Source organism: Clarias gariepinus, chromosome 10, assembly GCF_024256425.1.
Source record: "Clarias gariepinus isolate MV-2021 ecotype Netherlands chromosome 10, CGAR_prim_01v2, whole genome shotgun sequence".
Classification (NCBI taxonomy): Eukaryota; Metazoa; Chordata; class Actinopteri; order Siluriformes; family Clariidae; genus Clarias; species Clarias gariepinus.
Window position 1 is genome coordinate 21851967 of NC_071109.1, and position 72089 is coordinate 21924055.

A 72089-nucleotide genomic window follows, 5' to 3' on the forward strand; every position below is an offset into this window, starting at 1 on the left:
TCAAAACAAATGACCATAAGCCACAATTTAGAGTAGCCAACCCGACCATTCAGGATGTTTTGGGGAGGAAACCAGAGAACCCAGATGAAACTCACACTGACAACTTGCTAAATATGCAGCAAGACCATGACCTGAGCCCTGAATCAAACCAGGTACCCCTGACCTAATGCACAGGGTGCTAGATGTAACTTTGTACTTTGTACTCTGAATGTACAAAACAAAGCATTCTCTTGTAAAAAAATTTTTAAAAGCAGGTTAAGGTTGAGAATATAGGTTGATCAGTAAAGCATAATGATTAGATCCATCAGCTATAACATTACAAAACAAAGCATTGTGCCCAGCACTGTGTAGGTTCACCTTCTGCCACCTGGGCATGAGTCCATAGGGCCTCTGGGCCAGTTTGCTGGTATATAATTGACAATCAGTGTTAATTTTTTTTAATGTTATATGGTGTTATTGTTATGGCTGATTCTTGTATATATCAAACTATCATGTTTTTTTTTTCTTGTATCAATAAATACATCATGTGTTATTAAGGCTTCACAATATAAGTAAATGAAACCAACATTGCAAATTGCTGGAATCTTAAAAAAAAAAAATTAAAAATAGGTCCTTTATTTACTTGCAGCCAGAAACATTTTTCAAATGAAAGCATTTTTTTGTATTTATTTTCCATTCAATAAGCACTTTAAACACAATATTGAATCATATTTTTCAAATCAACTTCAAATCTTTTTCCTGACCTTGAACTTGGAAAAAACAACCCCACTAGGTGAATTTACATGGACTTTAATATTACACTAATAATGAGAATTAAAGTCTAATCTGGACAAAACTCAGTAACCCCTCATTAACAATAGTCTAGGCAGACCCAGTCTGATTAAAATGAATTTACACCTGGAAGAGGGGTGGTGTAAACTGTTTAATAAGTAAATATTACCTATATAAACACCTGATAGTTTCTCTTTTGTCAGAATGAATAAATATATTCTTTTTGTGCATGTTTGACGCATGTCGGAATAACATCAGGTAATGTGACAGTTTTCCAAGCAAACTCTTTCCCACCTGTCTTTATTTCAAACCTTCATTAACCAGGTCTCTGAATGAGGAAGGGCCACAGATTGGCTCATTATGTCATATGTAGTAAAGCATCTACTAAATCATAGATTAGAGTGAAGTCTATAATTAATCATAATTCAGAAGGTGGAATCAGAAAAGAAGAAAAGATATAGTGAGTGACTTTCTGACTGCGAGTTTGCTGGATCAGTACTACACAAAAGTCTTAAGCCATCATAAATTTTTTCATATTTTTTATTCCAAAGAGCCAGACTTTATTGTATGATTTAATGTACTGTAGTCTTAAGGAAAACTTCTCCAGGCTTCCTGAAAGACTTTTTGGCTTTTTTTTGGCATCTCATCTTTAGTCCTGTCCCTGTACCTGACCAGTTTCAGTTTGTTTGTTTGTTTGTTTGTTTGTTTAATGTACACAGTGATCTATGAATCATTCAAGCATAAGCAACATCTAACTTTAAATATAAACTAGTGAGAAACAGATTTACGTTATTAGTATACTGGTGATGCTGAATACTGAGTGGCTGTAATAGACAAAAGGAGAAATGAGGTTGCTGCTAAGAACCAATTTTTAAATTGTATCTTGATGCACTTTGCAGCCTGTCACAAAATTTATTAATCTACATAATTTAGTCTATATAATCACATACATTTATTTTAATATAAAGAAATGAGGGCTTGTTCAAGACTAGTGCACAGTACTATGTTAAGTTAAGATGCAGAAAATAAAAGGATCCTTTCAATAATATCACTTCACAGCTGTTCAACATTTAGCAAAGATGACCCACTGTTAAGCATGGTAAATATTTCCATTCATAAATACCAGTGAATGTCAATAGTTATTGTGCTGCCAGAGATATAACTGAATCATAAACATGAACTGTGTGTGCCTGTGTGTGTATGGGTTTGCGTGCACAGAAGGAATTATTATGAAATACCTCTTCTCTGCCAGTTATTTGTCAAGTCTGAACTGTGTTTCACAGACAATCAGCAGCTGATAGGAGTCACAGAGAGAAGAATGGAAAGCTCATTCTTGAAGAAAAACTACTAGGCAGGCTGTCCTGGGCCGTGCTGCCTGTCCTGAATGCAATGATAAAGCAGGGGCTCTCACGGAGGAGGATAGATCATAAAGAGACGGAATTCATCTCCCCATGCTAACGTTACAGCTTAGTCTTTACACAAAGGCTCTCTGATGATGTCACCCAATTATCCTGACTTAGATTGGTATATTCTGGCCAAAGAAACATTTTTGTAGGGGCTTTGCTTTACATTAGGATTTTCCCAGGAAGAATGTATAACTTTTATTGAAAAATCAAATGAACAAACCTCCACCACAAACTCCAGTTAACACAGTTCTGTTGTTGGTGTTGGTGTTTTGGGGTTTGTTTTGTTTTTTTGTTTTTTACCAAAAAAGGGAAAGAATGTCTCTTTGACCAGAATTTAAAAAAGGAAGAACACATCCCACAATGCTGTTCACTTACCTAAATCTATATGTTCATTAAGGGAATGCTAGAAAATGAAACACCGTTTTTAGAGAGCTTATTAAAAAGAATTCATTTGGAACTTGAGGGGAAAAATGTAAGTGCATACTGTTGTCTGAACAGATTAAGAGGTTAATTCTTGTCACTGTGAAAAAAAAGTCAAAGGGAAAAAAATGTGGCAATGCATTTACTGACAAAATATTGTTTCTGAAATCAGGCGAAATGGAGATCTTTGTGAATGATCTGCCTTCATGTGCCTTTTGGGTTTCATGGTTCAAAAGCTAATTTCACTGACAGCTGTTAGCTCTTCATGAATGCAAACTCAAAAAATCACAAGAAACACGACTCCACATTTACAATCTGAGTGCTTATGCGCATTTGCACATTTGGCTTGCATGGCTGTGCAGCAGACCAAGAGAGATGTAATGCAATAACACTGTTTTAAACATGTTTCATAACCTAAAGCCTCTAACATATTCATAACAGCCTTGAAATAACGACCATGTGATCAATAGTTTGAATTGATTACACGTCCCGCTTTTCAGTGCAAACACTTGTTGCAAAAACTAAAATAAAATGGTGGGGGGAAGTGAGTGAATTTACCACAGCTCACAAATTCAGCGTCAATATTCTGACAGGCTGCTAAAAAATTAATGTGACTTCCAATACAACAATCAGACCTATTGAGTAAAGGTGAGATTCCTGTAAATAATACACAATGTTCAAGGGAATGCTCCATTAATGTCCTGCAATGTGGCAGTAAAACTAAAAAGACATAACTGTCCACAGACATCTTTTGGGATTAAGTGTGATTGTACCATGACAGAGGTCAGTAGGTTGAAAGGAGGCTGAGATAGACTGATATCTGGCTTCTTATTGCGCTTTTCCACCAGACAAGCACAGAAGGGCATGGTGTGGAGCAAATCAGAGTTTGACATTGTTTCCTCAGCTAAGGACTTTTTTATTTAACCCTTCTTGTCCAGGTACCATTCAAGCCAAGTCAGTGCAAGTGAGTAGTCAAATGCTTTTTGCACAAAATTTCCCTTATATGGACTCTGGCTAGAATCCTTCTTGTTCAAGAAGAGTATAGTGTAGCAATCTTCAGTAACATTGTAGCAACTGTCTCTTAAAAAAAATACAAAAATAATATTAAATATTATTATTAAAAATATTAAATAAACATTTTGCTATATGTTTATGTTTTTTTTAATAAATACATACTCTAAATCTACAGTTAGAGTATTGTATACAGTTATATAGTTTTAACCTTTTGCCCATATAAAAAATATTTTCACTGATAGATTTTGACTCAATGTTGGTTTATTTTATAAAGTTAGTATTGTTATACAAATCTTGAACAAAGACACTGCACTCACAGAGAAAGACAATGTTTAAAAAAAAAACAGTGGCTTTAAAATCCAGCGTAACAAGAATCTGTAAAAGAGGTGAGTTCTCCTTCTGTATTTATAATACACACACATGCATACCCATCTGTAATTTAAGGTTTTCTGTCCCTTGGCATCCAGGTGTCTGTGTCCTTGCATGAAATTGTTCACTGCACTTTGTGTGTATCACAAAACTAAGGGATCATTAGATTATGTCAGACATGGTGTCTTGATCTGTGTGTATATTTTAAAACTCTAAAAGTAAACTATGAAATATTTCTTAACGGTATCACTGAGAGTGGCATCATTTTCTTGTACAACCCGATGGTTAAAATAAATGTGCACCTAGTAAAAAAAAAATATGTTTGTTTAGTCCCAGACATGAAATCCCTCATCGGTTTGTTGTCAAAGTTGCAAGTCCAGCTAGAAGCCAATTATGGAGCCCTTAACTGTTGCCATTAACATTGTGTGGGATGTAAAGCCAACCACCTTGACATGACGTGTTTTCTTACGAGTACCTCTTGTACTTTCACAAGTAATATTCTGGCATCATTATCCATCTATCTATTCATCTATTGAATATGGTGATTGAAGAAGACCAATCATTTTCGGTCATGATTGAGTTTTGGCTAATGAGTAGTGTATACAAAGTATTGCTTAACCATTGAGATATTGCACTTTCACAGAGCATTCACAGTTAATGTGAGAGCCGGTGATCATGCAGTCTAAGTGAGACAGAGAGCCAGAGACCATGCAGCTTGGGGAATTGAGGCTCATTGATCTGTCCTCTCCACCGTGTCCCCGAGCCTGTAAAAATCATTAACCTCTCTGACATGTACACGCTAAAGCTGGAGCCTAGTATCTCTGTGAGGTTAATTAAAACTAAACGCAAGGAAGGGGTTTGAGAAGGGGTTACTCTCATGGGACAGCTTCCAAATGACAAAGGAAAGAGTGAACACAGTAATGTTCTGTGTGAAGAACTATGCTTATATAGACTCAATTGCACACACACACATACACACACACACACACTCAGTGGGGCATGAACCTGGTCATGTGCTGACAGATATGGTGAGATATGATGAAAATCATTGGCTTAATATTGTGATCTCCTCTTTTATTGTTATTAATGCAGATAAAGGATGATATCTCCCTAGAGAAACATTATATAACTTGTTCAATCATTTCATTCTTTATTTTCATTACATGCAGAAAAAAAATGCATAGTCTACATTTTTTAAGATTATGAGAATGATAATCAATACTTGCAAAGTTTTTATTTCATTTTCGCTCCAAAAATTAATTTGCCTAAAACACTCCCTGGTTATTTTGACAGAAAGATGACTTGTATTATTGAGAGATGATATTTACATTTGTTGAAGTCAGGGAATGCATGTTGCGGGCTATTTTCTTCAGTAATTGACTGTAATAAGAGACAGTGACTTTCTATTATTTGATTTAGAAGGTATCATTATGATGAACCATCAACTGTGCATCAGCTATTCTTCATAAAATAAAGATAATTCGATTTCTTTTTCTGACCAATCCATTCTGCTTGCACTACTCAAGAGCAGAATCATTATACATTTTTAATGACTCTATTATTGAAAAACTCTGATCATGCCTCAAACAAAGACATTTTAATATCCTGAGGTTTAATAACTGGCCATACAATTTTACATTCTGCAGCACCAGCTTAGATGTGATTACTGAAACACTATGCAGTCATTTGCTATGAGCTGCTTTCTACTTTCAGCTGGATAAACTGGTTATGCCACTGCAGCATGGTCAGGAAGGAGACGTGGCTCGACTTTATTGCCTTCAATTGAGTGTGTTTATTGCTTTTCACTCTCTCGTGTGTCAGTCCCAGGTTGGGGAGATGAGGCTGAATGTCTGGCCTGTGCGGTGTGCTTCGAGCTGTTCTCTCTCCCAGAGCAGATCGGTAATTAAAGCAGTACAGCTGAGTCAGCATGACAATCTCACTGAGGGAACAGCGTGCTACAGCACTATAATCAGAGATAGGGCTGAGAACGACATTGCTTTCCCAGTGGTCAGAGGTATTTTAAGGGTCTGCCATTTAAAGGACACTAAGAACATTGCAGAAACCATTATTTCACACTGGTAAAGTTAAAGCAGTGATATAAGACTATGCGGTTTGTCTGTTTTTCCAAATGTAGTGTTTGTTCCAGAAATTGCAATACAGGCCAAAAGTCTTTCTAGTAGTAAACAGTTATGAATAATAACAAAAAGGTTTACTTTTTACTCAAAGAATCAGCAGCAATGGTGTTTAATTCATACAAGAGCTTACAAGGAGGCTTTTGGCTTTTGGCACGAGGTAGGGTACACCCTGGACAGGGTGCCAATCCATCACAGGGCACACACACATACACTGACTTACAGACTCATTCACACACTACAGGCAATTTGGGAATGCCAATTAGCCTAACCTGCATATCTTCGGACTGTGGGACGAAACCGGAGTACCTTGAGGAAACCCACCAAGCATGGCCACTACACCACCATGCTGCCACGACTCAAAACCAGTTGTTACCCAATAAAAGATGATTAGAGTTAACCTTGTTATATGAATCCTTGTTTTTGAAAACCGTGTTTCATGAAAACCTTGTTTTTTAATGTAAGTATTTAAATAAATACAGTACAAGGCAAAATATGTCAGAGAAAAAGCCTTATACATTGTATACGATAATTCTTATACATTATATTTCATATGACTATTTCTTACATAACCAAAAAAACAACCCTTTTTCTGCCTCAGTAGGATTTAATGACTTTTTTACACATTAAATTCATTGCTTATTTTGAGCACGCCCTAAGTATTTAAGCTGCCAGTTTTTGTTTTTACTTTTATTTTTTTATATGGCTGTAAACTCACTGTAGCCCTGGCCTATAACACAGTGAGGATTTATAGCACCACTGCAAGTTGGTGTAAGGCCAAATTCTGTAAACCATTTTAAATGTACAGACTTAAAATATAGTCGTCTTCCATCTGATGTATGACATTACAGACAGGTTACTAAGTTACCAATGTCTATATACAGATTGTGTTCATAACTAAATTAATGTGAAAAATATATTGGGCTATAAAAAAAAATTAAGAACACCAGGCTAAGATTAATCAAGATTTTAATCCTAATTGTTAGTAGTTATCATCTTATAAGAAGTGTCTAAGCACACTTTATATTTGCTGCTCTATTTTTGTGCTATATACAGTAGCTACAATAAAGCAAAAGACAGGAGAAGCCAAACGAGAATCAGAGAGTGAGACTTTACCATCTGATTCCTCCTGTGCTGGCCGGCTGCTCATTTCACTATTGTCACGGAGCTCTGAATGGGGATGTGGATGGTCAGTAGTAGTATTGTGTGTGTGACAGGCCAGAAGTTGTCTGTGATGAATGGGCCTGCCAGCAGCTCTGACGGCTTGGTTGTTCAATACATATGGATACAATACCGCCTGCCTTTGTGACATGCTGATAGACTTTTGTCCCCCTCGTTTCCATACTGTTTAATCTCAGCCAACCTATTGTGTGCATCACCACTGATGGGCAGATCCAGCATGTCTGCATTAAGTACCCTGGCTGCCTGCTTTACCATACAGCCAGTGTAGGAAATCTGTATTATTAACAAACACTGAGTCTCTGCACTGGAACTTTAAGTGAAGTCTGTGGGACATTCAGCGCATGAGGACATAAATGGCTTCAAAATAAAGATTGATGATGAGAATAAGCATATAACAGAAAAGCATGACCTGAGACTGTCAGTGTTCCTGATTTCTTACTCAGTGACCACATGGTGCAGTATATTATAAAGGATTTGTCTGTCTAGAGTTGGAACAGTCTGTAAAATTAATGGTATAATAACTGTACTACCAAATATCACGGTTACCACATTCTTAAATAAAGTTTCTTTACAGGGATGCCATAGAAGAACGTTTTGGTTTACTAAAGAACATTTTTTCCACAGCTGCCACAAATAATTTTTGGTAAATCCTATAATAAATGTTACAATTACGTGGAAGGATTTTGTTGTAGCAATTGGCTGATTGGTTGATTACACATTTTGTTGAACCTAAGCTTTGTACGGTATTTCAAGCATTTTGCAAGTTTAGCTTGTATTCTTATATAACATTGTAGTTAATGTTTTCCTTTAAGACTATGATCTTATTATATTTCCTATAATAATAATAATAATAATAATAATAATAATAATAATAATAATAAAATTGTTTATCAATATCTTCCTTTTCTCTGCTTTATTAGTTTATACTTGTATAATTTTGATTAATACTTGAACACATTTTTTAAAAAAGGTATCATGCCAGAAACCAACTTGTTCCAAATCAAACTAATACAAAAAACATCAATAATAGTGGAGAGTACTGATTGGCCAACAAATAATACCAAGGTCTTTACTGCAATAATATTTCTTGAAGGTAGTCTTTGAGCCTTTTCAACAGTTATCGAAATGTAGCAATGTTTGTATAACTTTACTGTTGTTCCATAGGTCAAATTCAGGGGTTTTAGACATTTTATCTCAATCTTACTGGTGTTCCAGGGGATAAAATTACCAAGTAATAACATGGATCATTTGTCTGTGACTACCCTGAATGAATAGAAGTGCCAGATGATGTAATGTGGAATAATAAACGGACCTGCATTTTTTGAAGCACAGACATTTATCAGTAACTAAAACAAGGGCACGGGAGTCTTCGGCTAGTCTTCTTCATAGTAACAATATTCAAGATAAAAGCATATTAGAAAGGATGAGTATGATTAGAAGAGCCATTTGTTTCATCTGATCTATGGTGCAGCATAAGGAAAAATTTGTAGTTCTCACAGATATAGAAAATAGTCAAATGTATTAGCTTAAGAAAGGAAATGTATATATTGTTAACAAAAACAACAATAATAATTATAACCACCACCCCATCATCATCACAAATTCATCATCATCATCATTAACAATACTGTCTGTTATATAGTAACTAAGTCTAATTTATTAAGAACTTTACTTTTCATTACATGTCTTTGTCTATACCATAGGCAAAAGGCCAAAAAAACAAACTAATTACAAACAAACAAAATAATTAATTGCTTGATTAATTAATAGTCTTACCATTAACATTACATTAGCATTTATATATATATATATATATATATATATATATATATATATATATATATATTATTATTATTATTTTTGCTAGATCGTTTATGTTTTTTGTTCATTCAGGTTGTTATTTTGGAATATATGCAATATAGCATCTTACTATATTTTTCCACCCTTCCTATTCTTTATATATAATATATCATATATAGTATAATATATAGTATAATATACTTTATATATTATACTTAATATTTATATATTTATATTTATTTATATGTTTCATATACTTTACGTTAATATAGTATAATATACTTTATTTTTTGGAATCGGTGTAAATGTATGGCTGATATTCTACTAGTTGTGGATTAACTTGGATTAAAAAAAATAATAATAAATAAAAAAAAACATTGTTCCTCCTTTGCTTTAAACTGCCAGAAGCTCAAAGACTTGAGCTGAAGGCCTTGTTTTCGGACAAATTTACCATGTGGACTTAGTACCTCCTTAAGCACTGTCAACTAACATTATTTATTCTTTTCTCCACCAAAACAAATCCAAAATGCTTAAAGGCTGAAAAGAGCATACCAAAGGACACAAGTCTGCCTTAAAAAAAAGAACAGAAAAAGCATAAATAAGAGACTTCAGTAACAACCGCAGTGAAAGCAAAAAGTCCACACAGTGCCTCTCCTGCCGTTACCTGAAAAGAAGACCAGCTAAATCCGAAGCCAGATTTCTGGCCACCAGGGACCCATACATGCACACACACAGACACACACTCACATGAACTCGCTCAGGGACTGTTGCTTGTGGATCAGTCTGAGTGTGAGTCTATTTCTGATATTTATGGGCAATAGGGACACTGTAAGTTATGACAGAGCTGGGGCTAAGACCTTCCTCTATATTTTCACTCCCTTTTCCTGATACTTTTTCCCCTGTTTCAGTTATGCTTGTACTTTTTTTTCCAAACTAGTTAGGCGCAGATAGCCTCAAAAAAGTCAGCAAAATAAATTGTGTATAGTTAATAATAATAATAATAATAATAATAATAATAATAATAAAAAGACACTGTAGGTGCATAGATTAGTTTCACTTGCATTAATAATTTTTTTATTTTGACTTTATATTAATATTTGTGAGATACTGGACTTGCAAATAGATGCGTTGTTATTTGTGATTCACCAACAGGAGCAGCAGCAGCACACACACGCACACACACTATTCCCCAAGTAAGCAGAGGGCTTTCTCAAATTAGGGGCTGCTCATTTTTGCTCCAACTCTACAGTGTGTTACTTGTTGCTGTGAATAATGTCACACCGGGGACGAGGTCTTTTCCCCTACGTGCAAGATGTCTTACTCCCAGGCAGTGAAGAGTTTCTGTTTCAAGCTCCGCGTCCAAAACGTAGGGGGTAATGAAGCCTCTGGCCGCGTCTTTACGTCTGGGATGTTTGGGAAATTTATATTTTCGTCCTTTCTGACAGTGCAGTTCATCTGCCATTTCCAATTAGATTCTATTTATGAGACTCGTCTGGGACACGATCCTTACGCACAATCCGGGATGAGACTGGTTGACGTTCTTGCTCCTGCCAGACTCATACATTAAGTTCTCTCATGTATTCTGCGTGCCATATTATTTCTGTAAACATGATTGTCAACCGAACAAGCTGTAATAAAAGTAGCCCGTGTATTCATTTAGTCTAGTACACTAGTGGAGAGTTGCGCGCCTTGGGAAAGTTCACCTCCATCCTGGATATCTACTTATCCTAAATACTGTTTGACCTCCTCGGCGAGAGGCCATCACTCTGGATGGAGTTGAGAGCAGATGGATTTTCGTTGCATTAATCCTCCACATCAGGTGGGTTCTGTCAAAGTGCTAAACTTAAATAATCCGGGCCATTCATCTTTGCGCAGAGGCCGGGGTTCTGTCAGCGGCCAGACGAGCTATTTCCTCTCTCTCTCTCTCTCTCTTGTAGAGGACTGGAGCTCTAGAGGAGAGAGAGAGAGAGAGAGAGCGCAGATCTTAATCAGTTCCGCATGCAGCACGTCCGGGGCAGAAGTGTGTATTTGTGTGTCCATGGCTATCGGATTATTTATGAATTTGTTCACTGAAAAAAAAAAAAAATACATTTGTCGCCGAATGGTTCGTTTTCGGGTTGTTTATTCCCTACGTGCAGTGTAGGTCCAGTTAACAGGTTACAGATGTTAAAAATTGATGCAACACTCTACCTGTTAATTGCATATCGTTTTTTTTCTCTGTGTGTCATCTCCTGTTACCTCGATGCTCTTTCACCTCCCTCTAGCTGCTCTAGGGAGTAACTTGACGGGATGAGTTCATTCCCCCTACCCTCTCCCTTCTTCCCATTAGGCGCCCAAGCGGCCGCGTCTCAAATCGCCCTGACTGATTCTGCCGCATTTCCCACACAACGGCGTATCCGCGAAACCGTATTTATCTTCATAATGCGCCGATACGAGCCTGGGGTACGCTCCAGATGAAACCCCCTCTTTTTAAAAGCGTAGGCCGTGTTCACAGGGAATCACATTAATCGTGGCTCATATACTGTAGCTGTACCAGCATCCCCTCCCATAATTAGTGAAGAAGCACTTATTTCCACACGCAGGATATGTTACAGGGTCACAGGGATGGCGTAACTGAATCTCCATTTGCTTTCTGCTCTGTTCTACAGCATGTCACAAAAACACTCGTGAGTGAGTGCGCACACTTTTAGTAACTGTGGAAGGATATAATAAAAAAAAATCTTTCCGTGTATAGGCATAGCAAAATAATACGTTAAACCTGAGGCCTATGGGATATTTTTAACGCATTGGTCATGGCGCTGCTGTCAGTTGAGATTTTGTGGTGAGATTTCGACATGCAGCAAACAAAAGAATACTAGTTTGGGCAAGTACCCCGAAAACATCCATTAAAAAAATATTGATAAATTAGCTAATAAAGATCAAACCACCATTCATAAATAGACCCATTTTTAACGAGGACTCGTGTAAAAATAAAAAATGTGTAAAACATACAAATAAAATATTCCAGATGTTGCGCTACTAGGTCATCATATATTTTAATGGTGTGGCTATAATAATAATAATAATAATAATAATAATAATAACATTTCATTTAATACATTACATCCATTCACCCCCAAAGGCGTTTATCTTGGTCCACATGCACTAATTACTTTAACACACTGAGTGTTACTCTTTCCTGTAGCTGCACAAACTTAAATACAAGTTGAGTGTCTTCATTGCTCCTGGGAGGGTGCGGTGGAGTTATCAGTTGAATAATCATAGTGATCATTATCGTCGTCATCATCATCATCGTCATCATCATCAACAGTACAGCTTTGATCAATTCAAATCAAAGATTCGCTTTTGCTCCCCACCCAACCTCACCTCGGGTCATCATCCATCACGCACGTGTGTGTTTTGGGGGCGACAATGATTTAACTGTTGATATAAATTATTTTAATGTTTTTGCAGACCTGTATGGTTCTTTAATGTTATATTTTATTCTATTATTAGGATGAAAGTAAAAAATTACAACAACAATAATAATAATGGGATTATGATTATTTCTCCAGAAACTGTTGTTCTTTTCTTCTTTTTCCTATTATTATTATTATTATTATTATTAGTTGTTGTTGTTGTTAAGGAGAAGGAGTATATTATTATGATGATTTTATGATGGGATAGATAGATAGATAGATAGATAGATAGATAGATAGATAGATAGATAGATAGATAGATAGATAGATAGATATTTTTTCTTTTCAGAAATAAGTATCTAACCTTCATTAACCACTAAGTACTGAAACATAAAGTTTGTATGTTAATAGGTAAATTGACATTTTGTCAGTGGTGACATGTCTTGGTGTGACGCATTAGTTCAGGCTCCACCTCTGTGCGCAGATGTGCGCAAATAGGTGTGACGTCACCGTGCCACATAGGTGAGATTACACGATAACCTCAGGACTCAAAAGTACAGTATTTCAGCTGAATTCTTAGCTACACTTTTTGGCCGAAGCTGAAAAATGCATTGGGGTGTACTCAAGCAACTACCTATTTACTACAGTTGTATTACAGCATGCATAGCCCTTAATTAAAAAATGTGAGTGACAGATTATTGCTTGGCCATTACACAGTATAATAACTATATGAGGTATTTGCGCTCGAGCTGTTTGCTCTCCATCCACAAAATTCCCACGGAAGTGTAGGTTAGGTTGATGGCTGTTTATCAGTGGTGTTTTATCTATTTCTTCCTGTGCTCTCTCTGGGAGTGCAGCCTCAGTTTAAAAAGCTCATGGGGTTTACACAGCCTGGTCTTTATGATCTCAACCCAACCGTGGCGCGCTTGACTCCGGGGTCCGAGTTCTAATCCGGCGGGGGCTGAGGAGCGCGCGACCGTTTGTCCGCACCTTGAGCGGGAGGGAGGAGGGCGCCCGGTCGGGAGTCCAAACATTTGTCATCCACTGAAAGAGAAAACATCAACAGGTTACTAAATACTGCCTTCAAAAGCGGCGAGGGATGTAAAACCAGCGGGCGACGGCAATACTTTTAATAGCTGTTTCAACGAGGTGCAGGAGACTTGTTCATCTCTAACACCACACACACACTCTCACACAAACGCCGCTTAATTAAGCCACTTACTGCGCGTGACGTCAGCCAATGAACGTTTCGCACGCGCCAGCACAACCCAGTGACATCGGTCTGAATCTGTGCATTAACCTGTTTTACTGCAGGTTAAATAACTGGTGTTTGTCAATGTCGATTTAAACGCTAATTAATAACGCATATACCAAAAAACCAGCAACTATTATAGGCCAAACCATTAATAGCTTGTTTTGCGGTAGTATAAAAATCTGATTTTATATGTGTGTGTGTGTGTGTGTGTGTGTGTGTGTGTGTGTGTGTGTATATATAACATTTGGATATGTTTTTCCATCAGCAACTGTTATTAGTATTGTTGTTGTTACTATTATTGTTATTATTATTAGTAGTAGTAGTCGTATTTGTTGTAGTTGATGATGATGATGATGATGATGATAGTGATGATTGATGATGTAAGAGGAGAAGGGGTATTTAATGATGATGATGATTGATGATGATTTATTTTAACAACAACAACAACAACAACAATAATAATAATAATAATAATAATAATAATAATAATAATAATAATAATAATAATAAAAGAAGATTATTATTATTATTATTATTATTATTATTATTATTATTATTGTGGTGGTGGTGGCCTGTATTATTATTATTATTATTATTATTATCTGACTTCACGTTTGCAATTATAAAAATTATCGTTGTTAATAAGCGCACATATCTATTTACTATAACGCATATATTGTCATATATACAGACATCAAGCCTGTAATATATAGGGGCCTGCTATTCCTGAATTATTGCTAAACGAATTAAGTTGTCCAGACTATTTTCCTTGAATTACCGGAACATTATTTCGTTGGACATCACTACTATTATCGTAACAGCCTTTTCAGAACTACTAATGTTTTATATGGAATTCAGTGCCGTGATTGAAATATCCGGAGGTGCTTAGCCCCTCCATAACACACTCACAACGTTACCGTTATTAATGTCACCCCATAGCCCTGGTTAATACGCGTGTCCTACATTGTTTGTATACTGGAGGTAGTGCAGTTGCCTGAGCAGGCGACGAAAACAAACAGCTGGCAGCGGCAAACGCGCTGTTAGGTTAACACCGTGTGACTGTAAACTGGAGAGATTACTCCTCATTTTGAATACATTTCATTCGGTTTTGACTGTTTAGTTTGCCTGTTTTAGACTGAAAAGAGATGTGTGTGTGTGTGTGTGTGTGTGTGTGTGTGTGCGCGCGCGCGCGCGCGTGTGTGTGTATTTCCGTTTACGGATCAAATGAATCATACACACCTTTAAGATTTTTATTTCACATTTGCCTTTAAGTTTGAGTTAGAATAAAATCTTGCAAATATTTTAAAAGGGTTAAACTTGATACGGTATCTACGGGTTGATCGGATGTTTTGCGGAGAATTAGAGGAAAATTCTAATGAACCACATTAATCATAATCAGTATGCCAGAATATACGTTTGCATAGCATATTTTTTATCTAATACTGTTAGCTCCATTTCCAATATAAAGGAAAGAATGCAAGAACAGAACCACCGAGAAAAAGACGCAAAAATCCCGTTTATGCCTGATGATTGATGATGTCAGGTGTTCTGCATCTAATTAACGTTCAAGTCAAGGAAACACCTAAAAATTAGCAGTGCAGTACAGATCTGAGGCTGTAAAGATCTGTTCCCACATGCTTGGAGAAAAGATATCATTGGGATTATCCACAGGGTTCGTAATGCTCGTGTGTAGAGCATATGAGACAAATGTAAAACTGGGTTGAATCCGTTAAGCGGCGCTTTGGTCTCGCAGTGGGACGCGCTATTGTCGGCGTGTAAATGCCTTCATACGCTGGATCAGAAACACTATCCATTCACAGTGCGATGTAATGTCCATACCTCGCCCAACAGGCCCTGTTTAGCAGCTTTGTCTGTCTAACAAACTTGAATACTGTTTTAGCTGTTTTACATGTTTATACTCTGTGACATGTGAATCAATGTTAACTATCACCGGGATCAGTTTTCGAATCACTTGAGTAGCAGGCATTATCCAGCTTAACTATTGAAACATAGAGGATGAGATGCGCTACCACGTGAGAAATACCTGTTTTTAGAATAATCACTAAAGATTATAAAACACACAAGCACACACGCACACACACACACATCACTCATCTCTAAATTGGCGTTTCTCATTCCACTTATTTATTTATCATTCATTGTTCATTATTATGTATTATTCATTATTATTGATTGTTTATTTGGTAACATTTCAGATATGGTATAATTTTATGATTAGTTATACAAGTTATTATGATATTATATATCCTATATATATAAAAGTGCGTGTGTAATATATATTAAAACATTCATGTTTCTATTTAGTACACTCAAAGATATTTTTATACAATATGCTCACACTGTACACCTCTCTCTCTCTCCGTGTGTGTGTGTGTGTGTGTGTGTGTGTGTTGCATTGTTACTCATTTACTAGAAAACATGATATTCATCTCGGGTTGGTGTCACCCACGTGGAGTGTTGTGAATCTGCCCTAATAGAATGTCGTGCTGTTTGCTGGGCTTTTGGCTTGCTTTGGTCCCTCTCCTCATGTCACCATATGGTACTCCTGGCACGGACAATGCGATGTGTCGGTGAACTCGTCACACTGCATTGCCGGCGGCTCATGTAAGGCAAATATCTACCACGATGAACGATTATTAAAATCCAGATGCAGTGTTGTAGGGTTTGTTCCGAATATCGACGCACCTTTTTTCTCTATTATATCTGCTACTAGTGATTTGATTGAATAAATGTATAGCATATTGTTTAGATAGACATTACAAGCTGATGGATAAACTGCGCTTACCTAAGCTTTATAAAGAATACATGCACTTTCACGCATAATATTGTTTTTATTAATGTTTATATCATATTCTGTCTGTAACGTTTGTCGAATTCGTTACATACACAATACGATATAAACATTAATATAATTAAAATAACGTTAGAAAGTCAATATAAGAGTGATTTTTATATACTATTTTTAATAGTAATAATTAAATATAATAAATAATAATAATAATAATAATAATAATAATAATAATAATAAACAATACCACCACCACCACTACCAACAACAACAACAACAACAACAACAATAATAATAATAATAATAATAATAATAATAATAATAGGAAGAATAACAGCCATATTGTTTTAATAATGTAACGTGTTCATGTTATTTAAAATTTAGGTCTTTGTTAACTATAATTTTACTATGGACAAATAATAACAATAATAATGATAATAATTGTTGTTATTATATAATAATAAATATATAATAATAATAATAATAATAATAATAATAATAATGTTATTATCAGAACACAATCCTTAGAAGATTGCATCACAATGCTTCTTAAAATACATGAGTGACACTTACCTGTCCTCAGTGTTAACTGAGTTACCCTGCAGACAAATTCAGTAGCAGCAGAAGTCTTCGACTATAGTTTCAGGCTTTAAGTGTTAAAGGCAGAAAGACCTAAGACTAAGATAATCGCGAGCTGCGTTCTGCTTCTTACCTGCACGTAAAAGGAGAAGCGCACCGTCCCGCTGTCACGCTTACCGGCGTGATATTTCATGGGTTATGTGCAGGGTAACTTAAACCTCTTTTGAAATGTCCACAAGTAATCATCTCCAGACTGTCCGTCTGTCTGTTTTCATTTAAGCAACGATTAAATTAAAGAGACAATTTTTGTGAAGATAATTACGCGCATTAAAAAATGTGTTTTGGTAAATTGTTTTATAAAACTTGTGTTGAAATTGAGCTTCGTTAATGAGATTTGAATTTTATTAATGCGACATTAAGTCCTAAAATGCATTATTGAATTAAAAACTATTTGTGTTTATTTTGGCTTAGTTGTTACTCTCATTTAGCATGGTAACAACTCCTTGTGACAATCCACTTTTTCTGTTTTAAAGAGTCAACGTGTGCTATATTATTATTATTATTATTATTATTATTATTAAAAAGTAATGTAGGCTTACATCATCATAACCGACCCTGATATTTGAATAATTAGCCACGCTAATAATGAAATCACTCTACTTTTCAGGACTTCTTGGCAAGAACACACATCGTCTTTACTAATTGAGTCGAGGAGACGCTGGTGGTTTTCTTGTAATGGGCGCACACTCTCCTTTTTTTCAGAGATGGAAGCGCGTGGAGCACGTGGTTAGTCCTAAGTAGGAGTGGGGTGTCAGATGTATAAACATCTCTCGCCATCTCCCTTCTCTTTAAACTTCGCCATCACCGCAGGGGGAAACTCCTCCTATTCTTGCGTCCAATTAATTATTAGGGTCTGGCCCTTTAAGACGGAGCAGAGGGTCAGCAAGTGGCGTAGAGTTTCTCTAATTGAACTTCGCCCAATCAACAACAACTCGTTAGCGGTCTTCTGTTTTTTGCGCTTCGGCTTATTTTTGCGTGTGTAGCGACTCGGCCCCGTGGCCAGTGTCATTTTCACTTCACAAACGAATTCATGGGACCCCTCGGAAAAAGTGGGATTGCTCCAAGCGCAGTGGGGCTCGGGTGCCTGTGAGAGCACAGCGCACTCCTGAAGCAATGCTGTTGTCGGACGAGAGACTTAGACCGAACATTGCCAGCGGATCCGTTTAAAAGACAACGATACGAACCTGTGAGAAAGAGATTTTTATGCAGAAAAAAGCAATCGTGGTTGCTGTTCGAAATAGAAAACTTTTAAAAACACTTTATCATAGGACTGTCATGACCTCCAGTAAAGATATGAAGACAGGCTCGGTGTTGCAATCGAGCAGCGAGGAGAGGAGACGGGGTGCGTTAGATCAGCTGCCACCCCCCGCTAACTCCAACAAGCCTCTAACCCCGTTCAGCATTGAGGATATTTTGAACAAACCGTCCGTGAAGAAGTCGGTGACGAGTCTGTGTCCGCCGCGCGTGCTCGAGAAGGTGGCGGGAGCGAACGCAGTGCGGAACGGTCTGAGCACTCCCTCTTCCCCCTTATGCGCTCTGGAAGAGTTAGCGAGCAAAACTTTTAAAGGGCTTGAAGTCAGCGTTATACAAGCAGCAGAAGGTAAAAACAATAACATTTTGATCTGCTTATTAAACTTAAGAGAGGCCTTTTGCAAGCACCAGGAACATGGCCAAGGACATTTTTTTCGCTTTAAATGTCGCGTGCTCTCTATAAGGACATTAAAATGTGATATTTAGATGAATTCTGCAGAATAAAATATCCGAAATTCCATGTCATCTAGGCTTACAATACCAGGGTGTATGCGCCTGTTAATGATCGATAATCCTGCTGTGACTAGAAACTCCCAATTCCGTATTTTTTTTTAATTAAATAAAAAACTATTTTTGCACAAGCAAATTTGGTCGTTATTTTAATAAAAAATTAGTCACGTATTTTTTTAATTACATTTATATATCTATTATATTTTTATCTGTTTTGATAGGTTATTTTTTATCTGGTTTAAGGTGATCAGTGCGTAAACTAATTCTGCAGAGGATTCTTACTGTATAAACCGAACACTGTCCTTGAGATGTCAAGAGATGTATAGCTGGGGTTCAAGGTTGTTTGTTATATACTGTTGACTGACTTGGGAATATTATTGAAAATGCTTCGCAATTAATCAGCCGGTTTGTTTTGCAAAGCGCCCTTTTTTTCTCTCCCAAGAACAGATGTTTTGCAAATGGACTGGACAAACGCGGCCTAATACACACACGCAAATTATAACAGCATATAGGAGCACATTTATATAATCATTTAAAGCTGATATTTAATCATGCCTTATATTATATCTAATTATTCTTCCTTTCTCTGTGTTTAAATGGCAGGTCGCGAGCACATGAACGCGTTCGGCCAGAGACAGGTGTCGAAAAAGCGGCGGAAGTCGCGCACGGCCTTCACCAACCATCAGATCTACGAGCTGGAGAAGCGTTTCTTGTACCAGAAGTACCTCTCGCCGGCTGACCGTGATCAGATCGCGCAGCAGCTTGGCCTCACCAACGCACAGGTCATCACCTGGTTTCAGAACCGACGAGCTAAGCTCAAGCGAGACCTAGAGGAAATGAAGGCAGATGTCGAGTCGCTGAAGAAGATCCCCCCGCAGACGCTGCAAAAACTCGTGTCTATGGAGGACATAGAGGATGCGCACGGCGGCTCGGCTCCGATATCCCCGAGCGCGTCACCGCCAGCACACGGCCTCAGAGTCTTCCCTCAGTCACCGCCTTCGTCCCGAGGCCAAACCACAGACGAGTTCTCCGAAGAGGACGAAGAGATCGAGGTGGACGATTGAGACCTGGCCCAGTCATTTTCTGTACCGGGCGTCCCTTTTTGAAATGTCCTCACTGCTGCCTGCAGCAGAAGAACAGCCGTTTTTATCCACACAACTTTTGCACGAATGTTGAACTCTGCGAAAGAACTTTAAAACTGAAAGGATGTTTTTTTTCCATCCCTCTCTCTCTCTCATGTTTTAATTTATTGCAAGGATTGTAAAAGCCTCCAAGACTGACGACGAGCTGAAAAGGAGTACATTTTCATTCAGTAGGATATGAAAAGTGATTAGTGATTGTGGTACAAGATCACGAATGCAACATGTGTATGTAGGTTTAATGGTTTATTTTATGCAGGGGAAACTTGTGCAATTGTTTTGTTCCGCAGTTCGTCAGTGACATCACACCAACAACATTACTGTTCTAGCTGCTAATGATACGCATCTGCCAAATGTGATTTTTTTTTTCAACTAATTTCTCAAATATATAGTCATATTTATATTTATACAATGTCAAGAAGGATGTCAATTAGGCATGGGGATTGATTTTTCATTTTGCTGAAAATTAATATTCCCAATGACAATATTCCCTGAAACATTCTCCCCCTCATGAGCGATCTAGTTGTAATTCTGGTCCTTAGCTCTGGATAAAAAGTCACTTTTAACTAAAGAACTTAATAGCCAAATTATCTAAATAACGGGGGGGCAAGTTGTGTGTATAAATCAACTTATGATGCATTTACGCGATAAAGTTATTGTAACATTCTATTTAATCACCATTTATGTAAATAAAGGTTATATGATATTTCAGATGTTTTCGAACTTTGAAGTGATATGAGCCTTAGACTGCATCATGATAAACATTTATTTTGCCTGTGTATTTTTAATGTATTCTTCTATTTTTATTTTTTATATTTTTTATTTATTTTGTATTTTTCAATTCTGATGTGGCCGACAAATAGGACAAAAATAGAGGATTAATATAAACGCACCACTGCAGTTTTAACCAAGCAGTCACTATGTTTGAACAGGTCGTTTTCTTGTGGTTACACATTCCCTGTGTTAAGTGGTTAAGTGGCTGGAGTTCAATTAGGGACAATTGAACAAGCCTCTCGTCAACACACACTCATATGGTCTCTAGAAAAGAAAAGGAAAAGAAAGGGAAAGGGGAAGAAAAGAAAACAATTGTCACGAGGACTTTTGAGCTCGAGGCCTGGCAACAAAAAGCTTGCTTTCTCCTTTTTGACATATGGTTTACGAATTTTCTCCAACCCAAACTAGTCAGCATGATTGATTAGGTTAACCCGCCTTTGCCGCGTATAAACAGTCTGAGCCGCGCATCTGGGCCCCTTTAAAATGCGGGTGTTGAAAACGCCCATGAATAGCAATGGATTAGCATGGGGCTCCTAATGAATAAATCTCAATGGGAAGCCTAAAGAAATAGGAGGACTGTTGCCTTTCTCGCTTTCTCCCTTTCGTCGTATCCGCACTGGCCGAATGGCCTTCTGCTCAATATCTTTCGCTTCATTTGGATCAGTTGTGTGCAGATCAAGGCAAAGACGCTTCGCCCGGAAAAAGACAGAGCGCTGCAGCGCACAATTGGCTTAATGACTTGGAATAGTAGGGGTTGAAAAGTCAAGTAGATTTTTGTGAGCGCATGGCTGGCGGGGAGGAAGACCAGAGTGGCCAGAAACGACTCCGCACTGCGGGGAAAGTACAAGCTGGCCTAAAACCCAACAGCTCTGGTTCTTCTCCTATAATATCTTTCAATAGCACTGCACGTATAATTAAAAATCAATAAAATATTTACTAAAATAGATTTGCATTCGCTATTGGATTTAGCAACAAAATCTCAGGGGCGCAAACTTTTCCTCAGAATAGCTCCATTCAGACCTGCTACTGTGTGACAGACCTGATCTCTGGGCAGAGCTTCCGAAGGGAAACGCAGTTGTTAAAAAAACTATTCTGTAAATCAATATCACCTTTATATCATGCGAAAATAACTAAGGTATAATAGAGTTATGAAAGTTAATAGGGCATGTCACGCATAAACTATTGTACGGTTAATATTTTTTACGCTTTGTTTAGCCGTAATGAAAAATATTTTAAATATATAATGAAATAATAGTTATAATAATTATTAATATAAATATTATTTCATTATATATTAAAATATTTTTTATTTTTATTATTAAGTATTACTGGCAAAATAAAATTGTGATAAAACAGATTTAGGACTGACAAGCAAAAATAAACACTGGAGATTGGTTATATATATATATATATATATATATATATATATATATATATATATAGAGAGAGAGAGAGATGTAAATATATACACAAATAAAAAGCAGCACAAAATTTCTTTAGATTTATTAGACCTTCACTACACAATGGATCGGAAATTTGGCAATTAAAAATGCCGGAGTTAGAAATGCCTTCGCGCGCAGTGAGCGATAAAACCGTTTTAACAGTATTTGTTTGTTTGGACAAATTCTTTATTGGCTTTTATTTGTAGTGGCTCCTAATTTCAGGTAACCCAAAAGCAACAGAAAATTTTAATTTAATAGTCATAAACGCTACGGTCTGTCTTATGTGACATTACAAATCCAATTCTGCTTAAACTATAATTAACCTTTTTTGTCATGAAAATGTACGGCTTTGCTGCGTCGCGCTTCTGTACCGCGTGCCAATGTCGCCCTTGTGTGTTCACTTTCAGAATCACAGCATCTCATTTGTCTTAGGACTAGGGAAATGTTACATGTGAATAAAGAAATAAACATCATTGCGTTTATAAAGATACGAAGTCTTTACACTGCAAGATTTTTTTACACTTACATTTATTTTTTTCTTCAAAAATACAAAACAAAAATAAGTATATATGCAGAGAAAAAAACTATTAAAATAGAATATGTGAAATACAAAATATTTACACCAGAAGACATTATTTCATTATCCTATCTTGCTCTCTTGTCCTTAATGGCATAGTGAAGAACCAGTGGTTGAGCCTAAGGGTAGAATTTTTTTTTTAGAATAGTAAGCACAAATAAAGCTAAAATAAGACTTAATCCAAAAAAAAAAAAAAAAAAAAACATATTGTCTCCATCATTAAAAGTACATAAGAGGCTTTCCAGGCATTTTTATGTTTTCAGCTTCATGTTTCAACTCGAATATTGTTCCCCATGTGATTTTGGTGGAAAATTGTACAATTTGTCCAATAACACTGCTTTCATCAAATCACAAGGAAACATAAACAATATAAACAAATTACAAATAAGACAAAACAGATTTTGTTTAATAGCTGAACCTTCTGGTTTTGTGAAACATACCTGAAAATAAACATGAATTATTGCAATTACTGACATATTGTTTTGCACATCAATTAAAGGGATAAAATCTGGAATCACTTATATCTGAATAGAAAAAACTATAATTTCCATTTCTAAAACAAATAGAACACAAGTCTAAAAGTGTAACCTAGGCCACAAAAGAGAGTGCTTTACCAACCTGAACAAGGTGTTGAACTTGGCTTACTGAAAGGAAACACTGTTCCAACAAAAGATGTGTTAATTTAAACAATGGAGAGTATTTTAAAACTACTTTATAAAGGAAATCCAACACATTCATACTGCAGTCAATCTGTTAAACACTATTTAAGAACGCTAAAACCATGATGATATAGAATATTGTTTTTCATTAGTGACATCCATGCCTCAAAGAATTCAGGCCATCATAAAATCGAGAGGAACAACAAAGGATCAATTGTGTTCTATTTTGTTCCTTGATAACTTCATATAGCCTATGTTTTCCTTATCCTCAATGATTTCATAAATTCTTTTCCTATACTTAATCTAGAATGTCATTAATAAACTTCATTTTATTTGTGAGGTATGTTTCACAAAGCCAGAATATTCAGCTATTAAGCAAAACTTGATTTGAGTCAGAAGTGTAATTTGCTTATTTGTTACAAAGTAATAAACCTGCATGAAATTCCTCTAAATATGATGATTCCATAATATTTGCCAGTAGTTGCATTGCACAGTAACTGCAAAAGAACTTTGAGATTAAAAGATGGCAATACCTTTCCAAACCAGTGTGACAGCCACAGACGCTTCATGGTCATGTGATCTGGTAGAGATTCATTATTAAAAACTATCTGGACCTAACACAATAAGATAGAGAACAGAAGACAGAGCAGTGAAAAAAAGGAATACAGGATATATGTGTGTACAAAAAGCTCTAAAGCTTCAACAAACAGCCAAAATTTAATTGTGTCTTTTTACTCATGTTCATTAATTATTATTACAATTACAGTTCTCTTACTGTTAAACAGAACTATTGCTTTATCCTCTGATAGAGTTTATGAATTAATTCTTTCTGCATTATACAACAACATTAGCAGCAGGTAAGCTATGCTTGAGGATACAGTTATTTTATATGAAGCATGTTAATGTTATTACTTTTTGCAGGTTTTTTAAGTTTTCTATACATATATGATTAAGGTTAAAGATGTTTACAGCACAGTTAAAAATAAAAGGGAGAAAAAGTGCCAGTAAATATCTGCATTACAATATTGAGATCAAATGTTGGAAAGTTCTGAAAAAAGACCAATATTTGCGGGAGAGATTTTCCTGTCCTCCACCCACTGAATATCATTTTGTATTCATCTGCTAGGCATTGTGTTCATCACTTCCTGCTGAGTGGGAGTGAAGCTGTGCGCTCTTTGATCTATCCTGAGTCACCTGATTATTATCATTATCATTATTATTATTATTACCACTCACCATCATTTTGCCTTGAGTAGTAAGAAATGTGTAAAATTGTGTAAAATCTTGTCCAGTTCTCATAAAGGCCACATAAAAAAAAATAAAAATAAAAAAAAACTCTACACGACTTAGCAGATTTGTCTTCAAGGCTCCCTAAAACATTTCTGGGTTGTTAAAAGGTAAATGCTCCACATCTGACTTAAGTTGCCTTGTCAAATAGAATACTTCCCTGGTTAAAAGTGTCAGAAGTTACAAGCACTCTTTATTAATAAAAATCTTGATAACTAGGGAGAAAATGAAAATAAAATTCCATCAGTTTCAATTTAAGCAGATATATAAAATTCCCTGTTCTGAAAGGTGTGCTGAATAAATGCCATTATCAGTCTGGACAAAGATTTAAAAAGAAACTACCAGTGTTTTTGAAATACTGTTTCAAAAGAAATAAATAAATAGCAAAAAGCATTGCTGGACCAATGAATCACACACACACACACACACACACACACACACACACACACACACACACACACAAATAGAAACAAGATTTTAAAATAAAAATAGTGTAATGAATTATGGGACAAACCTGGTGCCTCTCCACATTAAGTCGATGGCACAAAACTTTCCTCAAGTGTCTGACCTCGGCTCGGACTGAGCACCGCACAAACTTTTGCTGCAGAATACAGAGCATATTTCAGTTTCATAGAAATGGGCATGTTAACCCTTATTTTAAGACCAAGTCTTGGACTACCCCCCCCAAAACAAACAAACAAAAAAACTCTCTTCCCAGTTTGACTAATGGCATTTAGTTATTAACCTGGTTAACCCTGTGTAAGTATCTATCCAGTGATGTAAACTTTAAAACATGTCTAAGTTCAAAACAACGAGAAAGCATTTTATCAGTACAATTTTATTGCTTAGAAAAATTCACTCTCTGGACATTCTTATGAGTCTCTAGGATATGTATACATGTAAAAACAATGAGATAAACACACCCCTCCTGTTGTTCTGATTTTCTTTCTAAAATCTTTATGCATTTTGTTTATAAACTAACTCTTCATATTGTCTGTTATTCATTACTTTTACAATAGTCCTGAGGAGTCCTGTGGTAAGAACCTCCTCCAGCACAGGGCTCAGCTCTACCCAGGAATCATTATTTTAGTTGCCAGCAACAGACAGAAAAAAAAACACTTAACGAGGTACTATTCTGAGCTGGTTTTGCAAAAATATTAAAGCACAAATGTGGCTCTTCCCTGACTGTCAGTGATTTAGCTTCAGATTCTAAAGCTGTAAGTGTTACTACAGTAATATAATTGCTTGTTGAATTTAGGCACACTGTTGATAACGGTTGCTTGTATTGTATGCTTAAGCAGAATAAATCTTCTGAACAGTAATTCTTTAGGAATAAAATTTCTGATATATACCAGAAACTCACTATGGCAAATTCATAGGCTTTCAGTAGCAACAGATCCATGGGTTGGTCAGCAGCTAACCTCTAATAGTAACCCAACCAAAGAGGCATTGGGGAAGTTGGAAAAAGAGTAAGACAGAAGAAAAATCAAGCATGCAAGATCTATTTCAGATGGAAATTCACAGACACATTTTGGTGACCTCTAAAAGTATATGTAAGATTTATGTCCCTGCCATTAATGGTACACTTAAGATAATGTGTCTAATAACAAGAAGCCTTTAAATAGAAATTTCAAGCAAAGGATTTTCACAGGTCAATAGTTCTTTCAGCAGGGTCATGAACAGATTTTAAGAAAGAAAAACGCCCCAAATGTATATTTTTACATAAACATTTAACACGCATGTAGACTATATCATATTTTTACGGGAAAATATCATCCAAAAAAAGGACAGACAAACATGCATTATTTTAGTCAGTTCTTCATGCTTACCTGTAAAGTTAATTTATTTTTGTCTTTTCCAGATAATGATGAGCTGAAATGACAAAGATCAGATTACTCTCAAATCTTAAAAATGATGGAAACAAGCATACTGCACATAAACTGGTAGGGCATAATGCAGAATGACATTTAAACACTAAGGTTATTGTCAAAATATACTTCCCAGGCAAAAAAAAAAAAAAAAAAAAAAAATAGGCTTTACATTGGAAAATACCTTAGCCTGCATTGGATAATTACAACAGTGCTTAATATGGCTCAGCTAACCCTAACTGATGCAGTGAGTAGCTTCTCATTTCTTAAACAACTATTTCAGAAGACACATCCTGAGACTGTGGCAAAGATATTGTTTTAGAGGGTTCAAGTTAATGGTCTACATTAAAAAAAAAAAAAAAAAAAACACTTATGAGATTGCTTCAACTACTAAAATTGGGTTAAAAACTCTCTAACACATTATTAAAACATGGCAGGATAGTGGTGAACCATCATCTTGGAGGAAGAAATGAGGTCGGAAAAACATGTTCAATGTGCTACATGGGAGAACAGTTAAAACCTTAGTGAAATCAGATAGACTTACAGCTATGCTTAATAGTAAGAGTATTTCTGCACACAAGGGACAGGGACTAAAGAGCCATGTAAACTTAAGAAAACCACTCATCAGTGAGGCTGATCAGAAAAATTATTAAAATTTGCCAGGAAGCATAAAGAACGAACCATGAAACTTTGGGGAAAAAAGGCCATGTGGCCAGATTAACTCTGTTCCAGAGCAATGAGTGTGTCAGGGTTAGAAAAGTGGAGAATGAAGTAAGAACCAATTCAGCAACATTATGTGCTTAAAATAATGGGTTCAGCTGATTACCTAAATATACTGAATGACCAGGGTTTTTCTATCACCTTTTCCTTGGATTTCTCCTTGATGGCATGAGCATATTCCGAGATGACAATGTCAGATTTCATTGGGCTCAAATTGTGAAAAAGTGGTTGAGGGAGCACGGCGCATCATGGTTTTGCCAGTCCAGACCTTAACCCCGTTAATAATATTTTGGATGTGCTTGAGAAGGGTTTAAGCAAATGAATGACTCCCATCATCAATACAACAGATTCATAATTCAAGATCCAAAGAACTTTATTAATCCCATAGGGAAATTGATAGGTAACAGTTGCTCACAGATGTTACAGTATCTAAGGAAATGTAATAAATAAAAAAAAAAAAATCGAATAAATATAAAGAGTCCTAAAACAGTAAGTACCAAAAATATGACCCAAGAGCATTTGTAAATATTGCACAGTAATCTAGTATATGTACGGAATATTGTATTATTATATGTAATATTGCATTACATATTTTACTGGGAAGTAGTATTGCAATTATCATATTATTAATACGGAAAAGTATTAAGGTCCTGTTGTGGTACTGTCAGTGTCAATACTAGAGAAACTAATGTGATTCTGGACTGAAATAAATGTTGTGACATTGCACAAGGCCACAGACTATTTCATACCCAAGACTTCTAATTAACAGTAAATACAATTTATGGAACAGGAAATTGTCTCCTCTTCTTTAGTGTTTTTTTTTAAGGATCTTGAGTCCCATGGCAACTTCTCATAAACAACACAATTGGTGTTAAGGTTGCAATAAAAACTATATTTTTTTATAATAATTTTTTTATAAACTAATATTTTTTATTTAAAATGAATTCTCGTCATATATTAAAAAATGTATATATCTGTACTTAAGGACATCAGTTTGCCACCTCCCTCTGTAACGATACATGTTGTAGAAAACAGCAACTTAGCATTGTTTCTGTCATGCAGGGACATGATTTTCATTTCGCATGTGCACACATTTTCATGCATGATATGGTTATCTTTTCTTTTTTTAGGTTATCTTTTCTGAGCTGAAGTTTACAGACCATTGCCCATTTGCATTTAGCAAATGTAATAAACACTTTACAAATTGTCACTGTTGTGTCACAGCACACAGCTCTGGAAGCAGCAGTCAAGCAACCAAGACACAGACAGACCAACAGCTGCACCATTGAGCTAGCTTATCAAGATAGACTAGTGAGAGATGCACTGCTTACTTGCTGACACAAATAGTCACACTGGCCTGATCATTGTTTCCGTCATAAACTTTGCCCATAAATGGTCATTTTGTTTAAACTTTAAACATGCCCCCAAATATGCTCCCAAAACACTTTTAATTTCATTTTAAACTCAGCCCAGCATCCCTTTTTATTAAAGTGGAAATGATAGGCTGCATCTGCCGGAAATGTGTCACAAGGCAGCAGCCAATCAGCAACAAGAAGAAATTAATAATGCTCTCGCATTGGCTACTTTTAATTAGATTAGATTGGGGGGGGGGGGGGGTCCGTAAACAATTCTTTTTTTTAGGTTTTAAGGAAAAATCCATGAACGACACTGAGTTGTGACTTCACAGGGTAGACTGTATACACTGTATAATCTAGAAAACTAAGGATTTTGTCTATGAAGCAAGTAAAAGGACACTAAAAGAAAGAAGGAAAACAATAGCATTACACAAGCTTTCTAAAAACCCATTAAGAATTAATTAGCCCATCATTTAGAGATATGAAGTGCAGATTAAACATTGTATATGCTTCAAATTAAGAGGCTTAACCATACTATGTTGATGCATGTACAAACATAAAAACGGCACACTAAACAAAATTTTACTGAATATGGGAACTATGTTTTTGATTTATAATCAAAATATCCAAGCCCATAATCATATACAAGATTGACAGATCTTTCACCCATCTCCAAAAAGTTAAACTTAAGGGAATATCATCATGTATGACTCATTGCTAATTGGGTAATCATTAAGTGCTGATTTGCAGATACACAGCTGACTCACACTGTAGTGATGACTGATAAGATAACTGAGTTATGTTTTCATATAATTACTAATATTTTTTTGCCACTGAAGTATGGAGATAAAAGCCAATAGAGTTGTAGTTTCCAGTGTAAATAGCACAAGACTTTGCTTAATTGCTTTACTCTTAGAACTAGAATTCCTTTTTACACTGGATTTGTTGCATGTACTGTCAACCTCCCATGTTTAACAACATGGACACAAAGCACAATTTTCTTTTTAAGGCACTTTAATATTAATTATTTATGCTATACAGTACGTAGCTATAATTCAGTTTGTACTGCAGCAACATGGGGAAGATTCTGACACTAAATATTGAATTTAGTAAATGAGTAAATGTTTCAATGATTTATTGTGTATTTATTGCCTGACGGTCAGTATGGTTAGAATGTTAAGTTTATTAATTATACAACAAATGCATTTGAGTTCCGATCAAATTTGTCGGGCTAAGTGGTGTTCCAAGAGTGCCTTCTAGTGCACAGAAATGGACATTTCACTATGTGCATTACTTTTATTGTCTGTCTTCAGCACATAAAATTTCACTTTCTAGTCAGAAAAGGTTATTACAGAAGTTTGAAAGCCATCATCAGTGGACATGGCAATAAATACATTAAGAATTTTGCCTTGAAACATGAAAATAAAATGATCAAATAAAGATGAAAAGGAAACAGGAAAGCCATTTTTTACCGGAAACAGCTTTAAGAACAAACAAATCAATATGAGCTAGCTAACCAGACAGCAATAGTGATGATGCAATATTGTTACCTTAAGTTCTCATTTACAGAATTGTTGTATAAAAGCAATATATATATATATATATATATATATATATATATATTATATATATATATATATATTTTTTTTTAAGGAAGACTAAGTTTCAGACCAATTAAGACCATTGAAGCACATAGTTGTCCCGTCATCTATAAGACAGATCAGAAAGAACTTGTCTTTCTTAGTTAACGCTTTTGTTACCTTCAAATTGACTAAAAAGTCAATTTGACCATAGCAACTTCAACCTCCAGTCACTGAATATGAAGAAATGTTTTTTTTTCAATTTTCAATTATTTATTTTGAGACTTTAAACATTTTTTACTGATGCTAAGCTAGTGCAACCAATAAGCCAAGTTATTATATTTATAACAAAATTACTGTTTTATATTCCTTGTTTTTTTGCAAATTAATAACTCAGAACGTTCTCCTAGATAAGACAACAAAATTTGAATTTAAATTCACACAATCTTTCTATTTCTTTTTTCATTTCTTTTTCCTTAACAAGACTAAAACTGAGACTTACCTTTGTCTCTCGAGACATAGCGAGACTTGTTCATCATATCTGTAAAAATGGGCTTTAGAGTGATCAAAGCTGGTGTATGGTAATCCTGTATTATCTGGCAATGAGTCTATGAGAAACAAACAAAGCATAAATTAGACATCATTAAAAGGGTATGTTTAGTGACGTTTTACTGTATTTTACTGCTTCCTTTTCCTTCAAATAGAACGTAAAAGGTTACATTTAAAATAGATTCGTGTGTTGCCTTAGAATTGTAAAATGACTTTTGTGCTTGTAGAAAGACACATTTAAAAGTCCAACAGTCGATTTTTTTATTCCATATTTATACAAATAAACTGGAAGATATGTAAAGCATACTAAAAAAAAAAAAAAACACCGGGATAAACCTTGGCCTTAGCAAATGAGAAAACCTGTTTGGGAAAACTGACTTCCAGGCCCATAGTATTGTTTGTGGTTGAATGCTTTACCTGTCACTCATTTTATAAACATTATGTGAGCAATCCAAGATCCTGGTGGCAGAGCTTTGTGAACATGGGCAGGAATCATTCAAATGCCAAGAAAACAGCAAAAAAAAGGCCAACTATCAGAGAGGTCTGCATCGTTTTAAATTAGATAAAGCAGTTTGATTTTAACATGGTCTGTCTTACCATCCCCTAATGGTTGTATAATGCGTTCAAGACCTCTTGACTGATAAAATTCCCTGATTCTCTTGTCTTCACCTGAGAAACAGGGGGAAAAAATTAGACATTCGGTATCATAAAACCTAATATTGTTCTAATGCAGATGAGGGGTACTTACTTTCCTGTAGACCTGGAACAAGTTTGTAAACTATGTCTTGCATTACTCTGTCCAGCTTAAGATTTAGCAAGGGTTGTGTTTCATGAATTTTGATGTTACACATTGGACAATATTTGCTGGTCTGGAGGTATTTCACAATGCAACTCTTGCAGACTAGAAAGGAAATAAAAGAATACTATGGACAATTAGAAAAATTATGTACAATTAGCAGAACAATAATCTCTTGTAAAAAAAAAAATCATACATTTCATTTACACCTCAAAACTCTATACAAACAAATTAAAGTGGGGCAACAAAGTATTTAGTCAGCCACCAATTGTGCAAGTTCTCCTATTTAAAAAGATGAGAGAGGCCTGTGACTTTCATCATAGGTATACCTCCACTATGAGAGACAAAATAAGAAAAAAATCACATATGATTTTTAATGAATTAATTGTTTAATTGCTCTGTAAAATAAGTACTTGGTCACCTAAAAACAAGCAAGATTTCTGTCTCTCACAAACCTGTAACAACCTCTTTAAGAGGCTCTTCTGTCCTCCATCGTTACCTATTATTACGGTATTAATGGCATCTGCTACCAGTTTAAAAGACACCTGTCCACAATCTCAAACAGTCACACTCCAAACTCCCCTATGGTAAATGGTAAGCAGCTTGGTGTGAAGAAATCAACTGTGGGAACAATTATTAGAAAATGGAAGACTTACAAGACCACTGATTATCACCCTCTATCTGGAGCTTCATGCAAGATCTCACCCCGTGGGTTCAAAATGATCACAAGAAGTGAGAGCAAAAATCCCAGAACCACACGAGGGGACCTAGTAAATGATCTGCAGAGAGCTGGGACCAAAGTAACATAGGCTACCATCAGGCCCGTCTGAAGTATGCTAGACAGCATTTGGATGATCCAGAAGAAGATTGGGAGAATGTCATATGGTCAGATGAAACCAAAATATAACTTTTTGGTAAAAACTCAACTTGTGTTTGGAGGAAAAAGAATGGTAAGTTGCATCCAGAGAACATAAAACATGGGGGTGGAAACATCATGCTTTGGGGCTATTTTTCTGCAAAGGGATGATTGATCCATGTAAAGAAAGATTAAATGGGACAATGTATATGAGATTGAGTGAAAACCTCCTTCCATCAGCAAGGGCATTGAAGATGAAATGTGGCTGGGTCTTTCAGCATCCCAAACACACTACCCGGGCAACGAAGGAGTGGAAGCATTTCAAGGTCCTGGAGTGGCCTAGCCAGTCTCCAGATGTCAACCCCATAGAAAATCTTTGGAGGAAGTTGAAAGTCTGTGTTGCCCAGCGACAGCCCCAAAACATCACTGCGCTGAAACCAAAATATAACTTTTTGGTAAAAACTCAACTTGTCGTGTTTGGAGGAAAAAGAATAGTAAGTTGCATCCAAAGAACATCATACGTACTATGAAGCATGGGGAGGAATGTTTCACAATTGGTGGCTGACTAAATACTTTTTTGCCCCACTGTAAATGTTCATTATCAAACAAACATCACATTACTGTTGTGTTTTCTGTAAAAATACATTCATCAAACTTAATAAGGAAGGAGTCTAATGCAACCACAGGGGGGCGCAATCCAGTGTCTTCTTGTGCCAGTCCTAAGTCTGGATAAATCCAGAGGGTTGTGTCAGGAAGGGCATCCGACATAAAACGTTTGCCAAATCAATGATGAAATTTCATTTCCATATCGGATCGGTCACAGCCCGGGTTAACAACGACCGCCACCGGTGTACAGGACAGTGGTGAGACCAGCGATGCTCTATGGCTTGGAGACAGTGGCACTGAAGAAAACACAGGAGGCAGAGCTAGAGGGAGCAAAGCTGAAGATGTTGAGGTTCTCTTTGGGAGTGTTGAGGATGGATAGGATCAAGGAGGAGTTCATCAGAGGAACAACCCATGTTACATGTTTTGGAGATAAAGTCAGAGAGGCCAGATTAAGGTGGTTTGGACATGTTCAGAGGAGAGAGTGTGAATAATATCAGTAGAAGGATGCTGAGGTTGGAACTGCCAGGCAGAATGTCTAGAGGAAGACCAAAGAGGCGATTTATGGATGCAGTGAGAGAGGACATGAAGTTAGTTGGTGTGAGAGAAGAGGATGTAAAGGATAGGGTTAAATGGGGGCAGATGATTCGCCCTGAAAGGGAACAGCCGAAAGACAAAGAAGAAGAATAAGGAAGGAGTCTCCAGTTTCAAACCGGGAAAGCAAATTTAGTATTCTGGCACTTTGGTAATTCCCATTAAATAAAAGCTTAAGTCAACATAAAAAAAAAAAAAACCTTTACAAGAGGAAAAAAGTATTTAAGTTGCACAAATTAATAAGATTACCACTTTGTTACAAAGCTGTTGTTGGTAACCACAGCTTCAATACTTCTCCAGTAAGCAGGAGTACCGCTAGAGATTTTGGAATCCCTAAAAAGCCAACAGTTTTAAATTGCCAGAGTATTTTTAAACGCCCACTCTCACAGGTAAAGACTTGTCTTTTTGTGAGATAAATGCTGGCCAATGCTTGCATGGCAAATTGTCTTTAATTCCCCAAGGTTACGAGTATCTCACTTACGGACTTGCAATACATTTTCGATGGGATTTAATTAACAGTTGGCTAAGCCATGCAAAGCCTTGTCGAGTTATTTTGGCTGTATGTTTGGGGTTCTTGTCTTTTCAACCCTTCTGGGGAACCCTTTCCCCAAATTCAATTTCCTGACCGAGATCAAATTGTCCTCTAATAAGTCCTGGCATATCAGTTCTTTCATGGTTTCTTTGATGACATACAGTGGTCCAGTTCCATTTGCAAAAAAAAGCAGGGCCATATCATGAGGCTTTAATGTGGGTATGGTAATCTTGCAATCATGTACACAATTCTTCCACTACACTTCTTTCTCCAGACATGTCGAGTTGAATTATTGGCAGAGTTCTATTTTTGTTTCTTCTGACCAGAGCATCTCATACTAAAATATTTCAGCTTTAGTTGGTCAACCAATTGTTATAATATGGGTGTTTTTACTTTGGCTTTCCTTTACCTTCACCAAGATTTCTAATTCCTGAGTAAAATCCTTTCAACTAGTGCTGCATAGGTAATCATGCCGAATTGAAATTCTGAAATATGGATTTTTGCAATTATATAATCGTAAAAGGCTGCAATTTATAACAGGTAAATGTACCATCAGGAATTTGTACATACAGAAATGTGAGGTTTATTAATAACTTAAGTATTTGTTTATTTTTATAATAATTCTGAGGTGATAAATATTGGGAAACATCCTCTTAATCAGATAATTTGTGCTGTTATCTGATAGCCGAAAAAATAGCCCAATTAATAGTCTCATAACAGTTTAAATCACAACTGAACTACGTGTCAAAATACTGTGCATGGCAGGCTCTGATGCACTGGACGTTCTGATACCTTTCTATAGTGCCCATCAATGACTCCTTTTGCAGCATTGACTTTTTGGTGGGAATGAACGAGTCAGGCTGGCATTTGGTCCCCACCATTAGCCTTCATGGTCATGACCCTGTCACCAGGTTACTGGTATAAAATTAACAATGTTGTGTAAACATGGCTGATCGGCGTACAAGTGCATTTCCTGTGGATATAAACATACACACGCGCGCATGCGCGCACATGTACAGCAAGCATCTATATTAATAAAAGATATCCATATAAATTGTCTGTACATTGGTCAGACCTCGCTCTTTCAATGATATCTTTACGTTTATGTAAGCCACAGAAACTGCTATAAATGTCCCTACAAAGTGCCCATATCCTCACCAAATACAAATACATGCACAACACAGCATGCCGAACTCTAACTGAACCTTTACAGATGCATGGACAGATGAAATAATCTATGTTAAACATGAAGTGTATGTGGCTGACAACAAAAGAAGTACAACCTAGTGTTAACAAGGTGCAAGACACTCAACCTGACAAAATGTTATTTCTTTGTAATAAGTAAGGCAGAGAGGTTCGCTGTTCATAAAGACAGGCAGACATGTACGTGGGCTTCAACCTGAAATAATATCACTGATTACATTAAACCTGTTCAGCTTATGTGTAGCTTTTATCCATTTCTAAAAGTTTTGTAATTATCAATAATGCTAGTATTAAACAAAAAAAAGTCTAATTATATATTTCCCCTCACTGTATGTTCTCTCGCTTTGTGAAAGTAAATAAATTAGCAGCGAGGAGCAGAAAATAGTCTGCAAATGGAAGAAATCCTGTAGTGAGGTAAATGTTTGTCATCTTCTTTGATTTGCTTTGTAAGCAGCAATGCAGGACAAGCAACAAAAACAGAGCCAATGAGTTTGATTGGCAGATCATACTAGATCCGGCGTGATTCTGCTAACCTAACATACAACATGTGGGGTGCCCTGTACGTTTATCCAGACGCAGGTTCTTGACGCTTGTCCCATAGTATCCTCAGCTGCATATTTTACCCTCCTCCCCGATTCAACTATCCAGGCTAATATTTTAGCGGTAAAATGGATGCATTGGATTAGGAAAATGAGTAGTAATGAGTAGGCAATTTGTCAATGGCCAGCAACATCCGCAAGCCCTGCTGGTGGAACTGAGCTATATCTGAGCTGTGTCCTAAAGCAAGGTTCCTAATGACCAGAAACATGTAGAATATAGAATACATTCAAAATATTTACACCCCTTAAGGGGAAATAGAACTTACAAGTGTGAAGACACTCAGTAATAGTTGTGGCATCAATGAAGTATCCTGCACACAGGTAGCACACAATGTGTTCATTCAGGTCCTTGATTTTTATCTTCACTTCTTCCTGTAAAATCAAATGAGATAATAAGGCAACAGCTCATAAATGATCACACATGTGGGAGAATAAATGTAACCTCATTTATTTATTTTTTACAATCATTATTGTTTTCTTTTTAAATAGCTTAGTAACACATCTAGTGATTTTCAGAGCAGACATTAAATACTGTTCTGCACTCATTCTCCAGCTCACATCACAGCTGCTTGTTCTCAGGAGTTTGGACAACAGGCTCTGTCGCCTCACCACCAGGGTGTAAAGCCTGACTGAGTTCAGCTTGCTTACGTCAACCTCCCAAACAATCCATGAGATCATCACTGAACAACACTGCTTGTCCCACCCACACAACCTTCCCTTTAAAAAACATTCATGGCTATATACACAAGCATTTTAAAGGAATAGTAAACAGTTAGTTCTAGCTCCAAATTGATTGCATGAGTGCTGTTTCATGGGTGCTTATATTTCGTATAACAGAAGTTGTAAAACATCCCAGTGATATTACACCACTTGATGGTGTTTAGTACATTGAAACAGTTACATCACTTACTACGGGCTATCAATCTGTGGATGCCAGGTTCTTGACTATTCAGTACCACTGCTTCTGCTTACATGACAGAAATTATGTAAATATTTTTTTGTGGCATGGCCAAAGACATTCTATGAGAAATTAATTATGATCTAAAGCACGTCCCAAATGTTCTTTATACATACGGCAAATTAACTCTTTTTAGTAAAGTTACATTTTATTTACAAAACATCCTCCACATAAATGTCTGTCTTTATAAACGCACACAGCGTTCTGTCTCCCAATTAAGATGAACTTGTGTTAAAACACCTGGTTGTATGCATTTAATTGCATTGTAAGAGCAGTTTGTGTTGTTGCATTGTTGACCGAGTTTTAGGCTTCCTTGTACAAAGGCAAACATCCAAAACCTGTGTTGCCGTCCAAATACTTATGGCCCTCACTGTGTATTATATAAAATAAATATGAACCATTTCGGAAGATTTTTATACTTAAAAAGCATTAATTTCTCCTCTGTATGCAGACTTTTGCGATCCCTTTTAAAAATTTGCAATCCCTTGTGAATTTTTTCGTTCTTTATTCAACACGTTTCAATGCAAATCCCTAATGAATTAAAATGCAGATTAGTTTATTGCGTCACCTAGGCACTTTCTGAGCACACGTTAGCGACTTTCCCCTCAAGAGTTCGCAACACTGAATCGTGCAAAACCTCCACGGACTAAAACGAAAGAAAACAAATATCCACGTGGAGCGCGGGACATCTGAAGGCTGTAGAAAAAGTGTGACTAAACACCAAGATCTGACAATTCCGGCATCAAAATGTAATTTTACACCGAAATCACACCTAGCACGGGTTACAGCTGAGATACTACACGGTTTCCAGTTTAGCGGAACGTAACAGTCATTGTGTGCTATTGAAGGCTTGAACATCGCGCAGCCACGGCGTCTCGTAAGACAAGCGGAGTAAAGAAAGGGTCCTGGGGCCAGAGTAAAAGCTACAAAAAATATTTTAGAGTTGTTTATTCACTCATGTGGGTGCTATTCTGTGGTAAAATCTACCCCTCAGTCCAAAAAGAACTATAAAATCAATAAACGACGAGAAGGAGGCGGCGGCTTTGACGCCCAAGGATGCACTTGTTCAGTCGTGCTAACCAGCTAACAGACCGAATCTTTACCGTCGCGAGGATGAACGCGTTCTCTCGATCTCACACGCTGAATTTTACATGGGATAAGGACACGTTTTCCGACTTCATCACAATATATAAATCTCAAAGCGTAAAACAATACCCGGACCCTGTGGAAAACAAAGCCAAAAAACCTCGAGACGGTGAACAACAGCACACTCGATTCATCCACACTCACGCCTGCGCAAAGCCGCTGCATGCTCGCGCAGTCCGTGTCGCTTTCCCCCCGCAGTCCGGACGAGCGCGCGGCTGCAAGAGCCCTATTTATGTCAGATCACAAGCACTTGATAATTTCCCTGCACGAGCAGCAGCGTCATGTCTCGATACGCTCTCTTTACTCACCTCGTTTCTTAAAGGATCAAGTTTATAAACGTTCTGTAGTTGATTTCTTAGCCGCATAGCTATCGCCATTGGACCTTGTTCCGCCATCTTTGGGAATTCTGCTTACTTCCGGGTAACGGGAGTGGGCATGTTCGGTGGTGGCGCGCAGTGTGAGAGAACAGCTCCCCGGCATAAAGCTCTAATCTCACTTTAGCTTCTAATTACACGGCAGGCAGCACGTGGAAAAGTACGGCGGTGTTATGATGTGGTATCACACATAGTGAGAAATCCAAATATGGCGCCGAAAGTTACAAAAAATAAAGCCAAAAATGCATTCGTGGAAATCCCCGTGGTGAATCCCAGTGCTTTAGGTTCAGGGGCTCTGTGTTGCCTGTCAGTTATCAAGGGAATTAAATATGTCCCGGATTAAATAGTAAGTTCATAAATTGCGATGTAGCAAAACTCAAACCGTCTCTGGTTCTAGGGGTATTGTATGATTGGGGTGCTGTTTGTGTCGCACTAATGTTAAATTTACATTTACAAAAATGTATGTGAAGTTAGGGTAAATGATATTTAAACGTTGTTCAGGTGTTCCTTACAACCTATACTTTAGGTAAATAACAAAATTATAATAAATCCCATATCCCATTGAAAAATGTATTATGGCTGCCATCATTGTATGTTATGATTTGTTTGAACATTTTATTTGTATTGGTATATATATAATATATATATATATATTAAAATTGTTCAACCCTCACTGAAAATGATTTTTACTCTCCCTTTTTTTTTTTGGTCAAAATGACTAACTTGCAGCTGTTTGTAATAAATCAGTGAAACATGATCAGTTTAAATAACTCAACACAACTGATATAACAAGTAGTTCCTCCAAATAACACAAAGGGTCCTTTAAATGACCACTGCAGTCTCAGAATTATTCAACCATTAATCCCTTGAATAAAATCCTTCTTTATGGCACAAGTTTGTAAATCAGGTGTTGTCTTATACAACTAATTAGATGCTTCAGCTGTACTTGATTTAGAAAACATTAAATACCTGGACCTTCTACAGATTTGTTGATGGAGATGTTTGACTGCATGTCAGAAATGGCTATGTTAAGAGAGCTGTCCATAACATTAAGAGATCATTGCCTTACACAAGCTAGGTCAAGAATATAAAAAATATAGCAAAGACACTAAATGTTCCTAAAAAAATACAGTAGGAAGCCTAGTTCACAGGATAAAATTTAATGGAACAATGGCTACACTACCTTGATGTGGCAGAAAAAGGAAGATATCACCTGCTGCTACCAAATTCCTGACTAAAAAGGACCTACAAAAAGATTTGGTGGCAGCTGAAGTTTTACTCTGCACTATAAGGTACATACTGCACACTGAAGTTCTCCGTGCCCACACCTCAAGACATACCCAGCTACTGACCATAAAACAAGAAAAATCCACTCCAATATGCTAAAACCATATAACAATACACAGAAGTTTAGGAATTATGTTCTATAGACTGAAGAAACAAAACTTGAACTTTTTGAGCCTATAGATGTATGGTATGTTTGACCCTTTTAACAGAGCAATGGTCTTATACATACTTTAAGGTCTACCAAGGCTCGGTTTCTGGAGTCCTGGAGCATTCTAAAGTGGCTATCACAGTTTCCTGCCTTGAATGCAATAGAACTTTTTGCCGGTATTTAAAACGAGCAGTTGCAGCACAGAAACCCTAAAATCTAGAGGCTACTGCCCAAGTGGAATGGGCTAAGATCCCCGGGGATACACTGCCCAAACCTAGTGACTAGCTATATATATATATATATATAAAATCACGTTTGCAGCAGGTTATACAGTAGTTAAAGGGGGTTTTACTAAGTACTAATGATGTTTCTCATTAAGTTTCTCATAATCTTTACACTGTAACAGTCATTAATAAGATTTTATGTTGGCTTTGTAGAAACCACTTGTTATTATTGGTTGTGTTGAGCTATTTAAATTTTTTTTATTTAACATCCAAAAGTTATTTTGCTGTCCAAATACTTATGGACCTAACTGTGTATAATATAAAATAAATGAATATGAACCTTTTGTTTTTTTAAAAAAAGCATCAATTTCCCCTCTGTATTCAGAATTCTGAGACCCCTTGTATGTTTTTTTTTTCCTTGTATTGTATTGTTCTTCTAGAGGTGTAGTGGTAAGCACTGTTGCTTTGCACCTCCAGGGTCCAGGTACAATTCCCAGCCAGGCTTGATTACCGTCTCTGTGTGCATGGAGTTTGCATGTTCTCTCCATGCTTGGTGGGTTTCCTCCAGGTACTCCGGTTTCCTCCCACAGTCCAAAGACATGTAGGTTAGGTTGATTGGCGTTCCCAAATTGCTCGTAGTTTCTGAGTAAGTGTATGTGTGTGCCCTGCAATGGGTTGGCACCCTGTCCAGGGTGTACCCCGCCTTGTGCCCTATAACCCTCCTGTTCTTGTAGACTCATTTCTGTTCTGGAATCCTAAGTGGTGGAATAAACTTCCTACCGTTAGATGTCCGTACAGATGAGTCTCTGGCAACTTGAAGCGACGACCTATATAAAAGACATATCTGCTTCTTCAGTACTCGAGCTATTTCCGAAAAAAAAAAAAAAATCCCAACAGTGTTTGACTAATAGTACTTAGTTAGTGACCTAGTAAGCTGGTGTAAGAATCTATTCAATGATGGAAACTACAAAGCTTTTTGTAAGTCGCTCTGGATAAGAGCCAAATGCTTAAAATATAAATGTCAGATTTAATTCAATCAATAAGTAAATCAATAAACGTAATTTTCAATGGGGGGGGGGGGGGGGTAATTTCGAGTGTAACTGTGTGTGTGTGTGTGTGTGTTGTTTTTTGTTTGTTTTTAGAAGTTTCGATTTTGTAATAAATTCGATGATGCTTGTTACCACCTATGTAAGTATGCTTCAAGATCCTCCGGGATAACCCCAGTCTAAAACCACCACTCTTCACACAGATGGGAAAAAATATCAACGCAAAAGGTGTCAAAAGTGAATCACTCTCTCTCTCTCTCTCTCACACACACACACTCATCTAATTTAAACTACAGCACTGTACTGCTCAACGTTTTCAGCACTAAAGTCTTTCAATACTCTTCACACATCTCTGTAGGAGGTGTTTATTGTCACTCCTGCAATCACTCAGCCATACTCTGGCTATTTATCAATGTACTTTTACTATTGAGCCAGTAGATGGCCTCATGTGCCTTCGGTTCCTTGTATTACTGGCGGCAGTGAAAAGCTGCGATTAAAGTGTGATTTGATTGGAACCAAACGCTAAAACCCATGTAATGTGCAAAGAGAGTCGTGTAAGGGCCTCCTGGTGTGTGTAAACCTCTTCTCTGTGCCGTCCTGGTACTTTAAATAATATACTGCATCTGTTTTATTTTGTAATTAAATATGATATGAAGAGATTCTGTTTCGGACTATTAAAAAAATGCCTGATACTCTTTTGTATGAAGAAAGCTTGTTGAAATGATCTTTACAGTAAAGATAAAAAGCCTAAAATGTAGACCTAAACGTTTTTATTAAGAGTAGAATGAAAATGAAAGAAAGTGGATTCATTTCCATTTTAATTGACTTTATCAAAATTACAGTGGGTTCAATGTTTGCAACAAGCTGATGGTCTCTTTAAATACTCTAAATGATTTTAGAAATAGATTTTATTTTCCTATTGGCTAGTTTTTATAACTAGTTTTATGACTGTTGACCTGTGGCCCCTGCGATAGATTGGCACCCTGTCCAGGGTGTACCTCGCCTCGTGCCCTAAGTCTCCTGGGATAGGCTCAAGGCCCCCCGCAACACTGAATACACTGAATACAAGCGGTATAGACGATGAGTGAGTAAGTTTACCTGTGGATGTATTTAAAGACTAGCCTTTTGAGCCCTTGCTTTGTTTTCCTTGCACATCTTTTAGAAAAAAAAAAGAAAAATCAAGGCAAGAAGATACACACTTGTAACCTCCTTTGACACTATAGGTAACTAAATATTCTCCATCTGTGTAAGGAGCATTAAATTATGACTTTTTTTAAAGTTGAACCATAATTAGACTGCAGGTTTTAATTATATTTGGTCATCCTGTTTCCACCATGTCTTTAGAGGTTAATTTAGGACTGTTATAAACTAGTGGCGTTAAGAAGCTGAAGGCCTTCAATTGGAGTTTTTATAAAGATCTGAATCTTTATCAAAATAAAAATATATTATTGTAACTTAAATTATTGTATTACTTACAAATATACTTATTCCTATCGATGCATCTCTTTGTCTTAGGGCCTGGGGAGCGGAAACAACTTTATCCAATCAGATCTTCTTTGCTGTTGTTATGTGGCTTACTGAACACTAAATACTTATTTCTAAGGCTTTCCCTGAGGCCAGGCTGAACTTTAATTAGGTTCCTCTGACGTAACTGAAGTGGCAGATTTTTTATAAGTGACATAGGCAGCAATCCAGAGTGGCATCTAGCTGGGGGCAAAAGAAAATAAAAATTCAGAATAATGATAAGATTTTTACAATCCGATTTCTACCGCTTGTTTGGATGTTGCATTTTTTTCATGTCACTGTGTGGGTCAACACCCTGATTCTACTTTGTGAGTGAAGGTAATGACTCTGTTGTATGAGAAGGGCAGGAGGCTGCTAGGTAACATAACCCCAGGGATCCCCACTGGAAGCCCAACTGCAGGGCTAGCAGTTAAAAAAGACAAAAGGCTTCAGGCCAGCTACCATGAACATGGGACAAGTGACATTGTCAGTAGATGGATGGATAAACTTGGCCTTGTGTCACAATAATATTTTAAATCTTTTAAAAATTTTAGACATATTGTGTAAATTAATTTGTTAAAATACTTGAACTATGTACTTGATTAGATTTTACTGCATTGTTATTGTGACATCATCAGTACACATGGCAAATGTCATTCTTCACGAATGACATTTGTACTAAAAATATGAATGTTCATCAGCAAAATGTTACATCATAGAAGGAAAACTAAATTTACCAGAGCAATTTTAACAGGACTGTACAAATGAATGTGTGTTAGTTGTCCAGATAGCCAAAGGTCTTTGCACTAATGAAGTAAATGTAAACAAACCATTCGGGCATGCTGTGTCCAAAACATTACTGAATTTTACGCATTCTTGCTTAATTGAATGATGTAACAATAAAAAATGTGAATAATGCTTGAGGCTCGATACTCTTGCAAAACATTCTTATGTTGTTCCTCAAATTACTCTCACATTCTTATGATATTTTGAAGCTAATCTCACCCATAATCAGGTCCAGATTAAAGTCTGATCTTCAATTGTATAACATATATTTTATACTATTTTAGTCATCACTAAGTAATATCTTAATGCAAACAGACCTCTACACTTAAATGAAATTTTTCAATAAATGAGACCCTAAACGTAAATAAGTAATATAACTAACAATGAATTATACCTTAAAGAAAACAGACCAAAAAAGCAAATGAGCTTATGATTGCTTTTTTATTATTTAAATATCTATACCTTAATTAAATACCTTTTTATCTTTATACCATCTTTGGAGTACAGTAAGAGGTTTATTGTTATTTGTTTATATATATACAGTTATCATAGGACTTGAAACACCTACAGTGTTTTTATCATTATTACCCTTTAAGCTGTTATTTAAAAAGGAAGTTTTTTTCAGTGTATCTTCATTTTTTAGTATATGTTGGTATATGTCCTTTGCTGCTGAGAGCCTTCCAGCAGCCTTTAAGGTGAAATGTTTTCTTGCATGTTACTCAGTGCAGGAGTTGATGGTTTAAGCAATCAAAAATCATTAATTAAAACCACTTTATTTGTTTTAAAATTCTCTTGCATGACATACACTTTAGTGCTGATTGCATCTTTAAGTGCTTAGAAAATTTCATTGAGCTCCACCAGCACTAAACCTATGAAATATTACACTTGATTGTAAATAATCTATTATTCAGACCCTACATACCTTGCAAAACAAAGTAATGTCCAGATGTTGTACAGTTGTATTACAACAGGTGTTTAGTTACATGGTTTTGATTTGTGCCATTGAAGTTCCCTGGTTCAGGTCAGCTACCATGAACATGGGATAAGTGACATGGATAAACTTGGCCTTGTGTCTCAGGAAAAAATCAATATTTTAATTTTAGACATATTGTGTAAATCAAATTGTGAAAATACTTGAAATTTGAAACAGATGTTACAGTATTGCTAGTGACATCATCAGTTTACATGGCAAATATCAACAAATTTAATTTTAACTAAAAATATGAAATCTATGAAATCATAGAAAGGCAGCTAATTTTACCAGAGCAATTTTAACACGATTGTACAGAAAAATTTGTGTTAGCTATCCAGAAGCCAAAGGTCTTTGCACTAATGAAGTGAGAGTAAACATGCCGTGTCCAAAACATTACTGAATTTTATGCATTCTTGCTTAATTGAGTGATGTAACAATACAAACTTTTAATAACACTTAAGGCTTGATACTTTTGCGAGGCATTCTTACATTGTGCCTCAAATTACTCTCACATTCTTATAATATTTTAAGGCATATCTCACCCATAATCAGGTCCAGATTAAAGTCTGATCTTCAATTATATACTCTATATTTTATACCATTTTATTCATCACTAAGTAATATCTTAAAAAAAAAACAGGCCTCTACACTTAAATGACACTTATTCAATAAATGAGACCCTAAACTTAAGTTAACACGGAGAACTGAATCCCGCTTGTAATTACAATCAATTATAAATTGAAGTTTAGCTGGACTCCCAGTACTGGAAGTCTATGACATAAGTGTCATACTGAGGTCTGCTGTAGTCAATGCACATTTGACTGACATAAATCTAAATCCATAATATTAACAAAACATGACCAGAAAATGCTAAAGCACTGCCTAAGACAAAACATGTCTAGGAGACTGAATAGAGTGAGATCAAACTTAAGACACTGTACAACTTTAGTCACTTTATGTGATCTTACAATTATTTTTCTTTGTTTTTTCCAGGTTTCTGGCCAGACACCTAATATGCTTTGGCCTCCCTGTCTTCAAATTGAAATAATGGAACTGTCTGATCATGCTGTCTAGCAGCCAAAAGTGAGCAACATGGGGGAGAGACAAGGTAAACGATCATCTGATAAATTGACTGTCCTTCATTGGCAACAGTTCAACAGAGAGGGAGAAAAAGAGAAAGCTCAAAAATGAAAACACGTCAAGCCATATGGCAATACAGTGTGTTTCTTGTTGAGATTTATTAATGTGAAGCGAATCCAGAAGAAGGTTTATCAACACAATACTACATGCAGGCTGTGTTCACTATACTTTGAATTAAAGATAGGTTGTCATAAGGGGAAACAGTCGATCTTACTGATTCATTAAAAATACAGGGAAGCTCAGTTATTAGAAGACTTTTTGCATGAAATAGTTAGTATTTGAAATTAAATACATTAAAACATAATTTTAACTGTTGCAAGTACAGATGTTTCCTTGACAACACCTTTATTCACTTTATTTTAGCACCCCCAGTTTGGACCTGTTCACACTGAGCTCTTAAAACAGCCAAACAGCTCTACCAAGCAGATGAGAGGGCCTCTCTCTCTCTATGAGCTATGGGGAGGCCCTTTGTTCTGGGCTCACAGACCTTTGCCTCTCCTCCTGTCCCAACACATTCAGAGAATATAAGCATAGACACCATGCTTTTCATTGCTTCTGGCTAAAAAAATTAAGCGCCAAGCTAATAATGAGAGTATCTACTGTCTGTTCTGCAACCTATCTAGTAAAAGTTATACCCTGGGCAATAATTTACAACCTTAAGAATGCCAGTGTGTTATAGGATTTATATTTATATTTTTCACACCTAAATCTAATTCTACCTGTCTTTAGGCCATTGCGTGATGTTGTCTATCACCCAGTCATCTAGACTTACTTATACAAGGGAGTCCCTTCTATCTTTCCTTTGTAACATGAGAAGCATTGGTCTGACGATCAGATAAATGCCATCTAATCCCAGTAGTACTATAGTACTACATTCATTGCACACAAGTAACTTGATTTACAAGATTGGATGATATAACCTTGGGCAGAAATCCTGGGTTCAACCACAAGGTTATCCCAGAGTCATCTGGCCACCAACACTTGGAAGGCAGGCTTTGAGTTCTCCTACACTTACTGCTGGATTATGTCACAAGACATCTATTTCAGAAGGGCGTCTTGCATAGGCTAATAAATGACCTTGTAAGATTACAGCACTAGAGGTGACCCCAAGCTCAGTGGATATATGTAAAATTCCCTTTCCGAAAAGATCAGATTTTTTTTTCTCCATGCCATAGGCCTTTGGGATGCTTTGCATCACACATGCATACAGTTTACTATATATAAAGACTGGTTGCTGTCCAGCATTTTCTGGCAAAATAGGGCAGCTTTTAAGGGCATACAGGTACATCATAGTATACTATGAGCTCTTTGCATTCTGAAAGTGTTCCCTGTACTGCTGGATCACAGGCCCCAAGAGCCAAATCTATGGGTATTGGTAATTGGCCTAAGGTTAGACAATTCTCTTCATCCAGCTAGGACCGCAGATTTGCTCAGGGATTCATACTATCTTCCCAAAAGCACCTGCTATTTTAATAAATAACCATCCTTGGAAAACAGCATCTGTGCTCTGGAATCAGTAAAAATGGGGATCTTGCAGGTCCATTCACATAAACCAGTTGTGTGGGTTCATGCCAAAAGTTTTTTAGTTAAGTGGCAATTAGCCACAGACTTGATTTTTAGTCAAACAGTGGGAGATGTGGAATACACTGAGCAGAGGAAACATCAGCTAGTAGCAGTGGACCATTTCTGGTCATTTACATTAAAGCTTTTTTTTAAAGATTAATTAAAAAAAAAATTAAAACCCAATTTAAAAAATTGTGTCCCAATTTATATGTACAGTCTTAAAAATGTCTGGTTTACTATTCATGATAATACACGTTTCTGAGATATGCTACATATGATAAATCACAACTTCATATACATCTGTTAATGAAACCATGTTCATTTTAACATTCAACAATAAAACTGGATCTTACAAAAGATACCAAATAAATGTGTTTACGGCGTAGTTCACAGACTGTGTTTTTATATCGAATCTTTTTTATTTCATTTACTCTCACTCCAACTGCAGGTGGAATTATGCAATTATACACTGGTTATTTCCCCCCATGGGACTGAAAGGTATGAATAGTGCCAGTGATGACAAATAGTGACTCAATTTCTTGCAATCCACCTGTCGGTCATGACCCAGTGTTTGGAAACCAATAATTTACATGACTAGGAGATGCAGCTGTAAATGATGCATTTTATAGTGAGGGAAAACCACATTACCACATTAGCAGCACTTTGTTACAGTCAGGTATGTAGAACCAGCTTACTAAACAATGAACAATTTGTAGTATGGTGAGAGGAACTGACAGCCTATAGGTATTGCAACCTGACAAAATTCAGCTAACATATCTCTCTTAAGAGTGAAAGTAAGTGGTATGGTGAGGGGAAACGTTAAACCTTGTTTGTGGTATGCTTGCAGGAAATGCCATTGCTACTAAGGGGTAAATGGCCTTACTCAGCAACAGAAAACGAGTTAAATCACCAACAATGAAGTGTGTCATGATAATAAGAAATGTAAAGAACAGGGCTGTTAAGATACACAAGCTGCTAAGCAGATATCTCCATATGGTGTACATTATGTCTTTCATGGTTATCTGTGTGACAAGAATATTTACTGCACTGAAAAGCTAAAGGTTAGGAGCAGTAAAATAGGGTTCTATACACAAAGAACTTTTCATCATCTCTATTTTTTGTCTATAGTGTCATATTTTAGGAGATTATCAGATATTTAGGAGTTGTTCAATGTGAAATATTTTACCTGACTGCAATATCAACCAGTGTGATGATTTTGATCTGGCCAGCAGATGGTGCTGGATAATATGTAACTAGCCGGGCAAGGGAAAGGGACCAGCTCAAGGCGGATGCCACCTTTGCCATTGGCACTATGTTTTTTGTGACTTTTTTTTTGTTTGGGTGTGAAGGTAGTAAAAAAGTGGTCTTACCCTTGGAACTAGTTTTGCCAAGGTATTTTTTGCTAACTGGGTTAACTAAGTGGTGCAATATTGTTTTTTTTTAGAAAACCAAATAAACTCATGGTGGCCACTTCTCTCCCAGTTATGATGAACGTGTTTCAATGTTCAGTGTTTTGTATGTTACTGTGACTTAAATACATTCCTTGAAATTATATTTGTACTGTATCTTTTGCCCTGACCCAGCACTGAATGCAGAAATTAATTATAAAGTAATTTTTCTTCTGAACTTCAGATTTTTTCTTAGTTAATATTCCAATACTTTAAGATACTATGTTTTATTTTTGTGACCTGTAAGCTGTAATTATTAAAATTAAAACTAAAGAAGGCTTGAAATGTTTCACTTTTAATGATTATAGAATACATGAGTTTCATTTTATATACAAAATTAGGGGGAAAAACACAAAAAATTTATATTTAAAAGTTTTTACTAATTTTACACTGTATATAGATAGAGACAGAGGGCGAGAGTGCTGTCATCGTGGCACAATGGGAGTCTACACAATACTGGGTAATGTTTTTTTGGGCTTTAAAGATTTTGGAAGATGAATTCTCTTCAGCAGTGGTAATTTGCCCTATGCATGGAGACTTGGGACATAATGTATACTGCAGTTTAGTAGTATTGCTATTTTTGTTTGATTCTTGGACTGTTTTTCCAACAGTCAAAACCCACTACTATCAAAATGTCTCATAGAAGCATTAGCCCATAGTTGTAATTCCTCCTTATCTTAACTCTGATGTGATATGATCTAATTTTGGCACCCAACCACAGTTACTTGTAAATATTGTTGCTCACATGGGCAATTAATAAAAATTCAATTTACAGTACATCTTTTTGATGCCGTTAATTTATCTTGGACATTCCATGGTTGAATAAACTGACACTGGAGGGTAATAAAAATATCCCTGAAATTCATTCCTTTAGTCTAAAATGACCAATGAGTGTGTGAATGTTCGGCATTCAGAGTGATGTCTTTAAGCCATGTAAACAGGGCTTAAACCCAAAGGCCCTGTGTGGTTTTATCCTCAGCTATTTATTCATTCAATTGTTGTCAGAAGTTTCTGAATCTATTACTGCCATAAGAATTGGTCAATATTACTATACCAAGCGTTTACACCAAAATAGGTATTTGAGAAACATGCCATAAATTTCTTATTGTGTTTGTATTAACTCTGATTGCACTTACAGTTCTATTACAATGCTCTATGACTATGCAGATAATGAAAACAGAGTATCAGTTGACTCTTTGCAAGGCTATTTGATTGGCCAGTATTTAATCATAACAAGATGCATAAGTGCACATACATTATGATATAATAAATATATAACAAAAAAATGAATCATATTTGGTGGGAAATCTAGTGAACCTTTACTGTATATTAGCTATTAAAAATCCCCCCCAAATCACTAACATATAAAGACCTATAACACACCTTTTGGATTCTGGTCTATGAAAAACTGAATTTTCTGTCTCAGTTGAACTGGCCTGGCATTTGCACCCTAAACTCCTATTTACTTAGAGGACTAACGGAGGTGCTCTTCTGGCAACCCCCTGCATTCCTGCAGCACTGGCTCATGTTGGACCTAGCCCAATATAAAGTATATTTTAACATGAAGTACCTTAAACAGGTATTAAGGGCGGTACTGTGGCCAGTGCGGCAGCAGAATAGCTGTGAATCCACGAAAACATAAACACTTCACAGATGCAACATTGTGAAACACCAAGAGGTCATGCAGTTCGTTGTGTATTGTGTTTTTTATTATTGATGCACAAAGAATTCAGAGGAGTCATAGACAGCAACTTTAAAACTAAATTAGAGACATGAATGCCCTAAATCAACATTTCAGGAATGCAGGCAGGATTTACTTTACATTTAAACACAATTTGTGGTGTCTACCACAGAGTTATATATGATTTCACGTGCCTGTTATGATCCATTTGAATACAGCAATTAGCTGATAATTAACTCCATTTTAATAAACTGTTCTATCATTGACTTCCAGCATAGAAACTGAAAATGGTACAGAGTGGCAGCTTCCTTTCTAGAGTTGCCTTTCTCATTGACTACATACTACATGTCTTATCTTGTCACGGCTGTTTGGGTTCATATGGGCCAAACTAAAACACAGACCTGGCCGAACTAACTGTAAAAACACCATCTGGCCACACTTGAACTATGGAATAGGAAATGACGAAATCAAGCCCTCAACTTCATAATCAACACATCTCGCAACAGGTTGCAAGCTATGTACTGGCAGATGACAATCATCTTTAATGCTTCAGTTACATTAGTGTTTTGCTTGTCCTTTCACCTTACCTGAAGAGCTTTGATGAGGGTTAAAAAACACAAGAGGAACCCTTATAGCCCGCGCTAAGTTAGGGGATTGGCTTGCTTTGGAGATTATATTCTGCTGTCTCCCTCGACCTACATGCAGGCGCACTTTCATCTTGCATCTTTCATCTCTTTCTTTGTAGCATGCAACCTGAGGTCTAAGCAGACTTGGACAATGAGAATGTGAAGGAAAAAGATTCCCTGTTTGTTTCACAATGTATTTCATTTTCATTGAGGGATCTTGAGGGATTTTTTTTTCTTTAGGAGAGTGGACCACTTAAGATACAACAAGCTCAGAGTGCATTGTCTTGACCCGTTATGTTATTTAGAGCAATTTATGAACTTTCTTGCTTGAAGGAGGCTGCAGGTGATACTGCTTTAATAAGGGAGGAGACATATTTGTTACATAAGTTATTGCTGTGAAAAAAAAAGAGATTTAACAAAGTTACAAGCATATATCTTCAGCTCTCCGAGTGTATAGCAGGCTTATCACACATTGAAATACACATCCTTGTGTACACACACACACACGTACACACTCGTGCAAGATAAGGCTGTCTTACAGTGCAAAATTAAGAAATCATTAGAGCCATTCATCATTCACTTTGTAGAGAAAAAATGTTCCTTTGAATAAGTACTTGAAATCCAAAGCTACGTGTAAGGAGATCAAAGTCAGGCATTCTTGGATAATCCTCCTGTGTTGCAAATCTTCAGTAATTTGCACTGTCTGGTCACCACTGTTTGACATGAATCTACAGTATAAAGGGAAAGGGTACCATCAATTATGGTTAAGCTGTGCCATTGTTTACTTTTGCCAGATCTGGGTATCAGAAATTGATTTGTGACCTATGGCAAACCTTAGCTCCATGTCTATGTGCCCCCTAGCTTGTGGGATCACCCCAATAAGGGAGTACAGGAGAGATTAGGAGTTAACTTTGTGAAAATCACTTGTTTACTCTGTGTCGAAATGTGTGAGGAAAAGAAGAAGTTGTGCAACACTGCTTGTATCATTTTCACGTCAGACCCTTCTAATCCTCACCCCTTTACCCAACCAAACATATACATACAAATAACTTGCATACCATCAAAAACGTTCAGCAGTATACTGTTACAAAGACAAAAAACAAGGAAAGGCAGTCATAAACCCCCTTTAATCTTGAGCTGCAATCTTATTGTTTAACCTGCCTAGGTTATTAATGCTTCAGATATTGTTCCTGTTCATAGGCTCAAGTTCATAAAGATGCTTCTCAGTATTTAATCAGTAGGTTATAGACCATCGTTACAATAGCTTTCCCACAAATCACTGTTCTGTTGTCACTGCACTGTATAAATATTGTCCTGTGCATTTAGTGCTTCAGTGTATTTATTGCTCTGTGTCCTTTGTTCTATTTACTTATTGTCCGTGTTGTGTATTTTACACTTTATGTAGTCCAGTGTATTGTACTACTAGGCTGTTATGTGATGCACAATGATCCTGGAGAAAAAGCTTTTGTTCTCCACTGAGAGGAATGATAATAAAACCCCACTCAACTTAGCTTAAAAAGCTCTTCTGGTTTAACTTAAGTTGATAAAACTGTGTGGCCTGCTCACATGGTGATTGGACAGTGCAAACACTGGTGATGTTCCCACCTGCATAACATTGTGAATGGAAGGTCTTTAATTTTCCTGTAGGTCCTCGTCAGAAGGCTGATCAAAGTTCTATGGAGATTAAAGGGCTAAAGCCTGAGAAAAAAAAGAGCTCTGTACAATACACAAAGTACAATACATGTACAATTTCAGCCAGCAATCAGCAAAGGTAATTACTGTTACAATTATTAAGTCAGGAACTCCTGCCTGATAAGTGGAAAGGAAAAACGCAATCAAGGGATTGTGGATGCCAGTCTCACATTTTGGTATGTTTAGTTCTTGACAGTGATTTGTACCATTCAGAAGTTCAACTGCTGCAGTATGTAATGGAAAGGTGATATGCATAAAAGACAGGACTGATTCTAAGGTCTTCCCTTGAGCTTAAGATGGCATTCACTCTGACTCATTAACCACACCACTAAAAAGATTAATAGGAGAAATCTAAAAAGGCCATGGTGAATTCCAGGTTAAATAACTGACCCCACTTTGAAATGTCAATCTCCAGGTGGTTTTGTGTTTACCACCCACATGAAAAGAGCAGGATACGGTGAACAAGGAAGCAGCACGGATGCCCGAGGGCAAAAGCAGACAGTCCCAACCACTGTGTGGTCAGCTTTTAACGGAACCTCATTTTCCTCCACATCATCCTGGCAGATGACTGCAGCTTTTCCTGCAGCAATTAAGCCTGATTTGCTCATCAGTCGAGCCAAATAATGACCAGGGGGCAAATAAACAAAGTGGAGCTCTTCTTGACATCACCTTTTGCTTTGATTGCGAAATATGCTGCATTGGCCTCGCTCCAGGTGGCTGAGACCAGCTTTGATTGAGTCAGTAGAGGCACTCAGCAACAGCATGTGGCCATCCACTACCACTGGCACTGCAGTTATTTCAGCATATCTTCTATGTGCTGTTTTGAGCTTTGAGAGTTTAGATCTATTATGACCATAAACTCTGTAATGGCTTTAATTATCTTATTGATATAATGAGAATCACTTATATTGCTTTCTAAGCTTCATAAAGAAGGTGTCAACTTGCTGGTTTAATGGAAGACAGCTTTGTGGATGTAAGACATTGTGTGTTTGTGATAATAGTTCAAACTCTCTCTGTAGTTTACATAAAGAATAAACTAATTTTACATATTAAATTCCAAAATGTAAAATATTGAATATATACATTTTTTTATCTTTTCTGTGATTTGCATACCCCTGTTTTTTAAAATTAATGTTTCATTGATTTCTTCCATTGTTTTATTAAAGTCCAAGGTTTCACTAGGTAACATTTTGACAATTTAAATCTGCCTTTCCTGCCTTTGGTTCCTTGATGTACATCAAGTGAGAGGATGTGCATTTTTAAATGAAAACAACAGCATCTTATATAAATCCAAAGCCATCCTGAGTTGATAGTTTTGTAATCCCTGCATGTAAATCTCACTGTGAGAACCATGGACCAATGCCATATTCAAATAGGCTCTATGTTTAGTTAAATCTTACAGAGGGAGGTGATTAAGTGTGTAAGATGGCGTCGATGGGAGAGACAGGGTTTGATAAGGTGCGGGCTGCAGTCGACAAGCCGTCCTGAGTAGAAATTGATTTCCCATTTGGCTGGCCTGTGTGGTTCAATCAGTTACAGGCATGTGTGAAAAGGTGAGACAGAGAGAGATATACGCAATAGTTCAAACGCTTGCTGAGAAACTTTAAACTAGATTTTTGTAAGAAGTTTATCGCAACAAACCCATTCCGTATCGAGGTAAATGTTTGGACTGCCCAGAAATTAAGATCAATATTTCTCTAGGCTTTGTTTGACCTGGGACCTCGTAGACAGAGAGTTCTCTCTTCTCTGTTTTAACATCTTGATTCCTTGTTTTTCCCCCCCTTGTAGCCCTTAGAAAAAATCTGAGTTCAGAGTAAGCTAACGTAGACCTTGTTGGACATATCATTGTCTAAGCAGCAATTAAATTTTGAGTTACACAGTTGGGGGCAGCCAAATCGTCTGGGATAAAAATGTTTTCGCTTGCCAATGTTGCTGGACGTGCTTCAGTTTTGATAACACCTAATCTATGTGTCAGTATTTCACATCTACTGTTACTTGGGGTGTTTTAAAGATGCTAAGTGATGTAATTCAGACAGTTCCAGAAAATGTGGTAAAACCCTAAATTTGGGGCTATACTGCAAACAGTTAAGTATCTCAGCATACCTTTAACGTAAACTTGATGATGCAATTAAAGAATTTTAAATTAGTTAAATGCATTCTTACTAAGCACAAAGTCAGAGTGCTCAACGTTAGAGGTGGTATAGAATAGACAAGGTGGGCATCATTGGTAGAACGAGCAGGAGGTATCTCATAATCTTTCTCTCTTTGAGCTGTAATAGAGGTTATCAGCTAGGGGTCAGTAGTTAATTCTGTCTTATTTAGTTTCTCTCATTTTCTAAGCTCTGAGGTGCTTTGTGCAATTGAGTAAAGTTCTGCACTGGGGTGAAAATACTACAATGTAAGACAGAAACATGGGTGGAGACCTGCAGCTGCTTATGATGTAGGGCATCTGGTGTGTGTGTGTGTGTGTGTGTGTGTGTGTGTGAGTGGGTGGGTGTGTGTGTGTGCGTTTGAGATCAGTGTTCTTTATCTGTCCTTATGTAGAGTACAGTATAGAACTGGGATTGACTAGCAGACATTTTAAGCATAATTTACCCCCTCAGTAAGCCTTACAACATGGAAAATAACATATTAATTGCCCATGCTATTATCACTGGCGGTTTTACAGCTATTTAGAATGTCTTTGCAGAGTACCATGCACATTCCCGAAATCCTTAAGGTATTGTCTGAATAATTATGCCGAATGAATTCCTGTACAATCACTCACTTGAAGAGATTCAAATCCAAGTAAGCATCTGCAATTATCAATCCCAGAGGGGTAGATCGGCCTAAAGCCAAGAGAATATCTTCAGTGTGTTTGTGTGTCCTTTGAATAACCAGAGCAGGTTATCTTGAACAACACTAAAGGGACAGGACTATGGAGAAAGAGCACTCCACATGTTGAATGAGATGCCATTGTGAATATTTATGGGTGATTGAAAGATATGTTAAATTTCTTAGATTACCCACATGAGGATGACGTAGGTACACACACGCTGTGGCACTCACAAAATTGTGTACACCCCCACCACACACACACCACCATGCTCAGACTCTATCTCCATCTGATCCGACTTTGTTTCTCCCTTTCCTTTACGCTCAAATTCTCTCTGTAATAGCATACAGTATTCCATTCTGATTTTTCATTCACAGATCCTCAATGTTAACTCTTGACATCCTCAGATTCACAGATCCTCAATGTTAACTCTTGAAGTCTCCCATATGCATGACTTAGGAAAGCAGAAGCCCATGGAGTGTGTTGGTACTGATGCTGATGCCGCATCCCTGTACACAGCCCACTGAGGAAGTCAGAGTCAGCGTAAGTTAGCCATATCATAGCAGACCCAATGTCTCATGATGAAGATGTAGAAATGTGGTAATTTCTTTGCACAACTTTACAGACTTTTTTTTTTATGTTTTTGGGTTCGTATGCAATTAGATACAAAATAAGGAGAGTGATTGAATACCTTCATGAGTATATTGTTTACAGAAGGAACAGCAAATGAAAAACCTTTGTTCATGCTGATGTAATGAGTATTGTTCACACCACCACTGATGAGATTATACTAAGGTTGTGTCAAAACATGACAGTGACCCCTAGACAGTTTATCTCATAGGTCACTCCAGAATATGCGTCCAAAAATCTTACAGCATAGACTATCAGCCTTTAGTACAGCCATGACTTCACCAAGGTGTATTCTTTTCTAAGTTCTGATTACGATGATGAGACAGCAAAGATAACACCAATAGATAAAAATGAAGGATTGCTATTGCATGTAATTACTTGTGTCTCCTGTTAAAAGACTTCAGCGATGTGAAATGAAACTCCCACTTGTTCTCACTGTGTCTGTACCTAGATGGCATGCTTCAAAGCCAAAGAGGTGGGTGGGAATTCAATAAATATTTGAGATTTTGAAATGATAATAGTAACATATTTGTCTGATGACCTACAGTTAACAGCATTTTCGAAGACTCGCCCATTTTCTCTCTTTCTGTTATGCTCTCCTCTTACTGTTATTCATTCTTGCTAGTACATGATGAAATTATTGGTCTGAACATTGAAAAACATGAACTCAGTGGCATCACTATGAAAGGTAGCTTTTTAGCATGGCAAACATTTGTGCTGATCCATTTACACAACAACCTCTCACGGTGGCTTCTTACTTTGTCAAAAATTTTATTTTTATGAAATGCTAGAGCTATATCAGTCCATCATGAAATGCGTTTTTTTAGAACCTTTTTTGCTAAATTCACTTTTTAGTAATTTTTCCAATTACAGTTGAGATTGTGTACGAACACAAAAAATGTAAAAAAAAAAAAAAAAAACTGGCTGGAACTTAAACGAGCCAATTAGATTTTTCCCCTATTGTGGCCACATATAGGAAGTTTGTCCACCAAGCTAATCACTACTCTTTTAGCTTGTTGCTCAGCTATTCTCTGGAGGGGCATGGTTCATTGTACATAAATACTGAATGGTGCATTTGGAGGAGGAGTGAAATAAAGACAGGTTCAGGTATGAAAAAAATCATCTAAAGAATATTTCAGAGGGGTATTAACAGACACACCTTGGGGAACCTATGATAACTTGGAAAAGAAATAGCAAAATACATGACCTTTAATGTCATGTGCTCATTAAATTCTATTATTCAACAATCGTGTGAATTTCTTTACTGTGGTGGCTAGAATTAATAAATGCAATATATTTAATACACAGGTAAATAGAATCAAAATGCAGATCATAAATCAATATTTTCCCATAGCATGGATCAAACTGAGCAGCATCTACTGTCAACCCCCTGGTTTGTGAAAGACAGATGTTAGTTTTGTTGATAATGTCATTATCTCCATGACTATAATTATGCAGTCTAAACCCCACATTGGCATGCTTTCTGTATGCTCCAAAACATTCCTCTCTATGTTGCTCACAAATACCTGCTGCTGCATTTTCCTTAATTTTGCAAACAGCTGTTTCTGCCCTCTCCCCCTCCCCAGACCCCAGGTTTACTAAAACATACTCTTTGCTCTCCAAATGCCACAAACAGAATTTGTCCTTCTTCCGTTCTAAAGTAGCTTAACTCAACCTGGCGCTGTGTCATTAAACAGACAACATTGTTTAAGGTGTAATTAGCATTTTTTTTTTTGAAAATAACAAGGATCCTGGTAATGGATTCGCACTCCCCACTGTGATCGAAGTAAGTCACTGTGTTGGACTGTGTTATTAAAGGTTCAATTGAAAACCTAAGTAGTAAGAACTGACCAGTTTCAAAACATGTGGTATACTTACAATTCCTCTTGCATTTTACAACAACAAAGTTCTGTGTGAATGTAAGCCAGTTCAGATTCTGGGAACATTGATCTACGTATTGGCCAGTATACTAGACCTAATTAAATTCCTGAAAATCTTGGGTAGAACATGTATGTAACAAAACACAAAATATTGTCAGGCAATATGTATATATGTTTAGTTATGTAATGTTATAAAGAACGGTAAGTGCCATAAGGATCAGTGGCATCAGCAGTTACACTTGAGATCATTGTGGATGTTGCACCCAGGTGATCGCACCATGCTCTGTAGAGCTCGTCTGTCATTCATGGTGCAGTTCCCAAACCAGGTTGCAATGTTTTCTGTCTGAATGCTCTCGGTGGTAAAGATGTAAAAGTTCATTAGCAGCTTGAAAGGCAGTCTAAAGTCCTTCAAGCATTAAAGGAAGTAGAGACACTGCTGGAGCTTCTTCAACCTCTTTGTTGATGTGAGCCATAACAGGTACTGCTTGATGTGAACACTGTCCACTCTCTTCACTGGGGTCCTTTTAATGAGAGAAGCCTGATAATTCCTTTCCTGCTGTGCTAAAGTTCACTATCAATTTCTTTGTCTTGCTGATGTTTAGGACAAGGTTTGGGTGGTATAAAAACTGCAGTGGGTCAAGTGAATGATAAAGGAGAAGATAAGGTCTCTGACTGGGTTTTTTGGGACAGGAATGATAATGAACTGTTTGAAGCATCTTGGAATTACCAAATGTAACAAGATTCTTAATATCCCTGTAAACACAGGTTCTAGCTAATTAACACAGGCTCTACGGACCCAACCCAAAGTGCCGCCTGGTGCTGCTGCTTTCCTGGTGCTCTTTCTCTTCACCACAGCTCCCATTAGATATGACGAAGACGCTCTTATTTTAATTGGTTTACAATGCATTCACTATGCAACACTTTTAGAACCAGATCTATGCTGGCCAAGTGAGATCCTGAGGAAGAACAAAGGATGTGGCCTGAAGCAAAGGCCCCAAGGAAAATGAGCTGGCATCAGAAAAATCGTGTACTCCTGCATCCATTTGGGTGGAAACAAATCATCCCTGATGCTCTAAGATCTTGCACTGCTGCTTACAATGTTGGACTTGCCTCTTGGAACATGGAACTGTACAAGGCTGTGTCCTATAACGTTCACAGTGCAGTAAGGCTGGCAAAGCAGGACTACAAGAGGAAATTACAGTCTAGTAGGACTAATTACAATAACAAACTATAAAACACCAACATCCAGAATGATGAACGCGGACATGTCTTTGGAGAACATTCCCTTTAAGGCTGCAGCCAAAAGTACTAACAGTGCTAGCAATGCTAACAGTGTTGGTAGTCTTAATGGCAGCAGACAGATTCAACAGGAAACACGTTTATCATCTCAGAGCTTGACATGGGACAGCCTTCAGGAGGGTGAACAAGTTTACCTGTTCCCCTTGGGTTTTGTAAGTTTTCTTTGGGTTTTGTGAGTTTAATTACCCCTTTGCCCTCACACAGGATAAGCATTGTGGAACAGTGAAGAATGGATAAATAAAACAACTAATGTGGTTTAAACTCCACTCTAGCCTTAACATTTTGCAGGGTTATAGACCCACTGGTTGCATTTAGGGAAACTGGGATCTGTTCTGGCTGTCCTATTGACCTTATCAATGGTGGTGTTTGGGTATATATATAGTAAACTTGTTTTAGAGTCTTATCGATTCTTTTTTAGATTTTATTAGTGGTAAAGATAAAGAGTGTGATTTTGTTTTTGACTCATATAATTTGTCTAAAAGTTTGGAAAGAAAAAACAAAATGTGATTATTAATTTTTGGATAGCCCATATAATGCATTGGATAATTCAGTTAAATTCAATTTTATTTGTATAGCGCTTTTAGCAGTTGTCATTGCCGCAAAGCAGCTTTACACAATCAAAAGAATTATTTAAGTTTGTATGAAATGTGAATGTGTATAAATCAAAATGGTCAAAACTTCCTGAGATGGTAATAGGAAGAAACCTTGAGAGGAATCAGACTCAACAGGGAACCCATCCTCATTTGGGTGAAACAGAAAGCAGTAAATGATCTGCATTTATACAGTGTGTTAGGTGGCAGGCAGGTCAGCTATAATAGCTGGTGTTAATTAATGTTAATATGGAGTCCAGGTAGTTATTGAAGACTCAGGTAGACTTGTAGGAAGTTCCAGTCCTGAACTATCGAACTGTCAAGTCCCCAGAGAAACAGTTGCCAACACCAGTTGAGGCCAGAACCATCTTCTAGGTAGAGAGAATCATCCCCAGACACCAGACGCATCCCAAAGAGACACACGGGGCATCCATGTGACGAGATCTCCAACCAAAAGCGGGGCACCAGGATGGGTCAGACAGGTTCGGAGGGCAGAGGGAGTCTGGATCACTGGCAGCTCAGGAACGACATGTGTAGCTCGACAGAGAGAGAGAAAGAGTAAAAGGGGGAGACAGGGGGACAGAGGAAAGAGAAAGAGGGGGAGAAAGAGAAGAAGAGGAGAGATGGCAGTTAGGTATGGTCACAGTCACAAAATGTATAATGTGAATGTATATTAACTGTAGAGTGCAAGCAGAGACTCCGGCAGGACTAACTATGACAGCATAACTAAAAGGGAGAGCCAGAATGAAAAACACAAACATGAGGGCTTCCTGACATGTAAAGCAAACAATCACCTCACCATCAGCAAACCTGAGTGATCAATGAGAGTGAGGAAGACAGCATCTAAACATACCAGTTCACCATAATACTCTACGTCTGTGAGTCCCCCAGATCTGCTCCTTTACCTAAGGCAAATCTATTTATAAAAATGCTTGGCTAAATAAATAGGTTTTTAGCCTGGACTTAAACACTGTTTGAAAGACTATTCCATAATTTTGGGGCTTTGTAAGAAAAAGCTGCCCCATCTGTATTTTTCATAATACGCGGTACTGACAAGCAGCCTGCAACCTTTGATCGAAGTAGGCATGGCGGTTCGTAAGACACTAGCAGTTCGCTCAGGTACTGTGGCGCAAGACCATTTAATGCTTTATATGTCAAGAGTAGTATTTTGAAATCAATGTGAAATTTCACAGGGAGCCAATGCAGTGAAGATAAGATAGGGGTGATTTGCTCATATCTTCTGGTTCTAGTGAGGACTCTTGCTGCTGCATTCTGGACTAGCTGAAGCTTATTTATGCACCTAGCTGAACAACCAGACAGTAAGGCATTACAATAGTCCAACCTAGAGGTGATAAAAGCATGAACTAGTTTTTCTGCATCGTTTAGCGACAATATATTTCTTATCTTGGCAATATTTCTGAGGTGAAAGAATGCTATCCTGGTAATATTATCTACATGAGCTTCAAATGAAAGGCTGGAATTTATAATCACACCAAGGTCTTTTACTGTTGCACTTGATGAAACAGAAAGGCCATTTAAAGTTATGGCGTGATCTAAAATTTTACTCCTAGCTGTATGCAGTCCTATGACTAGAACTTCTGTCTTATCCGGATTAAGCAGAAGGAAGTTAATTAGCATCCAATTTCTTATGTCCTGCATTGCTCAACTTTAGTAAGCTGTTTTTTCTCATCAGGTTTTGCTGAGACATATAACTGTGTGTCGTCAGCATAACAATGAAAACTAATACCATGCTTACGGATTATGTTGCCCAGAGGAAGCATGTAAAGGGAAAAAAGCAGTGGACCTAAAACTGAACCCTGCGGAACGCCAAACTCCACTAGAGAAGTCTACATACTGATAACGATCGGTCAGATAGGATCTGAGCCAGGAGAGGGCTGTACCCTTAATTCCTACTACATTTTCTAATCTGTGAAGAAGAATAGCGTAATCAATGGTGTCAAAAGCTGCACTGAGGTCGAGTAATACAAGCATAGTTACACAACCCTGATCAGAGGCCAATAGGAGGTCATTTACTAATTTAACGAGTGCTGTCTCTGTGCCTAAATGAGGCCTAAATCCTGACTGATACAGTTCATGTATGCCATTTCTTTGTAGATATAAGTATAGCTGCTCCACTACTATCTTTTTCAGAATCTTAGAGATAAAGGGGAGGTTTGATATTGGCCTGTAATTGGACAGCTGACAGGGGTCGAGGCCAGGTTTCTTAATTATTGGTTTGATAACTGGTAATTTAAAAGATTTTGGAACATAACCAATGCTGAGTGAAGAATTAATTATTCTCAACAGGGGTTCTGTTATTGCTGGTACTATCTGTTTAAGAAAATGTGTCGGTACAGGATCTAATATACAGGTTGATGAATTTGCAGAAGAAGATGAGTGAAATTAGTTCATTCTCTTCAAGGGGAGTAAAGTATTCCAGGTTCTGATCTGACATAGTTAGTTTAACATCTGCATCAATTACATTGTTCGGTTTCAAAGCCTCAATTTTATGCCAAATATTTACAATTTTATTATTAAAAAAGTTCATGAAGTCCTCACTATTGCATGATGTTGTTGTGGAGATTTCTGCAGTGGTCTTATTTCTGGTTAATTTGGCTACAGCACTAAATAAAAATCTAGGATTATTTTTGTTATTTCTATAAGAGTGGAGAGATACGTTGATCTAGCTACACTAAGAGCTTTTCTATAGTTCAGGATGCTCTCCTTCCATGCTATTTGAAATACTAACAATTTAGTTAGCCATTTACGTTCTAATTTCCGAGCGGTCTGTTTTAAAGTGCGCGTGTGATCGTTATACCTTGGGAGCAAGTTTCTTATCTTTAATAATTTTTCTTTTAACTGGAGCTACATTATCTTAGGTATGGCGAAATGTCGACTCTAAATATTCAATCGCCTGAATATAATATATAATAAATATTTCAAATTAAGTGTGATGATTGTGTTCCTTCTACTACCTCTACTACTATGTTATGGTCAGTGTTGGGTGTTTGTAGAGTACTTGGATTACTTTTTTGATGTAATGAGTAATCTAATGCTTTATGTCCGCCATTTAAGTACTTAGTTATTTAGTTACTTCTCAAAAATGTAATCCGTTATTCCGACAATTTATGTAATTCGTGAGTCAGACAGCAGTCATTCCCAATCCATTATTGTGTGTGTGTGAGAAAGACTTCCTACAAGCCCTGCTTCCAATAACCCGCCCCCCTCTGTTATTCCTGCTGTTATACCCCTATCTCACTTATTCGGTTTGACTATGAGAGGACCGACGCATGTAAAGATAGAAACCTAATCACAACACCAAAACTCGCGGTGAATCATGATGAAGCGTACTTATGACCACCGCGCGAAACTGGTGGCTTCCTTAAACAAAAATTGAACACACCACCAAAACATAAAAATTGTCAACCTGATAGTCACCTGTCATGAATATAACAATAATGAAGATTAATGGGAAGCTTGACTGATACTGACCGTACTCAACCCATCATACACAAATGTTGGGAACCAGCTAATATCAGCTGACCTTTGAGACCATCCCAAATTGTTGTGTACATGGTGAAGAAAAGCCTTATCCTCCGCTCACTCACTCATCATCTATACCACTTCATCCTGTATTCAGGGTCGTGGGGGACCTGGAGCTTATCCAAGGAAACTTAGGGCACAAGGCAGGGTACACCCTGGACTTGGTGCCAATCCATCGCAGGGCTCACAGTGGGGTACACTCTGGACACGGTTCCAATCCATCGCATAGCACACATACACATACTCTAACACACTATGGGCAATTTGGGAATGGCAATTATCCTAATCTGCTTGTCTTTGGACCAAGCACAGGGACAACATGCAAACTCCATGCACACAAAGACGTGAATCAAACCCAGAACCTGGAGGTGGAAGGCGACAGTGCTAACCACTACACCACCCTTATTCTCCAACTGACCTTTATATTGAAGTGGAAAAGCTAACATTTTTGCAAAATTTTGGAGTAGTTGATCGGGGAACCTTAGAACCTGGACTAATAGAACCTGTGAAATCTTGTAAGCCAGCATGGACAAGAGAAATTTAAACACACTGCTGTAAATCCACCAGTAGAGGTTATTCCAGACGGGATTTACCGATATAATCAAAATGAGATGATTCAACCTTGAGCACCTGTTGAGAGCTAAAAACTGTGAGCCTGAGACTAAACAGGACAGCCAGAAAGAGGAGGATTTTATGCAGAATGCAATTATTTTCTGTGAGGATGGTCAGGTTAAACAGCTACTGGTTCCTTAGTGGTCTGTGATAAAATACTCACCAAGAAACACAAGACCACCGCTTAAATAAAAAAGTATTTCTAAAGGCCTGGCATGCTCAGTGGTTGCCCAAGCAGGTTTTGTAAGACCTGCTTTCAGTTCTAGAAGCCCTATGTCAAAGCTCTCACAAATGATCTTCTCTACCCTTTCCTGATAATTTGGATCCCCTTTCAACACCTGGAGATGGATATTTTTGTCACTGTAGAATAAAACAGAGTGGGAAATTGCTACATGTTGGTTATCTGCTACAGACTATGCTACAAAATATCCAGAAGTTTTGTGACTTTATCTTTAGTTCAGTTATTTTTAAGAGTGGGGTTTCCCTGAGTGATTGTTTCTGATAGAATAAGGTCTTTTGGCCACACTGTTGAAACAGGTTTACCAACTATTGGGCATCAAGAGTGTGCAGACTACCCCATATCATCCACAGACAGATGGATTAACAGAGCAATTTAACCAGACTGTTAAATAGCTCCTCCATTAGTTTATGAATGACACCTGATCTGATTGGGATAAGTGGCTTCCTTACCTCCTATTTGGCTCCAGGGAAGGTTCATAAGCCTTAACCTTTTAAGTTTTCCAATTTGAGCATCTCCATAGACATAAGGTAAGGTGACCTTAGACTGTTATAAAAGAGACCTGAAAAGGGGACCAGAAGAGGGAGCAGTCTATTCATGTTTTTTTCTTTTGTTGTTCTCCTTCTTGGGAGAAAAGCTGCAGAGGAAGATTGAATTGGCCCAAATACACATGGCAAAGGCCCAGCAATAACAGAAAACCTGTTGCGACCAATCAGCAAATCAAACACACTTTGATCCTGGTCAAAAAGTTACTGTATATGCTACGAACCAATGATAGTAAGTTTCTTTCAAAGTGGCAGGGGCCTTTGGCGGTGAAAAATAAACTTGGACTCACCACCTACCAACTTTCCATTGAAGGGCACCAGTGTTCAGACAATGTGAACCTTTTCAATGACTGGTTTCCAAGGGTCAGGAAAAAGCAAAGGTTATGTTGATCCAAAGTAAAAGAGAAAGTGAATGATGAATACAAGTCTTTTCTAGAGTCTGGAGTTTTCTAGAGTGCTGTATTTGTCTCTGAAAACATTGATTGATAATATTTCAGGATTTCCCAGGCTGCACAAAATATGTTGAACATGAACGCAGTTGCAATCATAAGATGTATGAGTTATCAGAGTGCCTCCCTGTGCCCCTACTAAAAATTATTCAAAGTTCAAAAATTAAATGGGGTATTTCCACCATTTTGGTTCCTAAGAAAGCTGATAAGATTTTGTGTTGGCTTCAGGTATTTAAACTGTATTTTAAAGTTTAAAATAGATCATATTTATATCCACTTCCAAGAATTTAACCTATTGTGCCTGGGAAAGGCAAAATATTTGTCCACCATTGATATCTGCAAGGTTTATTGGCAAGTACCCCTCACTGCCCAGTCTTGGGAACTTACCATCTTCTGGACTTCCTGGAGTCTATTCTAATTTACTGTCTTGCAAATAGATTGCAATGGGCCACTGCAACCCTTAAGGGATCAGGTATTTTGTGGTATTAATGATTCTGGAAGTGCATATCTTGATAATATTGTTGTATATAGTGCAACCTGGAGCAGCTCATGGGAGAAATGAAAGAGTTCCTAGAGTGTCTGCATTTGGTGGAATCAACAACCAATCCAGCAAATTGTGCCTTTTCCAGAGCTCAAACAGAATATCTTGAATTCATAATTGGAGGTGGGTTAATTAAACTACAAGTTTAAGCTATTTAGTCATGTCCTCTTATACAGTGTAGGAAGCAATTCAGGTCTTTCCTTGGGATGGCAGGTTTTACCATTGCTTTATATCAAACTTCTCAGCCAAGATGGGGCAACTGACAGAAGTAACTCCCTCACGATTCCCAAACCAGTTTCAGTGGACAGCAGAGGCAGTTTTTCCGAATATCAGCAACCCCTGAATCAAAACCCAGTTCTTCACGTTACAAATAAAATAATAATAATAATAAACTGATGCCTTTGAGAGGTGTATATTACAATAATATATATAATATATTTTAGATTTATACAAGATATACAAGATATTTTCTATACAAGAAAATATCATATTTTCTATACAAGAAAATATGATCATATAACCCCAATATTATAATTCCTGCACTGGCTATCTGTTTAGTTTAAAATTAATTACAAACTAGCATTACTTACATACAAGGCTCTAAATGGTTTAGCTCCCACATATCTAGCCAGTCTTCTGACACATTACAATCCACCACGCTCCTTAAGATTGAACTCCAGACTTCTGGTAGTTCCCAGAATATCAAAATCTACAAAAGGGTGTAAAGCATTCTCATGTTTAGCTCCTAAGCTTTGGAATAGCCTTCCAGACAGTGTTTGGGGCTCAGACACAGTCTGTCAGTTTAAAAGTAGACTTTAGACACATCTCTTTAATCTGGCATACAAATAATTCACCACATAACCTCGGACTCCAGTATATCTAAATGCACACTCCTATCTAGTGTTGCTAATATCCTAAACAGCATCTACATTAATTATTTTCTTTTCCAACTGTTTTTGCTTTTCCTTACCCATCCTGCGGCAACTGGAGATTGTGCCAACTGCAACATTAATGTTGCGAAGATCCTGAGGCATCCAGATAAGGACCATTTTTGCTTTATTATGCTGCTCCTGAGATTGTAGTGATTCAACCCCCCCCCGCCCCCCCCCCCCCCCCCCCCCCAATATAACGATGTTACTACTCAATGTTATTACTCAAATGAGGATGGGTTCCCTGTTCCCAGGGAACCCAGGTTTCTTCCTATTACCATCTCAGAGAGTTTTTCCTTGCCTCGGCTTGCTCATCAAAGACAATCTCACAATCTCATTACTATCTAAACATAATTTTTTTTCTTACTCATACACACTTCCATTAAAAAAATTTTTTTTTCATTTTGTGAATCTGCTTTGAGACAATGACCATTGTTTAAATTTGATTACATTGAAAATTTAATATGTTGCTAATCAACAGTAGAAAAGGAACTTAAGCAATAAAGTGGGCCCTGGACTCCTTCAAATCTTTACAATTCATCACATCTCTGGCAAGGACAATGACACTGCATAATAACTTTCTCGCTGTCTTAGTGAACACTCTAAAGGGGAGGAGAGTATGATGACTGCATTCACTGCCAACATAGCTAAGTTGAATGTTGGCAACTCTTTTAAAATATGTATCTTATTTTTTTTGGTTAATTTATATCAATAGTTAATTCCGGTTTTGTTGACTATACGTTTCATGTTAGTAGATAAGGAATAACTCACACAATATACAGCACGTTAGTTTAAATAATATAATCATAATACCATAGATGTTTCTGTATTGTACATAATTAGTCAACTTCTTCACTGTGACAAGTTGACAAGGTTTCCCAGTGTGTTTAAATAGTTTTTCCAGTTATATTCCACTTCAGAGGTGCCCTCACAGTTTGCTTCTGTTGGAGGGACATCTTGTCGAGTCGGAGTAAAAGATAACTCTGAGTTGCTGAATTGCTAAATACAGAAAGTGGTCTGCTGGACCAAGTGCCTGCTACATCAAGGAGGAGATTCATTTACTTTGGAGAGTCAGTTTATGTGTATAGATTACATTAGTTTGATGTGATTATATTGGTGAATTATTTATTTTATTTTTTCTTTATAATAGATAGACTAACTATTATGGTTTGTCAGTCACAGGTTTGTTGGTACTGTATCATGTTTATTACTCACCCTTATGTGTTCTAAATGGTCTGATTAGCCATTATATGTGTTTCCTTTGTGTGCAGTGGGTTGAAGATCAGTTTGACTGTGAATACTTTTACATTGTGTTGCATTAATCCAATATATATACATATAAGCATGTTAGTCCAACTAAAAAACACCTATCATCAGTCATTACAATAGGATGAACAAAACACAACAGGGAACCCATTCTCATTTGGGTAATAACAAATAGCAGGAATTGTTTTCAGTCATATTTTAGTGTTTTATGACGGATGATGACTAAGTTAATATGGAGTCCATGCCTGCATCAGTCTGGGCAGAACTGTTTTCATGTTAAAGTGGAACCGTCCCCAGTCACCATATGTATCCCAAGCAGGGCAGACCACACGGGGCCTCCATGCAACGAGATGTCCAACCAGAACCAGGGCACCAGGATGAGGTAGACAGGTCCAGAGTGCAGAGAGGTTCTTATCACTGGCAGCTCAGGAGCAGCATGAGTAGATTGACAGAGAGACAGAGAGAGGGAAGGAGAACAGAAGAGAAGAGCAAGAAAGATAACAGTTAGGTATGGTCACAGTCACATAATGTATAAAGTAAATGTATGTGCAGGCAGGGACTGCAGCAAGACTAACTATGACAGCATAACTAAAAGGGAGAGGCAGAAGAAAATTCAGACATGAGGGCTTCCTGGGATATAAAGCAATCAGTCACTCCACTGTCAACAAACCTGAGTTACTAATGACAATAGAGAAGACAGAGTCCAAACATACCTGTTCACCATAGTACTCTACATCAATGAGTCCCCCAGATCTGCTCCTTTACCTAAGTCAAATCTATTCACAAAAATGCTTGGCTAAATAAATAGGTTTTTTAGCCTAGACTAAGACTATTCCATAACTTTGGGGTTTTGTAAGAAAAAGCTCTGCCCCCTGCTGTAGTTTTTATAATACAAGCAGCCTGCATCCTTTGATCGAAGTATGCGAGGCGGATAGTAAAACACTAGCAGTTCAGTCAGGTATTGCGGCGTGAGACCATTTAATAACTTGATAATAGGTCAAGAGTCAAGTATTTTCACTGGGAGCCAATGCAGTGTGGATACAATAGGGGTGATGTGCTCATATCTTATGGTTCTGAGGAGGACTTCTTTCTGGACTAACTGGAGCTTGTTTATGCACCTAGTTCAGGGGTCGGCAACCCACCTCTCCTGCAGCTGGCTGTGGCTTTGGAAAATAAATAATGTGCATTTAGTGTAAATATATATATTTTTAGTTAGTTCGTTTTTTAAATGTATTTCTAAATTTGAAGATTATGGTGATCTTGTAACATTAAAATAAAACGGGTTTTGTTTTTTGTCGCTCAAATATGCCTCACAACCGCCGATGTGCAACACCCACCAGCACAAGATTTATTGAGCTTTTCGACCCCTGGTTTTATTCAGATTGACTGCTGACTGCATGGTCCAGTACATACAATAAAAGGATGATGGCACACAGAAGCAGACACCGTTTTTGGTTTGCTGCAGGTGGATAATCTAAGTTCTGCTTTTTATTTCATAAATACGAGGAGAAATAAAATAAATAAAATAGATATTGACTGTTTAATTTAAAAGAAATCTTCAATCCAGTATATTTTTTTCCCAAGTAACATTTTGTTTTTGCTCTATCAGTTGTGTTAATTTTATAAATGCAAAACACCATAGTTTTTTTAATAAATAGCATAAAGGTAAAAAAACAATATATGCAGTGATAGCTTCATTTTAGATGTCAAAAGGGTTTTGTGGCTCCCGGTGTTTTTTTTTTTTTTTTTTTGTGGGAAACATATCCAAATGGCCTGTTTGAGTGTTTAAGGTTGACCTGACCTAGTTGAACATCCAGACTATAAGGTGTTACAATAGTCCAACCAAGAGGTGATAAAAGCATGAACTATTTGTCTGCATCGTTTAATGACAATATGTTTCTTATATATATATATATTTCTCTTGGCAATATATCTTAAAAGAAAGAATGCTATCCTGGTAATTTGATCTAGATGAGCTTCAAATGAAAGATTGGAATCTATAATAACACCAAGGCCTTTTGTACTGTTGTACTTAATGAAACAGAAAAACCATCCAGAGTTAGTGTGTGATCAGAAAGCTTGTGGTCCTAGTATCAGAACTTTTGGGTGGGCCTAAATCTGAACCCTGTGAAACATCTAGAATGCAGAATAGTCACCATTTAAATCTACAAATTGATAATGATCAGGCAAATAGCATCTGAGCCAGGAGAGGGCCGTTCCCTTAATTTCTACTATACATTTTCTAAGCTATAAAGGATGCTACTATGATCAATGGTGTCAAAAGCTACACTAAGGTTAATTAACACAAGCAAAGAGACGCAACCCTGATCAGAGGCCAATAGGAGGTCTTCTACTACTTAAACAAGTGCTGTCTCTGTGCTCTGATCCTAAATCCTGATTGATACAGTTCATGTATGCTATTCCTATGTAGATATGAACATAGCTGCTGCACTACTATCTTTTCCAGTACCTTATAGATAAAGGGGGGATTTGATATCTGTCTGTAGTCTTACAGCTGACAGGGGTCAACGTCAGTTTTCTTAATTAGTGGTTTAATAACTGCTAACTTAAAAGATTTTGAAACATACCCACTGCTAAGTAAAGGGTTGACTATTTTTAACAGAAGTTCCGTTATTGCTGGTGTCTATTTGCTTGAGAAAATGTATCAGTTTAGGATCTAATACACAGATTGATGATTTTACAGAAGGGATGAGTAAAATTAGTTCATTCTCTTCAAGGGGAGTAAAGTATTTTAGGTTTTGATCTGATATTGTTAGTTTGTCATTCAAAGATTTTTTTTGCGTAAAGTAAAGGTTTATTGTTGAAAGTATAAAGGTGTGTGTGTGTGTATAACATAATATATTAGTGGCCTGATCAAATTCTTTGGTGTCAGTTGGTAATCCAATCAAAGCTGATAACACTGTGTGGTAGTTGATGTGAATTTACTTTTGATGCGGTAGCATGGCACTGTGTGTACATTATTACTATGACACCAGCAAGTATGCCCTGAGTCGTCACCCACTCGCCGCTCAGTCGTTGGCTGGCTGTCTCCCCCTACAGCACCCAGACATTCCACTATAGAAATAGTGCTACTCTTGCACCCTCTCGTAGATGTGGATGAGCTCTTCTTACGCTAATATCTTCTCCGTCAGATTGCTAACTAATACACACCTATCCCTAAGATAAGTTTATTAAAGTTACTATTAAAATAAGGATATCTACACTCTACAAAAATTCAAGGTGAGAATGGATACAGTTGCCTGCTGGAGATTTACTGACGTAAGAGCGAAATAAAAGGATATCGGGATTTAGAACATAAAGTGTAAGTTTCCCCTTATTTTATGGCAACATTGTTTGTATAACAAAACTATTTAGTGATAGATTGTGCCATAAAAAAATAATAATAGGTAAAAATAGTAAAAGTAAAATAACAGTAAAAATAATGTGTGTGACATTAAGCACAACACACAGTCACTGATTTTAAGCAGTGTTTTAACACATGTTTACATTGTAAATTCTAAAATAGTATGAAAATGTTAAGTAGTAAAATTTACAGACAATTTTAACTTTTTAACTTTTTGGCTGCTGAATGATCCAAATTGGACCTGATTGATCCCACATAAGCACCATGACACAGCAGCCTATCTGAATGTAGAGTAAGAGGCATGTGACATATCTAATTGCAAGTGACAGTCAAGCTTGTGACTAGCTAGGTAAAAATGTCAGACAAGAGAAAATTGGGAGTCGTGCTGGAACACTGTTATTAGAGAACAACCTTTGTGATAAGCAGAAGCTGATTTAGATACGTCCCACATGGGCAATCGCCATCTTGCTGGTGGCAGCCCAAAGAGCACACAAAAAGTCTGAATGGCAGTGACATTCTCATTTGCACATTATATTTTTATGTCACCATTTAGTTGGTACCATGTAAGGCAGGCTACTCCTCAGAAGGTCTATCACTTAGTCTACAAGATACGCAGGATACCTTAGGTCTCACCACTGGAAGCCTGAGTGCAGGGGAGAGTGGTGGGAAAAAGTGCATCTTTAACTCTGTACAGCAATACAATT

The 72089-nt window shown here is 37.1% G+C and overlaps 2 protein-coding genes across 3 annotated transcripts; one reads left to right on the forward strand and one right to left on the reverse strand.

Moving 5' to 3' along the window:
* Window positions 1-18012: 18012 nt before the first annotated feature.
* Window positions 18013-20764, forward strand: lbx2 (ladybird homeobox 2). The gene is made up of 2 exons (XM_053506302.1): window positions 18013-18795; window positions 19560-20764. The coding sequence occupies exons 1-2, from the start codon at window positions 18399-18401 to the stop codon at window positions 20018-20020; spliced, it is 858 nt and encodes a 285-aa protein (XP_053362277.1). The 5' UTR covers window positions 18013-18398; the 3' UTR covers window positions 20021-20764.
* Window positions 20765-22852: 2088 nt separating this feature from the next.
* Window positions 22853-38707, reverse strand: pcgf1 (polycomb group ring finger 1). Of its 2 annotated transcripts, none has more exons than XM_053505037.1 (9): window positions 38502-38707; window positions 36356-36461; window positions 31655-31807; window positions 31504-31575; window positions 30860-30965; window positions 26664-26706; window positions 25349-25435; window positions 24081-24161; window positions 22853-23007 (listed from the first exon to the last, which is right to left on the reverse strand). In XM_053505037.1, the coding sequence occupies exons 1-9, from the start codon at window positions 38586-38588 to the stop codon at window positions 22957-22959; spliced, it is 786 nt and encodes a 261-aa protein (XP_053361012.1). In that variant the 5' UTR covers window positions 38589-38707; the 3' UTR covers window positions 22853-22956. The 2 variants fall into 2 exon arrangements, with proteins under 2 accessions (XP_053361012.1, XP_053361013.1); XM_053505038.1 differs by lacking the exon at window positions 38502-38707 and adding an exon at window positions 38338-38468.
* Between the last annotated feature and the right edge of the window lie 33382 nt (window positions 38708-72089).

Coding starts and splice junctions, on each gene's coding strand:
- lbx2 (XM_053506302.1), top strand. CDS start 18,399: ATGCAGAAAAAAGCAATCGTGGTTGCTGTTCGAAATAGAAAACTTTTA. Junction 18,796..19,559: donor CGTTATACAAGCAGCAGAAG/GTAAAAACAATA, acceptor TTTAAATGGCAG/GTCGCGAGCACATGAACGCG.
- pcgf1 (XM_053505037.1), bottom strand. CDS start 38,588: ATGGCGGAACAAGGTCCAATGGCGATAGCTATGCGGCTAAGAAATCAA. Junction 31,808..36,355: donor TACTGAGTGTCTTCACACTT/GTAAGTTCTATT, acceptor TTTCCTTTCTAG/TCTGCAAGAGTTGCATTGTG. Junction 25,436..26,663: donor AAAATAAATTAACTTTACAG/GTAAGCATGAAG, acceptor TGTATTCTGCAG/CAAAAGTTTGTGCGGTGCTC.